Source organism: Xiphophorus maculatus, chromosome 19 (assembly GCF_002775205.1).
Source record: "Xiphophorus maculatus strain JP 163 A chromosome 19, X_maculatus-5.0-male, whole genome shotgun sequence".
NCBI lineage: Eukaryota > Metazoa > Chordata > Actinopteri > Cyprinodontiformes > Poeciliidae > Xiphophorus > Xiphophorus maculatus.
Window position 1 is genome coordinate 27452779 of NC_036461.1, and position 60948 is coordinate 27513726.

At 40.1% G+C, this 60948-nt stretch overlaps 3 protein-coding genes across 4 annotated transcripts; 2 read left to right on the forward strand and 1 right to left on the reverse strand.

Moving 5' to 3' along the window:
- Positions 1-825: 825 nt before the first annotated feature.
- On the forward strand, positions 826-3755 carry yipf6 (Yip1 domain family member 6). Its single transcript, XM_005815089.3, has 2 exons — positions 826-1876; positions 3081-3755. The coding sequence occupies exons 1-2, from the start codon at positions 1538-1540 to the stop codon at positions 3426-3428; spliced, it is 687 nt and encodes a 228-aa protein (XP_005815146.1). The 5' UTR covers positions 826-1537; the 3' UTR covers positions 3429-3755.
- An 11041-nt stretch (positions 3756-14796) lies between these two features.
- Positions 14797-20762, forward strand: LOC111612145. Its single transcript, XM_023352272.1, has 4 exons — positions 14797-15655; positions 16148-16351; positions 17466-17676; positions 20335-20762. The coding sequence occupies exons 1-4, from the start codon at positions 14950-14952 to the stop codon at positions 20585-20587; spliced, it is 1374 nt and encodes a 457-aa protein (XP_023208040.1). The 5' UTR covers positions 14797-14949; the 3' UTR covers positions 20588-20762.
- Positions 20763-23473: 2711 nt separating this feature from the next.
- On the reverse strand, positions 23474-58105 carry LOC102216730. Of its 2 annotated transcripts, XM_023352896.1 has the most exons (19): positions 57872-58105; positions 57441-57564; positions 56648-56784; positions 56394-56563; positions 55662-55857; positions 51283-51539; positions 51117-51202; positions 50953-51014; positions 50318-50556; positions 44666-44855; positions 44547-44582; positions 44346-44466; positions 42645-42786; positions 42407-42559; positions 35325-35463; positions 29801-30414; positions 29587-29704; positions 24852-24921; positions 23474-24420 (listed from the first exon to the last, which is right to left on the reverse strand). In XM_023352896.1, exons 2-19 carry the CDS (start codon positions 57562-57564, stop codon positions 24095-24097), a joined length of 3180 nt encoding a protein of 1059 aa, XP_023208664.1. In that variant the 5' UTR covers positions 57872-58105; the 3' UTR covers positions 23474-24094. The 2 variants fall into 2 exon arrangements, with proteins under 2 accessions (XP_023208664.1, XP_023208665.1); XM_023352897.1 differs by lacking the exons at positions 23474-24420; positions 24852-24921 and adding an exon at positions 29084-29308.
- Between the last annotated feature and the right edge of the window lie 2843 nt (positions 58106-60948).

A 60948-nucleotide genomic window follows, 5' to 3' on the forward strand; every position in this document is an offset into this window, starting at 1 on the left:
GAACACCTGTTGTGGGTGGAAGGAGTCTAGCAACTACCGTAATAGCAGGTAGTGATGGCCAAATGAAGTCTCGTGAAGCAATGAAGCTTCCCAGCCCATTGCTTCACCCAAAGGTTCGTTACTCGGTGGTTCATTCATTTCTCACTAGTGACACCTGCTGTTGAAACTTTGTCACTCATACTTAAAAGAAATTAGTAAATGCAATAATGTCACAACATTTTTGTCAAACTCATGTTTAGTAACAGGAGATTCAATTAAATCCTATTTAACTAATCGTTTTTAGTTATTAAAATTATTTGTAGCCAATCCTGGTATGTGGCTGTTTTTTTGTTTTTGTCATCAACTGATTTGACAATAGACATTTGTTTTAGTGTATTCGGGGTGGAGTGCTTGTTGGGGCAGACAGTATTCTTTGAGTTTTGATTTGCCTCCTGAAAAACTAAAATTCTTCAAAAATTCTCTGTTTCTTGGATTCCTAGTTGGTTCTCTGATCTGAACCCTTATTTTTACTCATCAGGCCAGAATTTTACTCTTCCAACAGCTTTAGTCTGTTTCTGCTGTGCAAGACTGAGATATCTATGCAGAACAAAGAAATAGTGGAAATTTCAAGAAGGTGAGAATTTTGGAGGTGAAGGGTTTAATTATTTTTATTTAAGAATCTTGTGAGTGATCGTCTCAAGTATTCCCAGATGTCAGATTTTTTCTTCTTGCTGGCTCCATTTCAATCAAGTTTATTTGTGCAGCACATTTCAGCAACAATGCAGTTTCAAAGTGCTATACATAATAAAAACACACAAACATATATATATAGTCACAAAATATACCATAATCAACCACTGAGAAAACCAATAACAAACATTAAATTTTGATGAGTGCCATCATCAAAATTGTTAATATATATGAACTATCAAAGGTTCCTTTTATTTCGGCCACTGCTGAAGACAAACACTCCTCCGATGAACGATCACATGAAGCAGCCCGGCCATCACGCTTTTATTTTGAAAACCGACACGCTGCCAGTCACGTGGTTTTCAGCGAAACTACACAAACGTCGAAGCGGGGCTTCATTGACACGCCCCCTTTTTACTCGGTACAAGCCTCGAAGCCTGGCTTCAGATGGCCCATCACTAATAGCAGGGAGTAACTACCGTCAGAGCGGGGGTCGAGGGGTCGCTACGTAATTAGTCTAAAACGGGAAGTTTACGGGAAAATGCTAATACGAGAGGCCGGGACAGAAGGGTAAAATACGGTAGTTTCTCGGCCAAAACGGGAGACTTGACAGGTACGAGTCGAACAGTAGCATGTGTACTCGAATGCACCACAAGACGTAGTGCGGAAGTCACACGTCTTCAGCTGACGTAGTGCGGAAGTAAACACTCCTTAGCGGACGTGGAGTGAGGTTCTTGTCAGTTCAACGCCTGAAATTCTTTACTAGAACAGTACCTCATTTAGTCACTGCTGTGGTTCGCATAAGTTCAGAGAACTCTACTTGCTTTGAGTGAACGTGGTGTTGGTTATAAGCTCAACTGCAAAATAGATGGCGTCGGCTGAGGAGGCCAGTAGGCCGTTCGCTGGGCTGTCAGACGTCTCCATATCGGAAGAGATACCAGTGGAAGGAGATATTGCCGTCCCCGTCGGCCCATCCACAAGAGACGATGAGTTTTCCACATTGGACGAGCCGGTGAAGGAAACTATTGTGCGTGACCTCCGAGCCGTGGGTAACAAGTTCATCCATGTGCTGTATCCAAAGCGGAGCTCGGCTCTGCTGCGTGACTGGGACCTGTGGGGTCCGCTGCTGCTCTGCGTCACGTTGGCTCTATTGCTTCAAGGCGGCGCGGCCGACAGCGACGACCAGGGAGGACCGCAGTTTGCCGAGGTAACCAAGCTTTTTCAAACATTCAATCAGTCAGTTCTAATATCTGAGTTATAAATCCTCTGGAGTGTTCTTCTTGGCCGTTCCCCATATTAGGTGATGTAGAGGATGTACAGGAGCTCAGCTATGTATGAGGCTACTTTGTTGAGACTGCAACTAATTTAAGTTTGAGTTTTAGCTTCGTAATTCAGGCACGCAAAATGGCTAAGCACGCCTGAGAGAAATTATACGTCAGTACAGTTTGAAATTGTGACTCTAATGCATAATAAGTTGAACATGTTCCAAACAGAGCAGAAGTATACTACCACCATGGAAGATTTTTTCACTGTCAGTTCATTGTTAAATTATAATCACAGCAATTTACCGTAAAGTAACTTTTTCTTGGAGAGGGGTTGTGTGATCTCCAAGCTTCAGTCTGACTTCTTTAACTCGAGTGTTAATAGAATCAACTCATATTCAGATACTGAATTTTTGGAGCAGGATTTTTCACTTTGCTCAGGCATCAGCTACACACAACCACTGGAAATATTTTGATTAAAGTAGTTACTGTTTATCTCATCAAAGTTTGTGTTTTAGCAATGCTTTGTTTGGGATTTATCCACACAAATTCATCTCTGAACTCAACTTTGGTAAAATGAATAAGGTGCTGGTAGAATAACGAGACCAACCAAAGCTTCACCAGGACTGTCATTTAAATATCTTAGTGCTTATTTTCTAAAGGGAGAGTTTTTAAAAACAGCGTTCTCACTGATTCAGGTCAATTAAAAATAATTGATTATTAGTCTGATTTGGTTAAAAATAGTTTGCTTCTTCTCAACTCATCTCCCCAGTCAGGCAGTTTACAGCCAAGAACAGGAAAGTTTAAATTAAAACAGTGCTGCACCATACATTTGATAAAATACAGTAGAAACTTTTTCATGGTACTGTGTGTGTAGATTTGTGACTAGCCATTATATTGCTACTCACTATCACAGGCACTGTTGCAAACAAAAGTTTGACCATTAGTCAGCATAGGATTAAAAGAGTAAAAAATAAGAATTTACCAAAGGTGGATTCTCAAATTTTTTCCAACTACTGCTTCCCTTTTTTTTTTACAATGTAATCAAGGTACCCATGGCCATAGGAATGTTGTTTTGAATGTAATTCTGAGTTTACAAGTTTCCCAATAACTGACAACTGTACTTTTTCAAATTGTCTCTCATCCCAGGTCTTTGTCATCATTTGGTTCGGCTCCATCGTCATCACTCTTAACTCCAAGCTCCTGGGTGGCACAATCTCTTTCTTCCAGAGCCTGTGTGTACTGGGATACTGCATCATGCCTCTGACAGTGGCCCTCATTGTGTGCCGGATTGTCCTGCTCAGTGTTTCAGGGAAGGTGAGCTTTGCGGTTCGACTGGGAGTGGTGATAGCATCTTTTGGCTGGTCTACCTTTGCTTCTACAGCCTTCCTTGCTGACAGCCAACTGACCAACCGCAAGGCACTTGTGGTATATCCAGTGTTTCTCTTCTACTTTGTGATTGGGTGGATGATATTGACATTTTCACCAGGAAACTGACAGGACTGTTTTTGCTATGTTGGGAAGAGAAACCTGAATTTCCATATTTAAACATGGGCGACTACTGAGATGAGATATTCCATACTTCATGTTCCAAACGTCTTTTAGAAAAAGTCAAAACAGTGCTTCAGCTAGAGAGAAGTTCATGGATGTTTTTTTTTTCTTATTTCTGTTTACGGTCAGCATTCATTTTTTTTCCCTTCTTTTTTGTAATTAGAGGGATTAAGGAATGTTTCCCAGGATCAGTAGTCGACTTGACACAAGAATAAGTTGTTTTTATGACTGTTCAACATTATCATTAAAATACATTGATAAGTTTGGATGAAATTATGGCGTGTTTTCTGTTTCTGACTCAATGTGTTGCAACATTTTATTGTTTTTATCTAGAACCACCAGAGCTGCAATAGAATTATGGTTTGTTGCAGACAAAATGTTATTATTCCTTTTTTTTGTTTGGGTTACATTCTTCACTATCAATATAGTTTCAGATGTTAGTATTCTAAAAGCCCACTTTTAAACATGTGACCCATGAATGCAGTTTATATAGAGAAATGCACTTTAAAGCTCTAAAGACAAATCTTTAAAGCCTTAAGGCCAGGGGTCTCAAACTCCAGTACTCGAGGGCCGCTGTCCTGCAGTTTTTAGATGTGACACAGGTACAAAACACTGGAATGAAATGGCTTAATTACCTCCTCCTTGTGTAGATCAGTTCTCCAGAGCCTTGCTGTTGACCTAATTATTCTATTCAGGTGTGGTGCAGCAGAGGCACATCTAAAAGTTGCAGGACTGCAGCCCTCGAGGACTGGAGTTTGAGACACCTGCGTAAGGTGCTTTAAAGATGCACTACATGCTGAACAGCACTAAAACAGAACAGACCTTTTGAATTTTAGTCAAGTGCATCACCACCAGGTGGCTACCCACACAAAAGTAAGTTATCCTAAGTTTTATTCTATTCTCTAAATTACACTGTTATTGGTATAAAGATTAGGCTTTTTTGTTATTGTAACATTTTAAAGTTTCAGTTAAAAATGTTAATTACCGGTCTGTCATGGTGGAGAGAGCTGAGTCAAAAAGTGAAACTAGATTTACTGGTCAATCTACCCTGCTAGCCTCAACTGTGGTCATGAGCTTTGGGCCAAGACTGAATGAACGAGGCCATGGATACAAGTGGCTGAAATGAGTTTTCTCTGTAGGGTGTGTGGGCTCTCCTCTTAGAGACAGGGTGAGATATCCTGTCTCTAAGAATATCTTAGAGACAGGATACAGAAGCACACGTGTTGAGATGTAGATCAGAGATATGGGTACATGTCAGTTGCTGATCAGTAGTTTTACCCAGTGGAGTAATGGAGGAGCTGCTGCTCCTCCATGACGAAAGGTGCCAGTTGAGGTGGCTCAGGCATCTAGTTAGGATGTCTCGTGGACGCCTCCCTGGTGAGGTGTTCATGTCCCACCTGGAGAAGACCGAGAGGAACCCTGGAAAGACTACGTTTCTCGACTGGCCTTGGGCTTCCCCGGAGGAGTTGGCAAAAGTGGCTGGGGAGAGGGAAGTCTGGGTCCCCCTACTTAGGCTGCTATTCCTGCGAACCGACTCCGGACAAGCAAAAGAAAATGGGTGGATGGATTAAAAACAATAAAAATGGAGGTGATTTTTAGAAAAGGGCATATGTGAATAAAAATATAGCCAGTGGATTAAATCATTAATATCTTAATTTCACTCTTCATCCCCTTAAGACAAAAGGCCACCTTTTGTTATACCAAAACTTAAAAGAATAGATTTCTTGTACAAGATCCAGTTTTGAAAATCATTTATGAAGTTGCAATTTAAAAAAAAAAGTGTCTTCAGTATCTGCTACAAAATGCATAGTTGATATTTATATTGAATTTCTTTTGCAGAAAGTCATTACAAGGAAAAAGCCATACATAATTTTGAAATAAATTTCTTAATTATTTTGTGAGAGTGGAAAAGAAAGGTATTTGGTTCTTATTTATAGATATCATGATTCTTAAATGTTTTCTTGTCAGGGTAGAGGGGAAAAATGACAGTGTTATGAATTAAAAAATTTTGTCCCCATATTTGTACATTTTAATAGGTATTTTTTGACAAAATCAACATATTAAAAAAAATTGCCATTAAAAATACGACAAAGTTCACAGAGCACGCCGAGTTATAAAATGTAAAGAATTTAAATAATTTTTGTTTCACTTTACTGCGAATACATCAAATTTTGTTCTATTTTCAACAAGTCATAGGAAAACCCATTTGGTCAGCCAAATATATCATATAGTGACGTGTGTTTTTTAGCAGCACAAATGCCTAAACACTGATCGATCCGCCATTTTGGATGTCGAAGTTGACATGCAGAGCACATGGTCCCAATTCTCACATTTTTGCAAGCTTGTAACCTGCACACTCGAACCCTTGTTCACTTTGAGTACATACTTCATAGAGGGGCGGAGGGCACAGTGCGAGTATTGGGACAGGGGCGTATTCAACTCTCCAGGTCGGGAGACTTCCGGCAAGATGGCGATGTGGGCACACGTGTTATTCTGAGCTCCATCCGTGCAGCCCTCAACCAGTTACTTAAACTGGCCCTTTACACATCATTTCATCCCCAAGGCGGACCCGGAACATCCACGCTCTAGAGCAGGGGTCCCCAAACTTTCTCCTGTGAGGGCCACATAACTTGTCCCTTCTCTGATGGGGGGCCGGGGTCAGTTTGTAACAGAAAAAGTGTGACGATTGTAAGAGTGCTAAACATAAAAATGTATTGTTTTTCAGAAAGCACAATCAAATAACCTTTTCTGGATTCTTCAGAGAACAAAAGTCAGGAAATAACACTATTTATGAAATAAATAATAACCAAATAGCACTGGGTTCTCCACATAAAAAAAGGGTTAGGGTCAATTATATGCATGTATAAAACAGTTACTAACTAGTAGTTAATAATAAATAAAGTTCATTACTAAGGAACATTTGTTTTATTGCAAAAGTCCAACTTATCAAATAAAAATGAACATATATGAAAATACTCTGGTATTGTTCAGGGGGCCGGACCAAATGTGGAGGCGGGCCGCATCTGGCCCACGGGCCGTAGTTTGGGGACTACTGCTCTAGAGTAAGGAAGGAAAATAAGAGTTTTATAAAAGATGTCGGCCGTTAATGAGAAAGATTTTCCTAGTCTGAAGAATGCTAACGCTGCTAAGCTAAACATGCATAACTACCTGCTGCTAGCGCCGAAACACCGATGGAGATATCAAGAAATGCCTCCGGTATTAGACGGCAACTGAATGCAACTCCAACCAAACTCCCACCTGCTAAAAAACAAGCCACTGAGACTGAGGTCTCCTTAGCTGCCGTCTTAGCAGCCATTAAAAGTCTGGATATCAGGTTGATGACTTTGGAAAACAGCTAAAAGAAAATTCTGACTTGTTTGCTCGCATTACTCTCCAAGTGGAGCAGAACACCGTCGGCGTTGCTGAATGTAAATCTACGATGGAAAACCTTGAACAGAGGTTCGCTGCAATGAATAAAGAAAATGCAAATTTGAAAGAAAAACTCTTGGAGGCTGGAAGATACAAGCGTCGATGGAACCTGAAGCTGTCGGGACTCAAAGAGCCAGAAGGAGAAAACCTCAGAGAAAAGGCAGAACAACTTCTCTCAAGAGTCTTACCACAATGGGCGGATCAGATAGGAGATGTGATCGATACAATCCACCGATTAGGAAGAAAAGAAGAGGGACGGACCGTCAGGTCATCCTGCAGTTCACCAGGAGGCGCCATCGAGATACAGTCTGGAAAGTGACAAAGGATTCAGAGGTGTGCAAAGAACAGGGCCTGCGTTTTGCTCCATATTTTATTAAGGAAGACCGGCTGACAAGAGAAGAACTGTGGCCCAAGATTACCAAAGCCAGATCCCAGGGTCAGGTGACCTTTTACAGAGGTCACATGGCAGTGATCGACGGCAAGGTGATCAAAGCTTCATCTCCTTTCTGAGACTACAGATTAATCTGATGTTTACATCATCCTATTACAAGGTTAAAAAAAAATCAAGATCCACACCGTTTTTCCTTTTAGTATGGAGTTATATCTCTAAGTTGCCTGTCAGAGTAAAACTCTTTATCTGCGCTCCAGAGGTTATTTCTGTTTTCGCTCAAATGAAAAAAGGAGTAGTTTTAAGTTAAAGTTAGTGAAGGTTGTGGATGCAGGTTGATTTTTCTATGTTATAATGTAAAGGGTATTCCTAGACTTCCCAGGTTCTTGCCTTTAGTTCCTTCTGTCTTAACAAAACTTTTAATAAGGTTTGTGTCTTTTAAACTTTTCTTTTGTTTTAATTTTATGTCTTTAAAATCTAATCTCAAGTTTTTGTCGTTAAATGTAAGGGGCCTGAGAGAAAATGTCAAAAGGAAGGCGATGTTTATGTATTGTAGAAACAAGAATCCACATTGTATTCTTCTTCAAGAAACCCATTCAACGGACTCTGATGAAAGATTTTGGTCAAATCAGATCAAATTACTTATTCACATGGTACTTCAAAATCAGCAGGTGTGGCTATATTACTGAATAACTTTCCAGGGAAAATAATATATACAAAACATGACAGTGAGGCCATTGGTCTCTTTCTGTATTACATATTGAGGACTCATTGATAATCCTAGGTAATATTTATGGTTACTGTAACATTTTGAAAAATAAAGAGCTTCTTACTATGATTGAAGTAAATATCAAACAACTTAAACACAGATTTCCTACTAGGTGGGTATTGGAACATGGTTATGGACGAAGCTCTTGATAGATACCCAAACAAATGCACTAATCTTCATCTAAACCGGATTCTGTCTGATTTCTGTACCAGTTTGGGTCTTATTGACTTATGGAGAGACAAACATATTAATGGAAAACAGTTCTCTTGGTTTAAATCAGATGCTTCAAGCAGATCTAGAATAGATTTTTGGTTAGGAACAGATGATATTCTCAAACTAACATCAGACTGTAATATGTCTCCAACTCCTCTCACAGATCACTGCAGCATTAATTGGGGCCTGCCATGCAAAGCAATGGCAGGAACCTATTACTATTCTCCCAATTCTTTATTTTTCATCCGTAACCATTAATGCGGCTCATACTGCTGCGTGCACACCTACAAATGAGGTATCAAAACGTGCAGAAAATTCACAGAAAATTCACGCCATTGGAGCTATTACTTTTGGTGGGATTCGGGGTTAACATGGCGACATAATTCGCAAAAAACTACGAAAAAACCCCCATTATAAGTCAATGGGAAACATCCTACAAATACCCTATTTTTGAGGATTTTCTGTGTCGTCACAAATTCACGTAGAAATGCCATTCAAATTTCATTTTGTAGATACGTCTGTGATGTCTTCGAAAGTGAAGACGGCTCGTCGATACCAATTACGGTTCGTCCACAATTTGTCTCTAAGTGACCCAAAGTTTCTCATTTTTCCTAAAATTAGAGTGTATCTCTGACTGATTGTCCCTCTGCTAGAGTGAGAAATGAAGAGAATTTTTCACCCCAAAATAATTTTGAAATCGCCATCACGCCCACAAATATCGCACAATTGGTATCAAAATTGGTCCTGACATTGATACGCATGTCTGCTCCGGTAAAATGTTTTCGAAATTTATCTAGACCGTACGGTTTTCTGTCACGGTGCTTCAGAGCAAAGTCATGCGACAGGATTTTCTGAGGCTGTCTGAGGCTGTCTCCCATGTATTTGACTACAATTCCAGATCTGGGCACATAATGTCTTTCTCTCATCGCTGTAAATACTGTGACTGATGTAGAGATATGAATCTCGGGACTATCGCAGAAGACACATAGGCCTCTCATACGCTTCAAACGGTTTTCGAATATGTATTACGGTTCCCGAACGGGAAGGATTTTGTTTCCAATGCTTTTTTTCAGTAAAACTGGCTGGCTCAAACAGACAATTGTGTCCCCCAGCATGTATTACTCACAGCTCACACTTTGCTGAGACAATTATTTACCATAGCAACGGAACTCAAGAGGCTATTGGCTGGTGGTTAGGACTACAAATAAGCATCACTGTAGTTCTATCTATGGTGGAAGAATCAGTTGAAACAGATCAGGACTGAACTGGCCTTTAGAACTACTTGCTGCTATGGGCTGTATATAACTGATTTAACTCAGTAACTGTTACACATGGGATTAGTTTGGAACTTTAAAATGAAGCGTACTAAAAATTTCAAAATAAAAGCCTTGAATATTTTTACATGACGTAATTGCTTTTTTTGGCTTTATTTGACTTTTTCATCCAAAGCACTGTTACACATGGTATTAGTTTGGCCCTTTGAAATGAAGCACACTGAAAATTTCAAAATAAAAGCCTTGAGAATTTTTACATGAGATTATTGCTCTTTTGAGCATTATATAACTGATTTTATCCAATGACTGTTATTCATGGGATTAGGTTGGCCCTTTGAAATGAAGCTTAACAAAAATTTCAAAATAAAAGCCTTGAATATTTTTACATCATGTAATTGCTCTTTTTGGCTTTATTTGACTTTTTCATCCAAAGCACTGTTACACATGGTATTAGTTTGTCCCTTTGAAATGAAGCATACTGAAAATTTCAAATTAAAAGCTTTGACAATTTTACATCAGGTATTTGCTCTTTTGGGCATTATGTGAATTTTTTATCCAAAGCACTGATAAACATAGGATTAGTTTGGCGCTTTGAAATGATTAGGACTACAAATACGCATCACTGTAGTTCTAACTATAGTGGAACACTCAGTTGAAACAGAGGTTGACTGAACTGGCCTTTAGAACTACTTGCTGCTATGGGCTGTATATAACTGATTTAACTCAGTAACTGTTACACATGGGATTAGTTTGGAACTTTAAAATGAAGCATAATAATAATTTCAAAATAAAAGCCTTGAATATTTTTAAATCAGGTAATTGCTCTTTTGAGCATTATATAACTGATTTTATCCAATGACTGTTATACATGGGATTAGGTTGGCCCTTTGAAATGAAGCTTAACAAAAATTTCAAAATAAAAGCCTTGAATATTTTTACATGACGTAATTGCTCTTTTTGGCTTTATTTGACTTTTTCATCCAAAGCACTGTTACACATGGTATTAGTTTGGCCCTTTGAAATGAAGCATACTGAAAATTTCAAATTAAAAGCCTTGATAATTTTTACATCAGGTATTTGCTCTTTTGGGCATGACAACGCCGGGCCCAAACCGACGGGCATGCTTTGGCATGCCCCGGTTAAATTTCTTCAGAAATTTTCTAGTTGAATACTTGTAAGCCTTTCTTACGGTGGGTGCCGTACTTTATGCTTTAATATAAGGTTATGTGAGGTTTTTCCATGAATGTTAGTATCTTTTTGTGAAATATCTGAAGTTTTATATCTTTCTTTAGGATAGAAAGGCGCCACAAACCTACGATATAAACAGAAACTTTCCGTAAGTAGGAAAGAAATAAAAACACATTATAATTTGGACTATTTCTGAGTTATTATCACGGGTAATAAGTCATCTGACAGTTTTGATTGTGTCTCTGTTGTGTTTGTAGTCTGAATGGTTTAAAGAGCTGCTTTCAGTGCCGCTCCATCTTAGCCTTAACAGACATAAACATGCAGGAAAAAATAAATCGATTTTCAATCAGTGTTTTGCACCAAACAGTTAATAATAATAAACAAGTTTTCACTGAGGCTCTGTAAGAGCCATATGAATGAAATAAGTAATTATTGATATGGCAGGAGCAGGAGGCTTTGACACTTAGGTGTGTCGACGTGGGAGTGACGTCACCAGGTATGAATGGGAAGGATACTGGCTTTGTGTGTTTTAGGAAGCGGTGAGCGGGGTGGTCAGTCCTTGCAAAGTTTGGAGCATGATCATCAAAATGGAATAAATCGATAATTGTGACAGAACAAAGAAGAGGTTTGGAGTTGATTGATACACGAACAGATGAGATTCCCCGAGTTAACCCAGTGCGGTCCTTTACCATCATTAGTTTGTCGTGTTTTTAATAATAAAAACTTGTTAATAGTAAAAACTGTTTGGTGCAAAACACCGTAAGAAAGGCTTACAGTATTCAATTATGCTGCATAACTGACCAGTACAGTACTGCGAGGTAACGCAAAAGGTTTTGCGAGGGAACGCAAAAGAAAAAAATTCCCCATGTCCCCTACAGGGCTCTGTAACGTACTACGGGACACAGAAGCAGGCTGCGCATTTTTGGTTTGCTTGGTTCGTTCAGTGCGGGTGGATAATATTTGGATAAGTTTTGATTTTTATCTCCTGAATAAGAGGAGGACAGGTGACTGCATTCTGTTTCTATTTTTCCTTCTATGCAGGTTGGGTAAGTTTCGATTTTTATTTCTTAAATACAAAGACCCAAATAGACAGAGGGTATTTTGTTTGAAATTGAGCATCAACAAAGTGTAAAATGCGTTTTGTTACATGCAGAAATAAAATTTTGTGTTCTCTGCAGCAGTTCATTGATTTCATAAACGCAACATGGTATCAATTTTTGTACATAGCATATAGTTTTTATATATATGACGTCAAAATGGGTTGTGGCTCCAAGTGCTTTCTTTTTATTGGGAGGCGGTCCCAAATGGGTCTTTGAATAGAAAAGGTTGCCGACCCCTGGTCTAGACCAAGTCAAAGACTTTGTCCCTCAAATCTCTGATGATTTCAAGGAAAACTGCGACAAAGATATTAATATCGAAGAACTAGACAGCGCCACCATGTGCTTGAAGCTGGATAAATCTCCTGGCTCTGATGGCCTTACTGCCAATTTCTATAGACACTTCTGGGATGTTCTCAGAGAATTTATGTTCCAGGTTTTTAAAGAGATCTTGTGTGATAATTCACTTCCACACACCATGAAACAGGAAGTTATCACCCTGAAACCCAAACCAGGAAGAGACAACAAGGTTCTTGACAATTACCGTCCGATCACCTTCTAAACTGTGATTATAAACTATTGACGTATATCTATACAAATAGATTAAAGACTGGTCTTAAAGACGTTATTTCTGAAACACAGACAGGTTTTATGTCCTATACAAGATAACATCAGGTTGGTGCAGGATTTACTCCAGTACAGTGACCTGATTGAGGATAAAGGCTTCATCCTTTTCCTAGATTTCTACAAAGCCTTTGATATGTTGGAACATCAGTTTCTTTTCAAAGTTTTACACATGTTTGGATTTGGACCAAACTTCTGCAGAATAATAAAAAGCTTTTATAACAAGTTCATTTGCTTTGCCACATGGTGCGTCTCCACGTTTCTCCATTAATAGGGGAGTAAAACAGGGCTGCAATATTTCCCCGTTTCTCTTCATCTTAGCTGTTGAAATGATGAGTATTTTCATAAAAAACTCAAACAGACCCAAATTGAAAGTTTTAGATGACAAATTATAATCAGTCAACTAGCTGATGACACCACAGTTTTTTTTTGAAGAGTCTAGACCAAACCCCTAAAGTACTTGAGATAATTAATACTTTCTCCAAAGCATCAGGATTGACCTTTAACCTGCAGAAATGTGAACTGATGGCGATTCATGGCTCTGATCTGATGGAAGCTTATAGTGTCCCATTAAATCCTCAGTTAAATATCTTGGAATTGTAATTACTAAAGATGCTAAACTCAGTGAAACTGTTAACATAGAGAATAAAATACAGAATTGCAAATCTCAGTTAAACAGATGGCTCCAAAGAGATCTGACCCTGTTTGGGAGAACCTATTTAACCAAAATGGAGTCGCTGCCCCGGTGCATATACCCAGCTTAATCTATGGCCATACCTAATAAATATATTAAAGCTATAAATCAGCTGAACTTTAATTTTATTTGGAAAAATCGAGTCCACTACTTAAAGAAAGCAAACATGGTTAAAGACTTTAAAGATGGAGGTTTACAAGCTGTTGACTTTGAGTGTTTAAATGCGGTCTTAAAGGTAAATTGGTTGAAATCTTTTCTAATGAATAGAAATAGTTTCTGGTTTTGTCTCCCCAAAGGTTTGTTTAAAAAAATTGGATGCATGGATTTTGTTCTTAGATGTGACTTTGATGTCAACAGACTTCCTGTTAAGTGATCTGCCTTTACAAGCAGGTTTTGTTGTGTTGGAAACTAATGTACACACACAACTTCACTCCTCACCAAACTCCATCTGGAACAACAGATCTGTGTTACACAGGAATAAGTCTCTGTGTTTGGATCACTGGGTGGAAAAAGGTATTTGGTCCATAAGACATTTTCTTAATGACAATAGAGATAGGTTGTCTTATGACGAATATTGCTTATTGTATAATTTGGACTGCTCACGTACTCAATTTAACACAGTAATGAACTCTGACCCCTCTGCAGTCAAATATCTGGTTCAAAATATAAATATTCAATCAGCTAATCTTCAGTTACCAGCTCTTCAATTGTTTGGATTTAACCTTTTGGACAAATGTAATTCTAACAAACGGATGCGTCAGCATCTAACTAACTTTATATTTCCTGTCCGACCAAATAAAAACTCCATTTTAAATTTGTTTTCTGATTCAAAGGTTAATAAGTGGAGAACCGCTGACCTTAAATCTCCTCTAAGTCCTAAAGCTAAAGAAGTTCATTTTAAAATTCTCAATAACATTTTTCCATCCAGGGAATTATTAAGACAAAGATTCAACTTTGATACCAACAGCTGGACCTTTTGTGACAACAACATTGAAACAACAGATCGTCTCTTTTTCTATTGTGTGCGAACTGGAACTTTTTGGAGGAACTTTCAGGACTGGATCTCATCAAAACTTTCCTCCATCGTCCCTTAAAAAGAGAGGATCTAATATTTGGAAAAACCCACAGAGACAGAAGAACCTCATTCTTCACAACCTGCTGATCCTCACCAAATTCTTCATCCACTCCTGTAAATGGGGAAATAGAAATCCTAACTTTTCAGCTTTTAAAAACCTTTCAATGGACAATCACTACAGAACCTTAAAACTGATGAAAAACAAGCATGGAATAAATACAGCTTTTGGACGCCTATAATGGTGTGAATTTATTTGAAAACTAAAGCCCCTTTGTCTCTGTTTTTTCGGTTTGTTTTTTTCATTATGCTATCCCTCTGTTTGATGTCTGATAAATTTTATTTATTTATAATTTTATTTTACCTGTTTTTATTTTTTTATTGTCATAATTATATGTGTGCCTTAAGCCTGTAAGACTTGTTTTCTTCATGTATGTACATGCAACGTGATATTGTACACTTGTTCAAAATGTTTAATTAAAAAAAACAACAAAAAGAAAACTCTCCAGGTCGGCCCCTATAGGCTGTTTGCCGCCGGACGGTTCTTAGTGTAACGCTCAAAGAAATCGACCGTCTTCCGGTGTAAACACAAGGCTGCAGTTAGAATAAATTCGCCGAAAACTTTAAAATAGCGATCCATTAAAAAGCCTAAATTATTAACAGTATATTTACGCACTAGGTTTGTTGACTGTTGTTCTATACGCTGAGTGCATGAAGTAATGGAAGGACCACCGCAGCTACCACCTGAACTTTGGGTTTATGTGTTTAGCTATCTTAGCACAGAGGAAAAACACACGGTTCGCTCCTGCTGCAGGCACTTAAAGAAGCTTATCGACCACCCATCCCTATGGAAGGACTACACTGTGGTGATGTCCGAACTTCGCCGCTACACTTACGGCTTCTGGCACACATTGAATTATCGCAAGCTCACCCGGGTGGCTGTGCGACACCTGCGGCGAAAAGAGTGGCGACGTTTGGTAAAGTTCCTCCCGTCGCTCACTGCCATAGTATTTGTAGATGGCGGGCGACAATATAAAGAGAAATACATGGACAACCTTGCCCGATTTCCCAACCTACGGGACCTCGGGGTACGGAACGCTACCTGGGATGAAGCGTTGCTTGGCCACAGCCTAACGGAGCACCTTCAGGAGCGCCTCACACACCTGAGCGTGTGCAACGTGCGGCTGCCCAACACTGTGGAGTTCATCAAAACTGTGTCCCAGCTGGTCAACCTGCGCTTCCTCCTTTTCCACCAGCAGAGTGAGGGTTACGGGCTGGACACGGTGAGGCCTGTTCCCCGCAACGACTTCCACGCCATGTTGCTGAAGCTGAAGAAGCTGATCCACCTTTCCTGGGGGATGAAGGGGGAGCCACCAGAACCGCTTCCTGACGACTACTTGAGTCCACCGAATCCAGAACAGCCAGGTATACCTTCTCCTTATGCCTGCCGTCATAGCTTCACAAGTGACAGTCCGAATTATACACTGTACGTTCAGTCCCATTTAAATAGCGTAAATATACGTAAATATATAATTTGGAGAACAAGCAACATACACAAACGTTGCCTTCCTTTGGGACAGTCGGTCATATTTTCCCTGTATTTTCGTCACAATGTAGTTCTCAGGACACATGTTCAAAACTACTATATGTAGCTTCATATTTAGCAAACCAGAAGTCCTGCTAAACATAAAACTACATCATGGCCACTGTTGTATTAATTTTCACCAGATGGACAATAACAGCTAAGTAGCAGTTTTATAGATAGTTTATGTATTTTCCAGCTGGAAAATCTATTACTTTGCTTGAGTTATTTCAGTTAATAAAAATTAGAACTCCTAAACCTCTCATGTAATCCAGTGTTAAAGCCATAATCTACACTTCTGGATCTGCTTCTTAATGTTTTCCTTTCTGCTGCAGGAATGTCTTCGTACGGCGGCCCGGCGCTGACCAGTCTGGAGCTTGTGGACTATCCAGAGACTATCCTCCCTGAAAATGCTCTGAGGAGTCTGACCTCACTTCGGTCTCTTGCTGTCCGCTACAGGTACATCAGAGAAGGGATTGAGTGTCGACTCAGGTCCTGGCTGACCCCTCTGCGACAGTTGGAGTCACTCACCATCATCGGTGAGTTCTGCTGCCTTTCAGCATGTTTTACATTCTGTAGTTTGTTTATGCTGATATTTATGTATGGTTGGATAGTACACAAGTACACAATATTAAAATGTTCTCCAAATACATTTTAATATAAAATATTTAAGATTTTAATATCACATTTTTGTAGCTTGCTGGTCTGGATCATTAGGATGTGAGTTAGCATAGCAGAGAACAAAGCAAATTCTCATCAGAGAAGTTTCAAACAGCATCAGTCATTCTTCCACTAAAAGTGGGGCATAATGATATTTAGAAACATGTGATTAGATTAATGCTGCAGTTGATTAGTGTCATGATGATGCTGATTACATTGAACCTAAACTGACTCCTTTGTTTTTATTCTTCATCAATACTGTTTGAGTTTTACCTTCTTGCTCAGTGAGAGTAAACATCAGCAGAGGTCTAGCTGGGTGGTCCAACCCTCAGTGTAACAGAGCTCAGCTGAGCCAACAGCGTCTCCAGTGATTGTAGTATAAAAACAGCTGGAAGGTCCATTCACTGCTTCATCTGTGTTCCTGGCTGCCATTATATCAGAAAGACTAAAGAACACACAGGTTTTGTCGGGTCATTTCACACAAAGAGAGCCAAGCTTCCATCATGCTGTATAAATCCCACCACCCAGGTAAACATTTCATGTTGATGCAGTGGACCTGTGACAGTCCAGATCTCAGCCTTGCTAAAACACATTTGTTGTTTCCTAAAAGCTGTCACTCAGAACAGCTGCAGCCACAACAAGGAGCATGAGGAGTTTGAAGCCTCAAATAGAGAAACAGTGGAGAGTCCAGGCCTCTCTGCTAGTAGGTGAACTGGAAGCTGCACCCTTCAGACATCAGAGGCCTCTGCCTAGAAGAGTGCAGCTCAAGCTTGAAGTGGAAACAGCCAAAGTGAATCAGGCGAAAGGGAAGTTCTTTAGAATCATGTGCTGATATCATTTTTGGTTAGATACACAAAAACCCTGGGCTTATCCAAAATCTGGTACTTTCTTATAGGTTCCATTAACAGATCTCCTTGAAAGTTCTGTTGATGGGAGATTTTAGAATTTGATGTTTTCATTGAATTGAGAGGAAATGTTCTAATATTTCTTAAGGTGGGAACTCCCTTGCTACTTATACAACCACCATCCCACCCAGTGTGACCAGGCTGACACTGCGAGTAGCTATAACGCTGAAAGACATGGACTCCATTGCTCCTAAAGTTCCAGGACTGGAGCACCTGGACATTGAGCAGAACCGTTCTAGTGGAAGCCTCTGCAGACGGATCCCCATGCTATTTCCTCATCTCAAGACTCTTAGGATACGGTGAGTAGCAACATTTGGACACTTGTTACTTGTTTACTGGAATGTAGACTTCACTAATGTGCAGATTATATTTAAAGATAAAATCATTAATATGTTGACTATGGCTACATTAAACCTTATAGTTTTATTCACAAGATGGGGGAAAAAATGTAAGAAATTATAAAATCATATTTTCAAGATCTGTGAAAACACAGACATTGTGTTGTCTGTTGAACACAATTAAAGGAATCTAAAAAATTAACATTATATGTTGAAAAAGACAAATGGAAGACTTATAAAATTGAGTTTGTGAGCTTTCCATCATGTTACACACTGTGTTCCAAATTATGCAAATTGGATCCAAGTGTCATAAAGATTACATTTTTTGTTGTGATATTAAATTTATAGATGGTATTGTGTGTCAGGGCTCTTTGAATCACTATAATTAATTTCAGAGAGCTGGTTGATTAGTTTGTCTGGTGAGCTCAATTAAAGGAAATCTACTTAAGAAGGATGTTCCACATTATTAAGCAGGCCACAGGTTTCAAGCAATATGGGAAAGAGAAAGGATCTCTGCTGAGGAAAATCATCAGATAGTGTATTCATACAAATATGTAATGTATGAAAACATTAGATATTTAACGAAAACTGAAGCGTTATCATACTGTGAAGAGATTTGTGGCTGATTCAGAACAAAGATGGGTTGGACAGATAAAGGCAGAATGAGGAAGGGTTCTGTTAGACAAATTGATCGGATTAAGAGAGCAGCTGTTAAAATGTCCTTACAAAGCAGCAAACAGTTATTTGAAGCTGCTGGTGCCTCTAGAACGTCAAGGTGGAGGATCCTCCAGAGGCTTGTGGTGCATGAACCTACTATTGGGCCTCTGACCAGAGCTCACAAGCAGAAACGGTCACAGTGGGCCCAACCGTACATGAAGATTCATTTTCAAACAGACTTGTTCACTGATGACTGCTGTGCAACCCTGGATGGTCCAGATGGACGAAGTAGTGGACTGGTGGTGGATGGTCACCACATCCCAACATGGCTGTGACGTCAGCAAGGAGGTGGTGGAGTCATGCTTTGGGCTGAAATCATGGGAAGAGAGAGAGAGAGAGAGAGAGAGAGAGAGAGAGAGAGAGAGAGAGAGAGAGAGCTGGTCGGCCACTTCAGAGTCCCTGAAGGGACCTGCAAAGAAATTCAAGCAGAAACTCTCCACAAACTCACAAGTTCAATGGATGCAAAAATTGTGCAGGTGATATCAAAGAAGGGGTCCAATGTTAACATGGAAGTCGGTCTGTTGAGATGTTTTTGATTGAAATAGCTTTTGATTTTAGTACGTGTGACCGCAAAGAATGACCGTTTACAGTTCTTTATAGTTCTTTTACAGTTCTTTTATAAAATGTTTAGAAAATCTGCTGTGCATAATAATTTGGAACAGTGCATTTTGAGTTTTTTATTTTTGAAAAAAATTCTGTTCTCATGGGAGCTTTGTTCAGTAAAATTAGATTTTTACTGTAATAGTTCATGACTTGAAAACTATACTGACCATCATTTGCATTGAACATTTAAGAAAACCTGAGAAAATGTCACTTGCATAATAATTTGGAACACTGTGTAATGTTTTCCCCCATCAAAAACATACCTGAGGAGTTGCTTTGATTCTTTCATGCATGTTTGAGAAATCCTTGAATCTCCCTTGGCAATCATTCTGGGTGCTAAATGCTTGCTTTCATAAAAATGTGCTTATTTCCACTAGGCTCATTCTCTGAGCTTTCACCTCATTCACTCATTCCAGACTAGCAGCAGCAGCAATTAGCAGATGCCTCATGGAACTAGGAGTCTGCTGAGCTAATCATACAAACTACTTCTCATTTCAGCGTCCCTAAGATGGTTGTAATTGTAAATGGCATATTGACAAACATTATTATCCCACGCTAAAGGTGGAGGGTCAGAAAGAGGAGCTTCTTAAAGAGACAGAGCCCCAATTTGAAGGCATCAAATTGCGAAGTCAAATTTCTTTAATGTCTTTTTTAATATAGCATTTTACAGCAACTGAAGATAACAGTTACTTGCTATAAAATGGCATTATGTTCTTGGAAATACACAATACTGCCCCTTTAAGAATTTTGTAGTGCAACAGAAAGCTTTAACATAACTTTTCCTCAAATGAATATTTCCATTACAATTTTCTTAATAACTGTGACATTTGATGACATCCGTCCATCCATTATCATACATCCCTAGTCGAGTCCCCAGAGGTGCTGTATCTCCAGCAGCGGGCAAGAGGTGGGGTCGCCCTGGACAGGTCGCCCTGGACAGGTCGCCCTGGACAGGTCGCCCTGGACAGGTCGCCAGACCATCACATCTTGATGATGACATAGAAAAATCTAAATCTTCCTGTGATGAAAACAACCATGCAGATCGCTATCAAAGCAACAATACCAACAGAGCAACAATCATCAAGGGGTAAACTCAGTAGCCCCAATGATCCAGTATCTGCCTTAATCAGTATCCCATGTCATTGTGGATGACCTATGACCTTTCAATGCTGTGAATTGTGCTTTGACCCACAATTCAGTGCCTCTCACTGTTTTAGATGTGATCTGAACAATCCCTAAAAAATGAACAGCTCTGTTTATTTTCTTCAACCTTTAACATGTTTCCCATCTCATCTGCAGATTTTTCCGCCGGGAGCCAGAGAAAGATCTCCTTAGTCTCCACAAACTGCGACACCTGGTGCAGCTGGAGCTCCTGGTTGAGCGCTCCTTCATTCTGAGGGATTACCTGAACGGCCACCCGTGGCCCAGCCCCTGTGTGCAGGAGCTCATCAATGAGCTTCGGGATCTGTCAGAGAACAGGATCACTGTTATCACCACAATGCGCCAGAGAAACCTTTTAAGAGAGTGTGACTGTTTGTGGGAGGGGGACTGATCTGCTTTATATAGGGCAAGACAAGAAGCACACGGTTCATAAAGTGCAATACTCAAGGACAGAGTCAAAAAAAAAGTTCAGAGGTGAAAGCTGCAGTGGTTGCCAGTTTTTCTAAAATAAAACATTTGGATTCTGTATGTACGCATTTCTTAATAAATTGACATTCATATCAGTGGCTGAGGATTCATAGTGACCATTTAGCTGATTAAATACCGGCTCTAACAGATTTCTGTGATTGTCAGAAAAGTCAAGTGGCAAGACGGTTCTGGGACTCAAACTCTAAAATCCACAACTTTCCCACATGAAACAATGCAGCTGTCTACCTGTGTGTTGCAGAATTCTTGTGTATAAAAAGCTGGGATAAGTTTTCTTAAATGTTCACAGGTTACATTATTAGAGTACACATTTACCCATGAAGACTCATTTGATACAAAACGAGAAGCACAACTTAAATTATGCAGAGGTGGGAACTCTAGTCACATGACTTGGACTTGAATCAGACTTGAGTCTATTAATATTAAGACTTTAGAAATGACTTGAAAAAATGTTCAGACTTGGATTTGAACCTGTTTACTTGAAAAGACTTGATATTTTACCCAAAATATAAAGTGTAAAACACATATTTATAAAGTAGACCCATTAATTCCATTACACTCAGTCATAACATGTTTTTCTGAGACACATGAGCTCCAAGATGCTGCTGCTGTGCAGAACTTCAATCATGGCAGCAAACCAGCAAAAGGCAAAGAACTTCACACAGTTCTAGCTGATTAATGCTTTTGGATGTAGGTAGTGTTAGCTACATGATGACCAGCTGATGCTATTATATCACTTTAAGCTTGTTAAGAATAAGCTGCTAGTATTGTTTATCTATGTTCAAAAGTGGGTAGTACTGTTTACATTTACTTGAGTAACTTTTTGGGAGAAAAAGGTATTAAGAGGACTTTTGCTGCACTGTGCTTTTTTCTTTTACTTGAGTTTTTAAGTAAAAGCTTTACTTTTCTTTTACTTATTATTGCTACTCTTACTTGAGTAGATTGATTTTGCTTTTTTTAAAAAAAAAAAAAAACTTCAGAAAATATTACATTTCTGCAACATATGAGCTAATGCTTATGCAAATTTGAGCATAACTCAACATTTTATACATGTCACTGTTTATATCCTTGTTTATTTTGCAATAAACATAGTACTCCTATTTGAAAAGTTACATAAAGATTTGTTTATGCATTTATATTAAAGCAAATGCTTGTTTAGTCTACCCCCCCCTCCCCCCTCTTCTGGAGCCAGGGGTCCAGATCAGAAAGCAGGTTATGGACCTGAACTCAGGGAAGAGAATTTCTCTGCCCCATCATAATGGGGCAGAGAAACCCCATTATGGATGGATTTGAAGACATCAGGCAATTATATTGACAATAGATTGTTTACTGTAGTCAGCGCATTAAGTCTACTGGGTTTTTTATACTTTGTATAAAAACGCTGCACGTTTTATCAAGATTTGAAATAAATATGGATTTTAAAAACAAACGGCTTATTTACATTTAACATAAAATCGCAACATTGTTAAAAGAAAGGGGGGAGAAAAGACTCAAAAAGACTTGAATTTCCAAGTTTCAGACTCGGGACTTGAGGATAAAGACTTGAGACTTGCAAAATCCTGACTTGGTCCCACCTCTGGTATTTTGTAAAATCCAACCTCTGAGTCGTGTTATCTTGCTATTCCCTAATCAAAAACAAACCTGGAGTGTTTCTGTGATTCTTTAAAGCATGTTTAAGGAATGCTTGAATCCCCCATGGCAGTACTGTCGGTGCCTCGCCTGCTGTCACACCGCACATCTTCTCTCTGCACTGCAGTTTTCAGCTCCGCCTCCACTCAGCACCTCAGACTGGCGGCAGCAGCGATTAGCCTGGACTTATGGAGTGAAAATAGTGTCAAAAAGATTTGTGCGTGCGTAAAAAGATTTGTGCGTGTTAGTTACGCACGCACAAATCCTGTTACGCACGCACAAATCTTTTTATGCACGCACAAATCTTTTTACACACGCACAAATCCTGTTACGCACGCACAAATCTTTTTATGCACGCACAAATCTTTTTACACACGCACAAATCTTTTTACACACGCACAAATCTTTTTACGCACGCACAAATCTTTTTACACACGCACAAATCCTGTTACGCACGCACAAATCTTTTTACGCACGCACAAATCTTTTTACGCACGCACAAATCTTTTTACACACGCACAAATCCTGTTACGCACGCACAAATCTTTTTACGCACGCACAAATCTTTTTATGCACGCACAAATCTTTTTGACACTATTTTCACTCCATATGGACTTGGCTTTCTATCATCGGAGCAACTTCTCAGCCCAACGCCCTAGGAATGTTTTAAACGGCATATGGAGAAACGTGATGACGTGCTGAAGGCGGAGCTTATTAAAGAGATATACACCCAGTTTCAAAGCACTAAATAATTTTTAAAAAGTAATTTCTTTTTGGTGTTTATAGCATTGTATTATAGCTGAAGGTAATTTGGTTACTAGAATAAAATGGCACTATGTGTATTTTATTCAAATACATAAGTACATAATATTCCCCCTTTAAAAACTGGACACATTTTATTTTTCATTACTTTCAGATTTGATGTTTTATGAATACATCTAATTGTTCTTTGTAACTAGGGAAACCTGGAAAATCAGTGCTGCATCAAAACCCTTTTTCCTCCCACTGTAAGATGGATATTAGAGATTGTACAACCTTCAATGTATCTTCAGCTTTTAAGAGAAGTTTTACATTTCATGGAGTAAAATTACATTTATTTTCACTTTTTTTTATTCCACTCTATTCTCATTCAGATACTTAATAGACTACCCGCAGCCATTCCTGGCATCTATACCAGCAGCTTTATTAATCAAGAATGGATTTTATTTCAAGTTGGTTAATAAAAGCAACATGAGCCATGTATTTGTGTTTTTGTAGGTGTAAATAACTATAAATTCAGAATGCATTTTCATTTTTACAACAAATTTTGAACATTGTGATTTTCTCTAAATAGTAAAGTATGAGCATGAAAAACAATATACATTTATCCTTAGGATTTCTCTTAGCTCAAACATTCTCTCTACCTCACTTGATGTTAGGAACTTCTCATCGTATTTTAGACCTCTGAAAACATTTTTTTGTGTCGATCCATGTGCAAAACAATGAGGTAGACATTGGACATGCCAGAAATTTGAGAGCAACTATGCTTCTTACAACAAACACAGCCTTCATACGGTGCAGCTTAACCAAACATAACAGAACACTACAAGGACGCACAGAAGCTTTGAAGATAGGATCACATTTGATATGGAATCTAATAATGTTCTTTCTGAAAGTCCTCTGTAGTGCTCAGCAAAGTAAGTTCTATTGTTTTGACTGTAGATTTAATGAAAAGCCTCCCTAAGACATTTCCTTGAGGACACGGTTGAAGATGTAGGAAGGTCTCATGTGTTCCAGGTGAGCCTCAGAACTCCAGGAGCAACGATAGCGGCTCCAAAGATCTGATGCTGATCTCTTGTTTCTGCCCATAGACTCCATGCTCCACCTTCATGCCCTCCTTTGTGCACTTGGCAGATTCTGACATGAGCTGTCTGCAGGCTCCAACTAGGCTTGAGAAAAGCTGAGCCCCTAGCCAAGGCTCACATCTGTCTTTGTACTGCATTCTTCTATTAACCAGTGGCTCACCAACCAGGGAGTCTTGGGGAACCAGTAAAACACTCCCAGGAAGGTCGAGAACTGACACAGTGTGTCTGTCTTTTCGAAAAACTTTAGTGGACATGAACTTGTTGGCTGTTGAGAAAAATATGGAAATGAGTACATTTAAACAGCAAGTTAAAGTAAATTGAGACATTTTTAGTGGTACATTAATAAGTTGGTATATTAATTAATTCTGTTATAAACTTGACGTTTTTAACATTTAATCAATTGAAATGTACTTTTATATCAATAAGAGGAAACGAATGGACTCGCTTAATGAGGAAAAAAGTCTGGATGAAACCTGGACTTGTTTAAGGCAACTGTCAACATTTCTAAGTTTCAATGGTTACACTTGAGGCAAGATGACTGTCAGTGACAAGCAAAAATTATATATAATATTCTTTATACAGATCTACAAAGAATGTTAATTTAAATAAAATCTAAAGACAATTCTTTAAGTCAAAAAGTAACAATAGATGTATCTCATTCCCATGAAAAAAAGGTGAATTTGAAAGATATCTCACCCATCTCATGTGTGACCTCCTCTGTAGCTCCTTGAAAGAAGCACACATATACAACCAACCCCTGTTCGATCTAAAGAGAGACACAATGATCATTTCTGATAATAAAAAATAGTGCATCTTCTAAAACTGAAACAGGAAGGAAAGCAATTAAAAACAAGTTTGTTATCCAAAGAAACTTACTAATTGGGATATAACAGAGTTGGCAATATTTAAGCTAACAACAGGTTACTGAGCAGGAAAACTGCAGGTCAGAGGTGAGGCATGGAGTAGAAGATGCTCTCCGAAGAACTGGGACTTCAGGAGTTTCTACAACACTGGAACAAAACCTGAAGAGTGTATGGATTGTGTTGAGCTTAGTGTAGGCACTGCTACTCAACCGGAGTGACCAAGTTTGTAACATAAGCTTCTGTGAGGCACCTTGTAAGCTAACAAGCTAAATTCTCTGCAGGCAGCTATGGACATCTGGGTGATGTGTGCTCTAAGCTCAGATGTGCCACCGGTCTCCAGGGAGTCAAGGTGGGAGACCTAGACATGAATACGTATCATTGAACGCTGGGTCCTACATTACATTGGCACCATCTTGAATGTGGCAGTAGAGTGATTGAAGCTCCATAATTCATGTGCTGCATGGACTTGTTTCAACCGTTTTAAAGTGCAAACGGGATCCATTGACATTATCTTTCAATGTAATGAAGCAAGAATGAGAGAGAAAAAAAATGTAATTTTATGAGCAGAATTTCTTGACTTAGGGGCCAGAAACTAGCTTTTAAACAACCAAGAAATATTTCTTATGTAACTAAGTTGGCCTGAAGTAACTGTTATTTTCTTAGCTTAGCTAACTTTATTCCATACTGTCTAATAAGAGAGAGCACTGTTAGAAGGGAAATGCATTAAAGACCAGAGGATTCTGGGAGGACAGGTCAGACCATAGACATATACATAAAGAATAGACGCCTCATGGACCGCTCTTGCCTATTGTCACTGACGTGACGTTGTGCCGCCATCTTGGAGTGGTCGACCGCTCCCCTCATATGTAAATGTGCTGATACTGCAATGAAGTATCAGCACATTTATAACGAGCTAAATACACACACACTATTTTCCTGAAAATAATAATAATAACATTAATAATAATAATAATGCATTTTATTTGACAGCACCTTTCAAAACACCAAAGGACACTTTACAAGATTAAAAACACAAATTAAACAGTTTTGTGTCTTGTGGCACAAAATAACTAGACAGTTAAAGTGAGAAGGTTAACTTGAACAGATGAGTTTTGAGTTGTGCTTTGAAGGTCAGAACAGAGTCAATATTACGGTTGTCAGGGGGAAGAGCGTTCCAGAGTTGGAGAGCAGAGTAAGAGAAGGTTCTTTTCCCCATGTTGATGAGACAGACAAGAGGCACTGAGGTGGATGGAAGAGGAAGAACGAAGGGAACGTGAGCAGGTGGTGATGTGCAGAAGATCAGACAGAAAAGGAGAGGCCAGGTTGTGAACTGCCTTGAATGTAAACAACAGGATTTTAAATTGAATTCTGAAAAAAACAGGAAGCCAATGAAGTTGTTGTAAAATTGGAGTGATGTGGTGAAATTGAGCCATTTTGGCAATGATGTGAGCAGCAGAGTTTTGAACCAGTTGAAGTTTACAGATTGATTTATGAGGCAGAACAACCAGGAGGGAATTAATTTGAGAAATTGGACCAAAAAGAAAGCAGAGTCCAGTGAGAGGGATGGATGAAGTCAGTTAATATTACGGAGATAGAAGTGTGCAGACTGGATAATATTATTAATATGAGAGTGAAAAGAGAGAGTACTGTTAAGAATGACACCCAGACCTTTAACCTGAGGGGTTGGAGAGACCAGAAAACTGTCAATTGTGAGGGAAAAGTTGTTGACTTTAGATAGAGTAGATATTATTTAATGTTAATAATGTTATTTATATAACATTTATGATGTTATTTAATATTTAATGTTTAACTGTGGCTTGAATTCAGAGTTTCCAGGTCATTTGACAAACTGTCTGTGGCCCTTAGAACCAAAAAGAACCATTTTAATTTCATCAGTCCACAAAATACACTGCCTGGCCAAAAAAAAAGTCGCCACCAAAAAATGGTCACACTCTCTAATATTTTGTTGGACCGCCTTTAGCTTTGATTACAGCCCGCATTCGCTGTGGCATTGTTTCAATAAGCTTCTGCAGTGTCACAAGATTTATTTCCATCCAGTGTTGCATTAATCTTTCACCAAGATCTTGTATTGATGATGGGAGAGTCTGACCACTGTGCAAAGCCTTCTCCAGCACATCCCAAAGATTCTCAATGGGGTTAAGGTCTGGACTCTGTGGTGGCCAATCCATGTGTGAAAAAGATGTCTCATGCTCCCTGAACCACTCTTTCACAATGTGAGCACGATGAATCCTGGCATTGTCATCTTGGAATATGCCCGTTCCATTTGGGAAGACAAAATCCATTGATGGAATAACCTGGTCATTCAGTATATTCAGGTAGTCAGCTGACCTCATTCTTTGGGCACACAATGTTGCTGAACCTAGACCTGACCAACTGCAGCAACCCCAGATCATAGCACTGCCCCCACAGGCTTGTACAGTAGGCACTAGGCATGATGGGTGCATCACTTCACCTGCCTCTCTTCTTACCCTGATGCGCCCATCACTCTGGAACAGGGTAAATCTGGACTCATCAGACCACATGACCCTCTTCCATTCCTCCAGAGTCCAATCTTTATGCTCCCTAGCAAACTGAAGCCTTTTTTCCTGGTTAGCCTTACTGATTAGAGGTTTTCTTACGGCTACACAGCTGTTCAATCCCAACCCCTTGAGTTCCCTTCGCATTGTGCGTGTGGAAATGCTTTTGCGTTCACAATTAAACATACTCCTGAGTTCTGCAGTTGTTTTTCTTCGATTTGATTTGACCAAACGTTTAAGTAATCGCCGATCACGATCATTCAGGATTTTTTTCCGACCACATTTCTTCCTGGAAGACGATGGTTCCCTACCATCCTTCCAGTTTTTAATGATGCGTTGGACAGTTCTTAACCCAATTCTAGTAGTTTCTGCAATCTCCTTAGATGTTTTCTCTGCTTGATGCATGCCAATGATTTGACCTTCTTAAACAGACTAACGTCTTTTCCACGACCACAGGATGTGTCTTTTGCCATGGTTGTTTAAGAAATGAGGAGTTACTCATTGCATCAGCTGGGGTTAAATAACTTGTTGCCAGCTGAAAGATAATCGCCTATGCAGTACTTATCCAATAGGAGGCTTCTACCTTTTTGCTTAGTTAAATCCAGGTGGCAACTTTTTTTTTGGCCAGGCAGTGTATTACACCATTTCTTTTGAGGCCAGTCAATATGTTCTTTGGGAAATTGTAGCCGCTTCAGTACATGTCTTTTTTTAACAATGAGACTTTGTGGGGGCTTCAGATTAATGTCTGATTGTCGCAGAACTCACAGCCACTCGCAGATCTTCTTTGATCCTCCTGGAGCTGATCATTGGCTGAGCCTTTGCCATTTTGGTTACAGACTGAGCCATTTGAAAAGCTGTTTTTCTTTTTCTTCCTCGACTTTCTGGTTTTGGCTGCCATTTTAAAGCATTTGATACCATTTTAGCTGAACAGCCTATTATTTTCTACACTTCTTTATAGGTTTTCCCCTCTTTTTTAATTTTTTGACCAAAGAACATTCTTCTTCTGAACAGTGTCTTGAACAATCCATGTTACTCCGTTTCTCAAGAACAAATCCACATTAAGCAGCGTCAGTTGCTTTGATGTTTACATAAGTATCTGTTGTTTTCACATAATCACATTTTTGAACACATCCCTTTTAGTAAATGGCTCAGTTTCACAGAATCAGCAGAATGCACATCATGCCTGTTGGGTCTGTAGGTTTTCTAAACATTTACTAAACCTTCTAAAAACTTACTGTAGTGTAAAAGTTGAAATTCCATCAAAAACAGTGATTTATCTGGCTAGTGATGTGGGACTATTATTTTTAACACAACTGTGTTAAAAGAAAAAAAAAGAAGAATATATACAGTACATATATATATATATATATATATATATATATATATATATATATATATATATACACACACACACACGTGGGCGTGTGTGTATGTAATTTATTTAGTAATATCAATACATATTTATACATATACAAAATATTACAAATATGTTACAGAGAAACAAAGGTGATTAAATAATTATAATAATATTTATAATACCGAATAATATAGCTCTGTACATTTATATGCACATGTACGTATATATACATAGTATATATAGTTTTTTCATGTTTTCTGGCCGAGGAGTTCTGATGTGATGTGTTTGGGTATTAAGGCAGTTTATGTAATAAAATAATTCAGTCTGTTGCATTTCTTTCACATATTATCTATGCTGTCTATTGCAGAATTGACATGTTATACAAAAAACTTTTTCCTGAAAAAAAGAAAGAGAAATATGTAGCTAATGTTTGACAAAGACGTATTTATCAAAGTTTATTGACTTTACAATAAAATACCTCGAAATTAAGTTTTTGTCTACATATACTGAAATGGTTAATATACATAAAACTATGGAGTTGTGTATGTTCATGAATACATCCCTGTAAAGGTGTGTGTGTGTGTGTGTGTTCATCAATGCCAATATAAAAACAGTGTATCAAATGTAAACATATGTTAAGCATATTTGAAGCCATTACAGAATCACTCACTCACCTGGACCCAATCAGCATCAGCACCATCTACCGCTGGTCTGACCTTAACTTTGGCCTGGCTGCACTGCTGGATAATGGTCCGGGCCTGAAGACTTTTTGATTTCTGATGTACAGGTGGACTGTTGATACACACAAATGCAAAGGAAAGCTGAGTAAAAATGACTTAACATTAAAAAATTGCAAAAATACAGCAAAAGAGTAGTTTTGTGTCCTACCCATCCACTTTGGGAGGTAGTTGAGCTCCCTGTGCCACTGCAGAGTTGGCGATGGTGAAAACAGGCCAGGGTTTGGAGCTTGGGGCCACAACTGGCTCTAGACCACAGCTGGAACTCCCTTGAAGGAAACTGTCTCCCTGTATACCTCTCTTCCTCTTTGCAGAGCACTGGTGTAGCCGCTGGCTCTGGGAATCTCTGGATTTTTTGGTCTTTTGTCCATGACTGTTTTTTTGAGTTTGTTCAGAAGTAGGATGTGGCTCTACGAGGGATGGGCCAGCTGTACTCTGCTCTTTGATGAAATGATGCACATTAATACTGTTTTCAGAGCTAATTGTTCCTTTGGGATCTTTAGGTTCAGCTGGCTCCTTTGACAGACTCTGGTTACTGGATTGAACGTCACAGCTCCTGAATGTGTCAGAATGTACAGTGGTCATCATTTTGTTGGGCCACATCCTGGCAACAAGGGTCGAGTTGGGAATCCTGGGTTGGAGAATGATAGATGCTTTGTTTTGAAGTTGACAAGGGGTTTTCAGATGGATAAGTATGGGAATTCTTGGCTGCGGATTGGGGGGAAGTATACTGGAGGACACAGGGAATGGCGGTGTCTCCACAGACTGGATTAGGAGGCAAAACAAAAGTATCAGCTCCATGATTAAGTTTGCTCTAATGACAGGTTTTAAAACCTAATAAAATCAGATGTTTATTACCAGTTAGGACAAGAACATGGAATAGATTACCAGCTCAAACTACTGTATGTATTAGAACCTGCTAAACCTGATTATAGACAGAATATCCAGCAAGAGAATGTTGTTAGCTCGACTCATTACCGTTTGAAACTTACAATGACAAGCATCACAATGCCATACCATATGCACCAAAAAATACTGTTTAATAAGACTCTGACACTGAACCATTTATGAGAATAAACGTCACTGATAAACACTTTAATTTGTTTAATTCTGGCTCCACAAAACAGATTTTATGTAAAATCGACTTTTCTTTAACCCTATATACTTTTATAATGTTATTCCTTTGTAAAAAAAAAAAAAAAACATAGTTAGAGTGTTGATTTCAGTCTTTCATGCATGTTTGACAAATTCTTCAAGCTCCTGTGGCAACCATTTGGGGTGCCTAAATGCTTGCTCTCACAAAGCTTCACTTATTTCCACAAAGCTCCTCCTTGAAGCTGCAGTTTACAAGTTAGTGAGGTTCTGTCTCACAGAGCCCCTCCCCTTCCCCACTCAGTTCCACCAGGTGTTTGCTAACTGGGGCAGGCTGCGAGTGCTGAGCTCATTATACACCTGGTTTATGTTACTGGCAGACATTACTGACAATACTTAAACCACTATATTATATATATATAGCCCTTTCATGAATAGTGGTCACTACTGTGGACAGCTATCTAAAAGCCATTTTCTTGTGCTTCTTGTGGATTTTTATGTTATAAATTCACACAGACCACTGAAGTGGAAACTAATGCATCATAAAATACTCTATCTAATAGTGTATTAGATAGTGTATTCTGTAGTGACCAGGCCATCAGCTGCAAATGCAAGAAATAATTTTTTGTTAAATCCAATATGGCCGCCAGACAAACAAGCACGCCAACTGACCCGGTCCCCCCTTCTACTGTAGACGACTTTGCAGGTAAAAAAAAAATATTGTGACATCAGATAACCCTAAAGAACAATACTACTGATGTATTTTACAAATAACAACTGTGTATTTGGAGAAAATTACAATTGATCACCTGATTTAAATTGACACTGTTATATAAGTATGGAAAAAAGGATCATAAGGATCACAAAGGATCATAATTCATGCATTAAGGCAGTGGTCCCCAAACTACGGCCCGCGGGCCAGATGCGGCCCGCCTCCACATTTGGTCCGGCCCCCTGAACAATACCAGAGTATTTTCATATATGTGCATTTTTATTTGATAAGTCGGACTTTTGCAATAAAATAAATGTTCCTTAGTAATGAACTTTATTTATTATTAACTACTAGTTAGTAACTATTTTATACATGCATATAATTGACCCTAACCCTTTTTTTATGTGGAGAACCCTGTGTTATTTGGTTATTATTTATTTCATAAATAGTGTTATTTCCTGACTTTTGTTCTCTGAAGAATCCAGAAAAGGTTATTTGATTGTGCTTTCTGAAAAACAATACATTTTTATGTTTAGCACTCTTACAATCGTCACACTTTTTCTGTTACAAACTGACCCCGGCCCCCCATCAGAGAAGGGACAAGTTATGTGGCCCTCACAGGAGAAAGTTTGGGGACCCCTGCATTAAGGGGTTAAATATATATATATATAATATCACTTTTGTTGCCAGCAGTTTAGACATTAATGGCTGTATATCGAGTTATTTTGAGGGAAGAATAAATTGACACTGTTATATAAGCTGCACACAGATTACTTTTCATTGTCAAAGTGTCATTTTGTCAGTGTTGTCCTATGAAAAGATATTCATAAATATCTGCAGAAATGTGAGGGGTGACTCACTTTTGTGATACACTATATATACAGTATATATATATTATATACTGTATACGTATATATACAGTATATAAATATATATATATATATATATATATCGCCCATTTCGAGAGATAGAGATGGGCGAGAGGTACAGTTACAAGTACCTAGGTATACCACAAGCAAATGGCAACCTCGATGAGGTCACAAGGAAAGGAGCCACAGCTAAATACCTCCAACGAATAAGGCAAGTCCTGAGAAGTCAGCTCAATGGCAAGAACAAAATCCGTGCGAAAAACAGCTATGCCCTGCCTGTAATCAGATACCCTGCTGGAATAATTAGCTGGCCAAAGGAGGAGATAAAAGCCACAGATATTAAGTCTAGAAAACTACTAACAATGCATGGAGGGTTTCATCCCAAATCCAGCACCCTGAGACTGTACACGAGCCGCAAGGAAGGAGGCAGAGGACTAGTGAGTATGAGAACCACAGTCCAGGACGAAACAACGAAGATCCATAAATACATCAGGGACAAAGCCTCAACAGACAATGTGCTCAGTGAATATCTCAGACAACAGGGAACGGAGGTTGAGGTGCCAGAGGTACCATCATGGGAGGACAAGCCCCTACATGGGATGTACCACCAGCAAATAACCCAAGTGGCTGATATCAGTAAATCCTACCAATGGCTGGAAAAAGCTGGACTCAAGGACAGCACAGAGGCCCTCATCCTGGCTGCCCAGGAACAGGCCCTAAACACCAGAGCAATAGAGGCCCAGATATACCACACCAGACAAGACCCAAGGTGTAGGTTGTGCAAGGAGGCCCCTGAGACAGTCCAGCACATAACAGCAGGGTGCAAGATACTGGCAGGGAAAGCGTACATGGAACAACATAACCAAGTTGCAGGCAAAGTGTACTGAAACATCTGTGCAGAATATGGACTGGAAACCCCGAGATCAAAGTGGGAAACACCCCCAAAGGTGGCGGAGAACGCCAGAGCTAAGATCCTGTGGGACTTCCAGATCCAGACAGACAAAATGGTAATGGCGAACCAACCAGACATTGTCGTAGTGGATAAACAACAGAGGAAAGCCGTTGTGGTAGATGTAGCAATACCAAGCGACTGCAACATCAGGAAAAAGGAGCACGAGAAACTAGAGAAATACCAGGGCCTCCGGGAGGAACTGGAGAGGGCCTGGAAGGTGAAGACCACAGTGGTGCCTGTGGTCATCGGGGCCCTCGGGGCAGTCACCCCCAAACTGGACCAATGGCTACAACAGATCCCAGGAACAACATCAGACATCTCAGTCCAAAAATGTGCAGTCCTTGGCACAGCCAAGATACTGCGCAGAACCCTCAATCTCCCAGGCCTCTGGTAGAGGACCTGAGCTCAGAGGATAAGAACCACCCGCGGTGGGTGAGAAGGGAATTTATATATATATATCCATCCATCCATCCATCCATCTTCTTCCGCTTATCCGAGGTCGGGTCGCGGGGGTAGCAGCTTCAGAAGGGAGGCCCAGACTTCCCTCTCCCCAGCCACTTCGTCTAGCTCCTCCGGGGGAATCCCGAGGCGTTCCCAGGCCAGCCGAGAGACATAGTCCCTCCAGCGTGTCCTGGGTCTTCCCCGGGGCCTCCTCCCGGTGGGACGTGCCCGGAACACCTCACCAGGGAGGCGTCCAGGAGGCATCCTGACCAGATGCCCGAGCCACCTCAACTGGCTCCTCTCGATGTGAAGGAGCAGCGGCTCTACTCTGAGTCCCTCCCGGATGACTGAGCTTCTCACCCTATCTCTAAGGGAGAGCCCAGCCACCCTACGGAGAAAACCCATTTCGGCCGCTTGTATCCGCGATCTCGTTCTTTCGGTCATGACCCAAAGCTCATGACCATAGATGAGGGTGGGAACGTAGATCGACCGGTAAATCGAGAGCTTCGCTTTTTGGCTCAGCTCTCTCTTCACCACGACGGACCGGTACAGCGCCCGCTTGACAGCAGACGCTGCGCCAATCCGCCTGTCGATCTCCCGCTCCCTTCTTCCCCCATTCGTGAACAAGATCCCGAGATACTTAAACTCCTCCACTTGGGGCAGGACACCCCCCCTGACCCGGAGAAGGCACTCTACCCTTTTCCGGCTCAAGACCATGGCCTCGGATTTGGAGGCACTGATCCCCATCCCGGCCGCTTCACACTCGGCTGCGAACCGCTCCAGCGAGAGCTGCAGATCACGATCTGATGAAGCCAAAAGGACCACATCGTCTGCGAAAAGCAGAGATGAGATCCTAAGGCCACCAAATCGGACCCCCTCAACACCTTGGCTGCGCCTAGAAATTCTGTCCATGAAAGTGATGAACAGAATCGGTGACAAAGGGCAGCCCTGGCGGAGTCCAACTCTCACCGGAAACGAGCCCGACTTACTGCCGGCAATGCGGACCAGACTCTGACACCGGTCATACAGGGACCTGACAGCCCGTATCAAAGGGCCCGGTACCCCATACTCCCGGAGAACCCCCCACAGGGCTCCCCGAGGGACACGGTCGAACGCCTTCTCCAAGTCCACAAAACACATGTAGACTGGTTGGGCGAACTCCCATGCACCCTCCAGGACCCTGCCGAGGGTGTATATATATATATATATATATATATATATATATATATATACTGTAGGGTCCATCTTTAGTGTGAAAGCTGCACACTCTTTTACACATGAAGCTCAAGAGCGGGAGAAGCAGCAAAGAATCCTGTGAACTTGTACAATGTAGTTTTCCTGGAATCCTGGAATAAACCAACACAGAACTGCATTTTGGACAGTTGTTTGAAACTGTGTAAACCAGAAGCCTATACTGTATCAAGTGACTATCTGAGTACATTAACTTTTAGTTTGATCATCTTGAATTATTTGATTGTCATAGTCAAATGACAATCAAATAACACCTTTATTTTGTTTTCTTTTCATCGTCGTAGCCATTCAGAGACCACCGCCCTGCTGTAGAATTTGTTGCTTGTTTTACTTTATCAAGGTGAATGAAGAAACCCACCATTGTCTCCACAGACTCCAGCGTATGCTCCTCCTCTACAACCCCATCTACACAGCCTCTTTCATTATCATCATCACCACCATCATATTCATCACCATCATCGTCATCGTCGTCATCATCATCATCATCATCATCACCACTGCAATTATGGGAAAAAAAGACAGTCAGATAACAGACACAAAACCAAAGTTCAGAGAAATATAATTATAATAATTATTTCATGTTTACTTTTTTTCCACTTAAGTCAATGAAATCACTTTAGTTTTCATGCATTATTGCTTAGTTTTAACATTCATGTGTGTTACATTTTTTGTACTTCTGCTAAGTTCAACTCGTCTGGAAATTATGTTAAACATAAATATTTTGACATTAAGTTCTTTAGTGACATGAAGCTGTTTGTGTTACATACTGTATGACTGCATGCAATAGAAACAGTGTTACATACAGTCATGTGTACTGAACAGAAATATAATCTCTGTTATGATCTCCAGCACAAGATCACCACATCCGGCTCGTCCATCTATGGGATCGGCTAAGACCAGTGACACACACAGCTGATGAGACTATTGGTCAGCACTACAGACACATCCGTAACCGCCTACGAGAAGCCAACCTGGACAAAATCAAATTCCTCAACCTGACCCCTATCACGTTCAAAGGACTGTCAATCCACTACAAATGACCATACCACGATGTTATCAATGCCGATATGAAGATCAGCAATTACTGGAAATATATTTTGAGTTTCTGTGTATATTGTGTAACTCAAATATTCATAAAACTCTTATATTTGTCATGGGGTATTTATATTTTTGTTTAGTGTATGTAGCATGGCTACATACATGACAAGGTCATCTAGTTAATTTTTAAGGTGTGCCAGCCTGGTATCATTCCTGACAAGTAGGTTTTTATAGAGTTAGCTTTATGTAATCGGTCACACAAGGGCAATAAACTACCTCAAAGTGGTAGAGCATTTGGTCAAATGAATGACAAAAATATATTATTTTCCTTTCACAAAAGACCATCCAGTTTTGCATTTTAAACGTTCATAAACAAAGACAAATCCCTTTCCCACAAAAAAATATCTGTTATTCTTCCCCAAAGTTCATAGGCAGCCAATGGCTCCCGTACAAAATTCTGTCCCATAATGAGAGAGGTAACGTGATGCAAGTGTCTCACAAAGAGGCAGAACCAGGTGTCTGGATTTTTTTTCTTTTATCGTCTACAGAGAAACTTTTGACTCAGTAGCGTCACAGGCCTACAAGACCTCCGATTCAACATGTCAGAGCTGCTGGAACACAGGAGCAAATGTACTTTTATTTTGTGTGAATTTTTATCAATCCCAATAGGAAGTTAACTATCCAGGGGAACAGAGGATATTTAAGGTTGCACTCTTTTTTGTCTGCACACAGGGACTGGGAAAGAGTACCACACCAATAGAAAACCTCCTCATCCATTTCCAGAAAGGGAGAGGGAATAAAAAAATTATAGCAAAGTTATATATGTATTTCTATCAATAAAACTTAACAAACTCACTTGGACAAAACAAAGATGGGAGGCAGAGACGGCCAAAATAATTTCTGAAGAAACATGGGAGGGAGTCTGGACTGAGGCCCGTAGAGTCACAAACTCAAATACATGGCGGGAATATAAATGAAAAATTATTAGCAGACATTTCAGGACCCCAGATGTAGTTGCCAAGATGGATCCTAAAGTACCAAGCTTGTTTTGGAGAAACTGCGGCTCAGCGGTCCCCAATCATACACACATTTTTTGGTCGTGCCCCAAACTACAAAACTTTTGGGATGAGGTGTACAGGGCTATAAACCATATCTTCCCGGAAGTTATACCAAAATATGTTACAGTTGCGTTACTTGGTATTATACCAGATGGTTTGCAAGGACAGGCCAAAGTATATCTGTTAAATGTCCTTTTTACAGCAGCCCTGAAATGCATTACAATCAGGTGGATGCAGTTGGAACCACCTTCCTATGACTTATGGATTCAAAAAGTAAGCAAATTGTATAAAATGGAAAAGATAACCTACTCATTAAGACTTCAAAAACACACATTTAGCCTGCGCTGGGGGCCAGCAGAAGCTGTGTTGATGTAAATAAGTCCAACAAGTTTGTCTTTTGGCATATGGTTCCTGCCCAAAGTGTATTCTTATTTAAGGGTTGTATGGTGATGAGGCCACAGATGTGATGCTGAGGTCGTAAGATGTCATGCTAAGATGTTTAATTTATTGAAAACTTCATATTGCCAACACTTGTGTTATGTACTACTGATGTATAGCCGTATAATTGCTCTGTAAAAATAATAAAAGCGTAAGTTCTAAAAAAAAAAAAAAAAAAATCAAAATCCTGCTAAAGCTACCGACGCCAAGTTGTGTTGGCCAGGAAACTACCATTTTTTTCTGTAAATATCCAATATTATGCTCCCCCCTGTCCCCGGTCTTACGTTAGTTTCCCCCGCTGGAGTGACATGAAATGCACAAATCCCCTCGTTCAGAGTCTTGCCAACTTCTGATTGGTTCAATTGGAGAAATGTTAATGACATTTACCATTCAAATCTTTGCTTTAAGTGGCACTTGTAATCCCAGTAGAGCACAGAGCATAAATTCATACTCCAGAACAATTTCAAAACCCTTAAATCACAGGTGACAAACTCCAGTCCTCAAGGTCCACTGTCCTGCAACCTTTAGATGTGTCTCTGCTGCACCACCTGAATAGAACAATTAGGTCATTAGCAAGGCTCTGGATAACTGATCTACACAAGGAGGAGGTAATGAAGCCATTTCATTCCAGTGTTTTGTACCTGTGGCACATCTAAAAACTGCAGGACAGCGGCCCTTGAGGACTGTAGTTTGAGACCCCTGCCTTAGATATTTGATTATGTACAACCAATGCAGACTAGGAAGTTGTGAAATGATATGCATCCAGCCTACTGCAAATGAATAGCTCATAATTTAGGTGCAATCATTTCATTTTATTATTTATATGCAATTTGTGGGACCACAGTGGTCTTTCTTTTTCAGTGAGAGAAAAAGTTGTATGTGGGACTGGGCTGGAAGTGCCAAAACAAAAATGCTTAGCCGGCTTTGAAGCCCGGCTTCAAATTACTCTATTAATTTTGCACAGCAAAAAGTTGCATATATTTATTGATCTGATGGTATGATGTTGATCCTCCTTTCAGCTTGTTGAAATATTAACTGAAAGAAAATAAAATGCAATTGAATATGTCATTATAATCATTTAAAAAATTAGGGGTAAGAATAGATTATGATGAGAATTTTTTGACGACGCGTTAAAATGACACATCGAGAAAGTCCAACACAAAATAAATGCTTCTCTGACTAAGAGATCAGGGCCCTCAAAGCATGTGTATGCACAAAACATGTGCAGCACCATGTTTTTGCACAAGTTGGCATGTTTGAAAATTAAAGTGCCATGAAAGTTTGCGTAAATATATGCAACCTTTTTACCTGCCGTGAAAATGTGTGGCAGCATCATTAAGACCAAGGAGCATCGAACCTAATGTTTTTTCATGATTTTAATCTTTTATTGTTTAAACTTAAACATTAAAACTGAATTGCATTTATCCTCAGACAACACGCCACACACACAAAATAAAGAAAATATAAATGATAGAATGGGAAAACCTCACTCAAATGTAAATAGTGCATTTCCTCAGTTTTTGTCCCATAAAGATGTAACTGCGGTCTGTGCACCGAAGCGCATGAAGTGCATGTTATCTGTGGGACATTTTCAGTCTCTCTGAAAAAGAAAACGGGGTTAATTCCAAACCAGCAGGTTAATTTCAAACCTTGATTATGTTAAGAGGATCAAGGTGTGTAAATAATCACACGTATATAAGAAGCTGCGCAAAGGTGAGCTGCATAATTTATGCGTTATTTTTTGTGAGGTGACATTATGTGCCCTCAAAAGGGCCCTTTAAATAAAATATATAATTATTATTAGAACTATTTATACTACAACAAGCAAGCACTGTTGTCATGGTTACTGGGACACGTGATGGCAGTTTACCAGGTATTTATGGGTGACGTTTGCACGGTTTTATACATCTGAGGTTTTGTACGCAGCACCCGTCAAATTTTAGTATGAAAGCTGCACACTCTTTTATACATGTGTCCCCAGGGCCCATGCAGGCGATTGTTCAGAGTGTGATCGAACGCTCAGTCCAAATCCTTCAATTAGCAATGTCTTCAGCAGTGCCAAGCATTCCACAATTACGCAGCACACCTTTGCACAGCTACCTATATAAGTGTGATTGTCTTTTCCACCTTAAAAATAATCAAACCTGACATGTTTGGAGATAATCTGCTGACCCAACCCCATTTTCTTTTTCAGTGAGAATGAAAGTGTCCCACAGATAACATGCATTTCATGAGCTTCAGCGCACAGACAGTTACATTGTTATGTGACAAGAACTGAAGACATTTACCACTTACATTCGAGTGAGGATTTCCCACTTTTATTTCTATTCTATTAATTTTGTGCGATATGTTATTGTGTCAGAATAAATGAGGTTCAGTTTCATTGTTTAAGTTTACGCACACTTTACACGAGGCCCCTGGAACACAACTCGTCTCTAACCCTCTCCCAGCAGACAATGCACCAATTAACAGTTGACTCCAAACCAGCCCTGTCTGGCTGGTTCGATTGGAACCATAGCTCTTGGGGTTCCAGGTAGCAGGCTGGGACCAGACTAGAAGTGCTAATGCAAAAAACTCTCAGCCCAGATCCATATGCAGCGCAAAAGGGACTAACAAACACAAAGGGTAAAACAGGCTTGGGTTTAATTTAATGACTTCTGTGTATACGACTGTAAGCTGACAAAATGGTGGAGGCGATTCTTGCTATGTGCCACTCTGGAGAGAAACTGACATCTTTACAAACAGGAAAGAAACCAGTTTGAACAGCGGACCAATCAGGGCAATCCATGGAGAGATTGGCCGTGATCAGGGCTCATCTTAAAATGAGAGAGAATAGTAGGGGCCAAAGGAGAAAGGTAAATAATGCAGTCAGTTTTGTACAAGAAGCAGGTTGTCACAGTATGGAGAGTGTTTTAAAGTTTGATTGACTAATAAAGGATAAAGACGACTATTAGTTTGACCAAGTCTTAGCTTACCATTTGTGTTAATTTGCATATTATCGGTTGTGTCTTGATATTCCACATAATGTCATCACCAAGCTAAATACATTTAACTGTTTCTCTGCAATGACAAAGTTTTGGAAACGTGTAACATTTCACCAACGGAAGTGATCAGAAATCAGCAAGACTCTGAACGTTACTTGATTTTTGCACACACACTCCCCTCAGTGGGAGAATAATTCTGCAGCAGTGGTTCAGCTGCACCAGGTGCACTCCAAAGCCTCTTATGTTTTGTAATGTAGTAATGTTATTGTGTTATTGCGAGACTGTTACTGTGATTGTGAGATTAGCCAGACCAAGAACAATACAAGACATCATACATGGCGGCTAAAACAGCATTGGAACATGTGTTAATAAATAAGCATAAAGTGAATTAAAGGACTGTTTATTTATGCAACACAACATTTGGACGTTTGTTAATAACCCAGAGAAAAGTAAGAACAACTGTGAGAGAGCTATCTCTGATAACAATCAGTAAGAAGCTGCAGAGGGACCTGCACCAGGACCCAGTTCCATGTAGCTGGTCCTGCCAGTTCCACTGAATTTTGGGGCATCTGATTTATTCATGGAGTATAAAGTGTGGAAAGACCCTTACAGTTTCTTCAAAGTTGCAAGTGGAACTATTCATGCATAGGATTTGGTGAGGGGAACCACTCTACTGCACTGTATAGGAACACCAATGCAGAGAATTTTTGCAAATTTACTGGGAGACAAAGATACAGTTGCTCAGGCTGTTGCTGCGCAAGATGCATACTTTACTCCTTGGAGTCATGTAGTCCTAGTCAACACACGTTCAGACAGAGAGCTCAGTGCCCTGAAGCATCCACTGAAGAGTCAGTGGATGCTTTCATGAATGCGTCAAGAAAACGGCCGAAATCACGTGACTTGGGCACGCTGGAGAACGATATAATTCAAGATCAGATAGTGGAGACATGTGTATGAAAAAGCGAGAGGAGAGAGATTCAGCCTAGAGCAAGCCCATGTTAAAGATGAGGAATCGACACAGATACAGCGGATGAATGTGAAGTCGAGACAGCAACGTGCCTCTTTTGTCAAAAAACAGAACAGTATGCCCATGTGTTCTAAGAAGAAAAAGAAATACTAAACAGAGAACTGTGTTATCCAGAGATTGTTACTGTGATTGCGAGTTTTGCCAGACCAGGAATGAGACGACAACAGACATGGCAGCTAGAACAGCTCTGGAACATGTGTTAATAATGAAGCATAAAGTGAACTAATGGCTAACCCAAAATTCGGGCCAGGCTGCAGATTTAAATTCTGGCAAATAGTCTTTTTCAGGGTGTGCTGTGGTGGCGTAAGGGTTAGCGCGACCCATATTTGGAGGCCTCGAGTCCTCGACGCGGCCGTCGCGGGTTCGACTCCCGGACCCGACGATATTTGCCGCATGTCTTCCCCCCTCTCCTTCCCCGTTTCCTGTCAGCCTACTGTCACATAAGGGACACTAGAGCCCACAAAAGACCCCCTGGAGGGGTGAAAAAAAAAAAAAGTCTTTTTCAGATCAAGTGCCAGTATTTGAATTTAGGTACTTGCAGATGCCTTTTTAAACCACCTTGTTCTAAATACAATTAACTTGTTTTCAAAAGTTATTGTGTGTCTTATGAGTACTAATTTGTTAATTACCGATATTGGTGAGTACCTAAACTGAAGTACTCAGACTTGGTCTGAAAAAAACTGGTATCGAGACACCCCTAATCATAATGCATCTTATGAGATGCTTAAATGTTTACTACTGTATTTTGTGTTTTACTCTGTTTTACTGTAAAGCACCCTGTACATGAATAATGTAGTAAAAATGAAGTTTTCTAGGCTTGTCAGAGGTGCCAGTAAGTGTCGGGAGTGTTATACTCCTGCCTTCAACAATAATATAATAGCTGGAACCAGATCACCTGGGTGAGGCATGTTGTGCAGAAGTCAGAGACTGCATCTCAGATCTATCTGCCTCTGCTCTATGACAGGGCTTTTTTTTCATCTTCAGGCTGCACCGAGAACAGTTGTTGATCCACTGAACCACATCAGGCTTCATTGTTTGCCAGTAATACCTGTCAAACATCAAACTGTGAACAATGATTGCATGATAACTACAAGTAATTTCTGACATGTAAGGAAAAATAAACATGTAAAAACCTTTCGTTGAGCAGTCTGAGACACTTGTTGACATTGAGGTGGTTAAGTTCGTTGTGAAAGTCCAAAAGAGCCGTTTCAACCTGCTGCCTACTCCTCAGAACCAAGCGCATCTGGTCTCCTGTCACAATGTGCAGCTTGTCATCTGTCAACAGGTCAAATCATCAGTGTTGTAGCAGAGAAGCTAAAATACTGGTGTCAATTATTTGTTGCTTGTATTAATCTAGGTGGATTTTATTTGTCCCGACTCTTAAGGATGTTTTAATAATTTTAAACTTAATGCACCATGTAAGAGACCTTGTGTATGTACACCATAGATGTCAAAATGAAGCTCACAGGTAAGATTTGAATCCGAAGATGATTTCTACATGAGCCAGTCTACATGACCTGGCTCCTGGTACACAGCACATGACACAATCCACTAATCACTAATGCCAACAAGGGGGAGAAAGAGTGAGTTGGTGTGACATGTGAGGTGGAGAAATGGCCCTCAAGCCCTTTTTGCACTGCACAGCCGGACTCAGGCTAGACTGGCTTCAAAGCCGGCTGAGCATTTTTGTTTTGGCACTTCCAGCCCAGTCCCACAAATAAATATATGCAACTTTTTCCTGCACTGAAAAAAAATCCACACTGTGGTCCCACAAATTGCATATAAGTAATAACATGAAATGATTGCATCTAAATTATGAGCTATTTATTTGCAGTAGGCTGGATGTATATTATCTTACAACTTCCTTGTCTGCATTGGTTGTACATAATCAAATATTTAAGGATTTTGAAATTGATCTGGAGGACATGGTGTTCATTATGGACAATCCATGACAAGCACAGGAGTCCAACAACACAACACCACTCGGGTTCAGATCAGGGAGGCCGCCCCTCCCAACCACATCCCTCTAGGTCTAGCCACGTGAGCGGTGAAGGCCCCCAGCAGACCAAGGGAATCCCCAAGAGGGGCACTCTGCAATATCCTCCTCCAAGTCTCCAGAAAGGATGGGCAATCTGAAGTTGTTTGGTGCGTAAGCACAAACAACAGTCAGAACCTGCACCCCCACTTGTAGTCAGAGGGAGGCTACTATCTTGTTCACCGGGGTAAACCCCAATGTACAGGCACCAAAATGGGGGGCAAGAAAGTATGCCCACTCCTGCCCTGAGCCTCTGACCATGAGCAACTCCAGAGTCGAAGAGTGTCCAACCCCCTCTCAAGGAGACCATGGGGTTAGCATCCCCGGATGGGCATGGCATTTAACCCATGCCCATCCGGGTTAAAGCCCTGGATGGGGATGGGCTAAAGCCCCGCCATCAGGCACTCACCAATGTCCCCCACCTCCAAGCCTGACTATAGGAGGGGACCCAGGTGAGGGAACACTGTCTCATATGATCATCTTCATCATAAGGGGTCCTGCAATTTTCCATCACTCTTAGTGTCTTCCACATCTTTATGTTTACCTGATATGATTTCCTGATCTATACTTAAGTAAGAAAATTATACTGCGTAGAACAGCATCCAGTTTGGAGTGTGTCAGTTCCATTTTAGATAACTATGGCAAGTTACAGCTCTATCAAACCTACTAGATTAAAGATGCATCACTAAAAGAGGTGCCTTAACCATCTAAAGTGGTGTGCTGAATTATGTGTCCCTGTCGCAATAGTCCATCTGGTGTAAAAGTTGTCAAACAAAATTGATCCCAGAACTTGACTAACCTATGATAGTGTATCTTTTGCAGAATCTCCTGAAAGTGTTCTTCTCTACATAGGTTAGTCCAGGAGGGTAAATGCGTCTGCTGATGTAGAGCTCCACTGCATTATATTTTGCAAAAAAGGCCTGTTCACACAGAACATTATTATTGAAATTTTATCACATAATACAATCTGTAGCAAAAGTTTCTCCACTTGGCTACATACCTCCTCCCCTGCTGGTGGTGAGGTCAAACCATCTGCCTGAGGTGATGGAAGAAGAACTGTTACAGGCTGGGTGCTCAAATGAAAGAAATGATTGGCATCTGTGCCTCTGTGTGTCTCACCTTTGAGTCGTTGTGGATGTTTAGCGTGGGCATGGCATCTGGAAGAAGGGTGTTTTTTTCCCCACTACTGTCGTAGCACTTCTTTGTGAAATGGGCAGAACAAATGGAGGACCAGAGCCGAGGATGCCAGTTCCCCCGGCCGCAAGCCTTCAGCCACTGAGACAGCAGGGGCAGATTATGGAGAGGAAACCTGGATGTTCAGGAGAAAAGAAAACATTTGTCTGTTTACATTTTAGTTGTATTGGTCACATCGACAGCTGTGGTAGAAGAGTCAGAGTCATTTCAAGTGAATCGTCATCCCTGAAAAATCAATACATTCAATAAATTTCAAGGATTAAATTATCGCTGGTTAAACATTTGGTTTTATACAATGGCTTTGGACATTTCTTTAGAAAATGTTAAAGGCTTTGGTCTATTTGCAAGTAATTAAGGACACCAAGTCAAAAATACACAAAACCCAGACTTTGTTCCATCTTGTCAGGACCCTGTATTTAAAATCTTGGATAAGTCTGGGACTGCTGATGTCCCAGACACCAGTGTCATCAATAAATTATACAAACACTTCAATCAGTAGAAATAAAGATTCCACTCCAGAGTTGGAGGAGAATGCTGAGATCAATCCAGGTTCAACTCTACTCTACTAATGACTCAAAGCAACGACCAGGTAAGTATTTTGCAAAGACTTCAATCGGTAGGAATAAAGATTCAGTGGTCAGAGGTCAATATTGATTTAAATATTCTAGAAATTAAACAACTCTTGTTCAAAACAACAGAGAGGTCGGATGCACCACACCCTGGGACTCTCTGGAGCTAAGCCAACAGAGAAGTTTCACATTTTGAATCTGATGAGATGACTAACAGAGGAAGAACCCCTCACTTATACAAATCAGCATGGCCAGCTTTGAGCCATAATATCCCCCTGTTATCAACAACTGCTCCACATTCAACCTCAACACTTGCTGCACCAAAGAAAATAAGCAACCAACTGAAACCAAAATAATCCCCCTTAACCAGCCTGAGCCATAACACATTCTTATTGCATGGGAATTCCACTGAAAAACCTCACCTTCAAACATCAACAAGAGGTATGAGGCCAGATCAACACATTCACCCCCCAAAGTGAACACCAAGAAAACAGAAGACATACCAAAAGAGCTTACTGTCGATGATGAGGCAATAAATGGAATCAGTCATTGTAATAATAAGAGCACAAAAGTACTCTCCTTCCCTAATGACACAGTGTCTCATATAACAGAAAAAATACTCTCTCTTTAACCACTGATCAGCTGAATATTGTTCATATTGGAGCAAATGATCTGGCCAAACAAAAGTCAGAAATTCTGAAATTCTGGTAGCACTGTTGCCTTGCAGCAAGAAGGATTTGAATCCCAGCCCACTGTCCAAAAGCATGACTGTCAGTTTGAATGACCTCAAGTTGAGTGTGTGTGTATGATTGCGTGTTCTGTCTGTGTGTTGCACTGCAATGAACTGGTGACCTTGACCATTGGACATAGGCACCAGCACCCCCCACGATCCCGCTAGGGATAAGCGTGTAGACTAAAATGAAGTTGTTTATCAGTGGACCAATACCGCCAGCACAATGTGGAGATAAAGATATAGCAGACTGCTCACGATTAACATAACTGCAGATCAATCAGTATTACATAAAATGGCTTTATCACAACCATCGAGAATAAATTGCCAGTGTTGTTTATCTGACACGGCATGGATGCATCACTAATGTGCACGCCCCCAATCGTTCCCTCCCAACCTGAACATTTTTTGCCTGACACGCTGCTTGGAGCATGCGCATATAGACTTGGAGATAGGAGTAGATATGGAGACAGCGGGTGCTTCAGGTGAGAAGCTAAATGAGAAATAAATAGAGTCAGATGAACTAGTTCCGAAAAGTAACAGCACTGGTTCAGTAATCTGGCTATGGTATGGATTTTCTAAGGAGGATGTGGAACAAAATACAGTAATTTGCAAAACATGTCAGAAACCCATTGCCACAAAATGTAGCAGTATGACAAATTTATTTCAAAGGCCATGAAGAAATATTCCCGAATGTGAAACGATTGGCAAAAAAGTATCTGTGTGTACCTGCGACTAGCTTCCCATCAGGAAGAGTATTTTGTATTAGTGGAAATGTGGTGCCATGTCACCGGGCCAAAAACACCACTTGTCCTCCTCCTCAGTCCAGGACTGTTTTGAGCTTACTTATTGGGAGGTTTTCAAAGAAGGGTCAGATGTAGAGAGCTATAAATCCTACCCACTAAAACTGTCAAGGTTTTATTCTAAGCAGAAGCTGTGGATTGGTGGAACTGTGCAGTCCCTCTTCAGAGCCTGTGATGCTGCCTACAGGTCATCTGACAGACTAGCCTACAGTAAAGCCTGAAAGAGGCGAAAAAGAGAATATGTCTGGAAAAACATAGGTACAGGCAACGCATTGAGAAGCAATGGCTGTTACTGTGGTCAATAACAACAAGCCACAGAACATGTGTGAAGGACTCAGGACTATGGCAGATTACAAGAGCACCAGCCAGCGAATCAGTGGGGATCCCTCTCTTCCTGATACATTGAAAAGATCTCTAGATCTGACATCTAGTAGTGGCAGAGAAAACAATCCTGCTGTCCCAGTGTTTCTAGACCAGTTCATCTAGACCAGTGTTTCTCAAACTTTTTCAGGCTGAGGACCACTTAACCCATTTAACAAACAGTCACCAACCACCTAACCTGAAATTGCCCCCGCAATAACACATCTTAATATATGATGCAACCTGAAATAAAAATTTTAGTCTCTTAACTCACATATTGTTGCTTTCTTTGTTCATCCTAATGAGTGGTGCTGTTTGGTAAATGTGACTGGCCATGACAAAGCCATGAACACACCTACTTGGGTATTTTGAATTATTTACAGTTTCTGGAAGTGTGGAGTCTAAACTTTCTAATGATGTCAAATACAGGGAAATAAAAAAAAGAAGTTGTTTTTTACTGCCAAGTGTTATGTGCATTAATAACATTTAGGACTATTTGTGATTTAGAAGCACAATTAAAGAAAAATAGTCTTGAGTTGCTTTAACAGAAACAAAAAAATATTTTCTGTGCCATTAAAAATAAAAATAATTAACCCTTTTCTATCAATTGTATTTATTTAATTTTGTTTAATATTTTTCAAATAAAATAACAATTGCCATTGGCCTGAAAGCAGAGCATCATTCATTACCAAGAATAGTCATAATAAACAAAGGACAGTTCTGACTAACTGGAGTGATTCCTACCACTAACCTCTCAAAGGAATCCAATCACTAGTGAACAACACATCAACACTCAGCAGCTATAACTTAGCATCCTCTGATTTTATAATATTCTTAGTCTTGTTTTCATTCCATCAGTATCTGCAGGTTTTTTTTCGAGTAACCTGGTTGTAAGCCAGTTTTCCAGTAATTATTTTTAACACAATCCTTTGGTATGCTAACTGCAGCATTGCACTTTGAGCTCAGGTCATGACAATAAACAGTTGTTTACATGCAGTACCCTGTGACCACCAATGGTTCGGGGACCACCGGATGAAATGACTACCAGACAGTTGGACTAATTCCTGTGATTATGAAGTGCTTTGAGAGGATCATCCTAAAATACATCAAGGATAAACTTCCTTCTGGTCTAGACAGGCAGTTTGAGGAACTGGTCCTCAGAGAATGCTGTCTCCATTGCACTACACATAGCCTTGACACATCTGCAGCATCTTGACACTTATGTTAGGATGTTATTTGGATGCTTATGTTGACTTAAGTTCAGCATTTAATACCACCATCCCGAAGAAGCTTATAGTGAAGTTCCACAACTTGGGACTTTCAACATCAATGTGCCTCTGGATTAGGGACTCTCACCAACCGACTTCAAGTGGAGAGAATAGGGAACTGAACATCATCCAACCTAGTCCTCAAAAAAAGTCCTCAAACTGAACATCATCCAACCTAGTCCTCAAAAGAGGTACACCACATGGCTGTGTGCTTAGTCCGGCTCTTTTTACTCTGTTCACCCACAACTGTGTAGTCATACACTCCTCTAAAGTTTGCAGACGATAACACCATAGAAGGTAATACATCCAGTACCGGGAGATCCAGCACCTGTCCAAGTGGTGTTTACTGAACAAGCTGGTGCTCAACACCAGGAAGACCAAGGATAGTGGACTACAGGAGATCCAGGAGGACAGTACACCCACCTATTACAATTTAAGGGGAGGTGGTGGAGTGCGTGGACAACATCGAATTCCTGGGCATCCACATCACATCAGAAGCCCCAACAAAGAGTCTTCTTCCTCAGTAAACTGAAAAGGGCTTGACTCCCTCCTCAGTAGCTCAAAACCTTTTATAGAGCTGTGACTGAGAGCATCCTCTGCCTCAGTATGACTGTGTGGTACGGCAACTCCACAGACCAGAAAAAAAAAAAAGATTTGGTCCGGATGGTGAAAACTGGCCAGTGGATCATGACGAGTCAGTTATCAAACCTGGACCTAATATACACTGGCAGACTGCAAAGGAAGGCCAGTTGTATTGCTGCTGATCCCACTCACTCAGTTCACAAACTGTTGTACCGCTGGGAAATGGCACAGGTTACATAAAAGAGCACAACCATGTGGCTAAGGAACAGCTTTTTCCCAACAGCTGTTCACCTTCCATCCCCTCTGCCACCTTGCAGATACACTCACACCCATTTGCTAAGGACTGATTAAAACTTCATTTATTTATCTATTCATCACTAAGGGTACCACTCCAATTTTGTTATGTTCTAGAAACATAAAGACAAATAAAAAGCCTTATGCCTTATGAAAATGGATTACCAAACTGAATAATAATAATCAGCTGAGCAAACTCTTTAGTGGTGATGAAATTGAGTTTTTTGAAGCAGCAGTATGTAGCTTTTATAAACAACTTGTTTGTTTTTTTTGGGGGGGAGAGGGGGGGGGTTACATATTTGTTAAAGCTGCAAAACTATCACTATGTCCTGATAGTACACCATGAGACAGATAATATGTAAAAAAATTAGCTCCTTTGCCTCCTCCCTGCTGCCATCTGCAGAAATACACAACTCCACCAAAAACAACCAATCAGAGGAAGATCTCAGCACTGTCAGTTACCCTAGTGTATGTGCTGCTCATACCCTCCCTCTTTCTCTGTGTTACTCTATAGATGGTTTACAAACAAACCATCTATAGCATTCACCTGCTATAAATGCTAAGGCTAGTTATTGTGGCCACCAATGATGGTGGATAAACAGCACATTGAGCTGCATTGAGATGGGCTCTGTCCCTAACCGTGTCTATGGAAGACAGATGTGACTATGTCATGTTGATGATTACAGATATGGGCAACATTTTGCCTGGTACTGATGAGATTTGTATGTATTTCCCTCTCAACTAACTTTTGTAGAGTACTTTTTACTTTTATTAGTCAGTTTTTTTTAACTGTTGCTGCTTAAGTTTATCAATGTTCTGTTACATTGTAAATAAAATATCTGCTCAAAGACACCAATAAAAATACAGAAAAAACAATTACTTTGAAGGTAATTAGAAAAGCACAACATGGTTAAGATTTTTCCAAGAAAATAAATGAAATAACAGATTTTAGTTGTGCTGTGAAGTCAGACCTGTGGAAAATAAGTCCGAGTTTTCTCTCCACTGGGCCACAGCGGTTGGTGCACTTGGAGACACTGCAGCGAATCATCTTCCTCTTAGATCTGTTGACACACGTCTGGCAGCTGGAGATCCAGCTGGCCAGGTCTCGACTCAGGCTACCCCAGTAGTAGTGCTTAGAGATCTGTCTCTGGCAGATTCCCTGCCCATAGTGGCCCTGGTTGTCATGGAACTGCTGTAGGATGGAATTGACCTGGAAGACATGACAGCTTTTAGCTTTGTTCATGTTACACTTCTTTGTAAATGCTGGACTTATTACTTATTTATTATTATTTTATTCACTCATTTAACTTGCCTTCGAGAGTTGCTATTTTTTTAATTTCGTTGTGCTTTCTTTTGTGCACAATAACAATATAATAAATTCTGATTCAGACTTGAAGTTCGTGTTGCTGTATAATTATGTATCTGGATTTGCAACATTTCTTGTTTAAAACATATAACACATTTTAGCAGTCTGGTGCTTTGTAGTTCTGTGCCTATTTGACCACAGCAACTTCCAGTCTGCACACTTTGAATATGTAATATTAACAAAACGCCTCCTGTTATAAATCCTACGTAATACTAATTGATCCATTGGTATTTAATTGACCTCTTCTCTGCTGCGTGGTACTCTGAGGGGCGGAGAGACTCTGGTGTACATCAACAGTCCGTCTGAAACAGAAAATTGAATCCCTGTTTTACTTCTTCTAAAATGAAATCATTATAATAATGTATGAATCAGAGATATTCCAGCCTGGTGTTGTCTCCACTTACCTATCAGACTAAAACGCTTGGCCATTCTTTTTAAAGCTGACCTGCTTCTTTTGCCCTGCATAGGTAGTACCCTGGTACTTAAGTACCTGCAGTATGGTGATAAACCAACAGGATAAAATGAAATTAAACATTGCATCGGTCCTCTGTTGTTATTCAATGGTTATACCTGGCAATATGGTTGTAAGTAATGAAGCCTGGCTCAACAGCTGTCCTCCTCCGGTGTTCATTCATTATTCTGGCAGCCCTGCAGTCCGGTGCTGGGCCTGGCAGGCAGTACTGGTGTTCCTGAAGCTGCAGAGCTGCTTCAGACAGACTGACAGGATGAGCGCTGTGGTCGATGACTGCAGCAGCAGCAGCAGCTCCTTTGAGTTCATCTTTCCATATGTTGGAATAACTGAAATTTTCATCCGACTCCACAGACACCTGAACATCAAGAAGAATTAACGAATACAGATTTACCAAGCATTCCTATCCCAAGTCCAATCCAGGTCTTGTTTTTATTACCAATGTTTATTAACAGTGGTAATGGTAAATACAATTCGGTTTTTATGTACAAAGTCAGCAAGACATGGAGGAACTGTGCTACAATCTGACACCACAGAAAGGAGCAATCATTAATGTTATCCTTAAATGACCCATCAATGCCAAATGCATCATTAAACTCAGTGATGTGTGGTGACAGTCAGGATCAATGAGGCACGACTCCCCCAGAACTGGATGTACAGATCCAAGATTCAACATGGAATCCTTTATTTCAGTGTTGACATTAACTGATTAAAGCTTTAATCTAAACCTGTCACGATAACACATTTTTCGGAGTGATTAATTGTCTCAAAAATAATTGCGATAAACGATAATATTGTTTGAAGACCTTTTTACACTGATTTAATGGAATAATAATGCATGCGATTTCCTGCCAAAGATAGACTTTATTTTCAAAAGAACACTTAACACTGGAACTGATAAACAAAATAAACTAAACAACCAAAAGCAAAATTAAAATTGATTCTCAGTCTCCATTAATAAAAAATTTACTTGAATAAAAACTAAACAACATAAAGCCAAAGTGGAAATAAATACTGCATTCAACCAAAAGACTGCAGATTATGAAGTCTGTATATTATGTTGCCCTTCAGTAATAATTAGATTTAAATAGAGAAAATGGGCACATCCGACTACCTGATGCAATAGTTCACACTATACGGTTTTTTGCCCCTATTTTTCCCCTTACGACAATCTTAGAACATTGGGCGTTCTCTAAGATTGTCGCTTAGGATTTTATAACAGATCAACCTGCAGTTCATGGTGTGTTATCGTCGCGGCCGATCCGATCTAAATCAGGGGTTTTCCCCGACTGGGAGCGTTAAAGCAGCCTGTTGAATGTGACAGGTAGCCAATCAGAAAGCGTGGATTCCCATCCGAGCTTTCTGAGGGGAAATTACAGAGGGGAATTCCAAACAGCTGACACAGCAACCCGAAGTCCAGCGGACATCGAAGATGATATGTGGAAACAACATTAATGTTTATTCAACATTTCTTGCGAAGAATATAGAAATGACAAGGGGAGGAGTTGGAGCGAAATTGCTACCCTGTAACTTTTCAGCTGTTCTTCGTTAACATGACATAAATAGGTTATAATGATTTTCATTCAGTCAGGACTGACACTGGCCACATGCATTGCAGGTAGATTCTAATAAAGTACTGATTAATACCTGGTTTTAAAATTAGTTAACTGGAATTGTAGTCATTATTTTGTGCCCATTGTTGGACACCAGGATCGAACCGTTATATCTAGGATTTCTGTCGGCTAATGTGTTGTCTCTCAGGTTTTGAAAAAGGGCCGACAATCAGCTCTAAGATCGTGTAGTGTGCGCTGGGCTTTACACTAATGAAATGAGGAAGGGAGGGTCAGTGGAGAGCACCGGAGTTGAGTCTTTTTTCATTAAGTGTCAACAGAAAGAGAAAAAGGCCGGAAGAGAGATAAAGCCGATAATTAAAATGAGGTTGATAGTTTTAATTTATCGTATGCTTAATTGATTTATCGTTTATCGTGACAGGCCTACTTTATTTATTTTTTACCCCTCCAGGGGGTCTTTTTTGTGGGCTCTAGTGTCCCTTTTTACGAAAGTAGGCTGACAGGAATGGGGAAGGAGAGGAGGGAAGACATGCGGCAACCCGCGACGGCTGCGTGGAGGACTCAAGGCCTCCAAATATGGGTCGCGCTAACCCCTACGCCACCTCGGCACGCCCTACTTTAATCTATTCCATACAATTCAACAATGTTCCAAAATATATATAGATATATGTAGATTAAGCTAACAAATCTAATGTTTTTGTTTCAGTGTTTTCCTCGGCCGATGTCTCTTTTCTGAATAATATTGAAAATCTTGTATTATCTTGCTTCATTTTCATATGAAGTTCATCCACCTGTCCTTCTCAAGAAATATCACTGTCACTTTGTCTTAAAAATATTCTTGTTTGTCTCTCATTTTCCTTTCATTTAGAAAAATCTGGCAGCTTTAATGAAGATGATTAACAAGGAGGCGAGTCCTTGAATGGTTTTATTCTGGTTTTGTCAGATCATCATATGCTGTCAGAATAACATACATGCAATGAGTACGTAAATGTTCTGCGACATTTAGAGGAACTGTCAACAAGATACGATAAAAATAAGTCAATAACTTGTTTTCAATGATAACTAGATGGACATACATGCAATGTCGTGGTTTCAAAGTGTATTTAAAGCAGGGACTGGCTGCCTCTGCAGTCAACTACACCATGATCCAAAATATTATGCAAATTGGATCCAAGTGTCATAAAGATTACATTTTTTGTTGTGATATTAAATTTATAGATGGTATTGTGTGTCAGGGCTCTTTGAATCACTATAATTAATTTCAGAGAGTTGGTTGATTAGTTTGTCTGGTGAGCTCAATTAAAGGAAATCTACTTAAGAAGGATGTTCCACATTATTAAGCAGGCCACAGGTTTCAAGCAATATGGGAAAGAGAAAGGATCTCTGCTGAGGAAAATCATCAGATAGTGTATTCATACAAATATGTAATGTATGAAAACATTAGATATTTAACGAAAACTGAAGCGTTATCATACTGTGAAGAGATTTGTGGCTGATTCAGAACAAAGATGGGTTGGACAGATAAAGGCAGAATGAGGAAGGGTTCTGTTAGACAAATTGATCGGATTAAGAGAGCAGCTGTTAAAATGTCCTTACAAAGCAGCAAACAGTTATTTGAAGCTGCTGGTGCCTCTAGAACGTCAAGGTGGAGGATCCTCCAGAGGCTTGTGGTGCATGAACCTACTATTGGGCCTCTGACCAGAGCTCACAAGCAGAAACGGTCACAGTGGGCCCAACCGTACATGAAGATTCATTTTCAAACAGACTTGTTCACTGATGACTGCTGTGCAACCCTGGATGGTCCAGATGGACGAAGTAGTGGACTGGTGGTGGATGGTCACCACATCCCAACATGGCTGTGACGTCAGCAAGGAGGTGGTGGAGTCATGCTTTGGGCTGAAATCATGGGAAGAGAGAGAGAGAGAGAGAGAGAGAGAGAGAGAGAGAGAGAGAGAGAGCTGGTCGGCCACTTCAGAGTCCCTGAAGGGACCTGCAAAGAAATTCAAGCAGAAACTCTCCACAAACTCACAAGTTCAATGGATGCAAAAATTGTGCAGGTGATATCAAAGAAGGGGTCCAATGTTAACATGGAAGTCGGTCTGTTGAGATGTTTTTGATTGAAATAGCTTTTGATTTTAGTACGTGTGACCGCAAAGAATGACCGTTTACAGTTCTTTATAGTTCTTTTACAGTTCTTTTATAAAATGTTTAGAAAATCTGCTGTGCATAATAATTTGGAACAGTGCATTTAGAGTTTTTTATTTTTGAAAAAATACTGTTCTCATGGGAGCTTTGTTCAGTAAAATTTGATTTATACTGTAATAGTTCATAACTTGAAAACTATACTGACCATCATTTTCATTGAACATTTAAGAAAACCTGAGAAAATGTCACTTGCATAATAATTTGGAACACTGTGTACAAAACACGCCCCATATAAAACCTCCCTGTTCGTTGATGATGGTCTGACTAGTTAACCTTTGAGATGGGATGTCATACAGCTGTTAATAAAAAAGTGTATGACGATATAACTTCTAATGTTATGTTTCTGGTTAAATAAAAGCACATTGTAATCACAGCATATACTTCTCTGATCCATATAGCAGTCGGTTTGTGCTACGCGTATGCCGATCTGACAGAACACAGGCCTTATTTTCTGTATTTTCCAGTTGTTTTCAAATGTCTTAGAGTAGAAGAAGGACAACTCTTGTAGTTGCAGGGCTCAGCACTATAGATCCCTTGTATTTCAACAAGCAGCACATGAATTCAGCGATTTTGACCATAAAAATGTTATTACCAATAAAACAACTATAGGAAAGTCAAACTGATTTTCTCTCATCATTGTTGGCGTCTATTTTACTGCGTCACCTGCCCTGACTGATTAAAATGCTCCAGCACCACAGAGTCACCTCATTTCCATGGGCTGTTACAGGCAGTAAGGTTGGGGCAGCATCTGGAGACAGCACCAGCTGACCCTCCTCAGTGAGTGTAAAGCAGGACATTTCAAAGTGTCTGGAGCAGATGTAGGAGTTGGTGCGTAGCGAGGCTTCGTCCCTTTGAGCCACCTGCAGCCACTTCTTGCGCTGCTCCTCATCCTTAGGAAACCTGCAGGGCATAAAGGAGAGCACCATATCACATCTACACAACTTTACTGAATTAAAAAACAACAATACACAGCTTTGTGTACAGACTTTATGGTTCTCTTTGATTTTTTGTCAACACAATACCAATGACGAGTGATATTTAAATACATCTCTCCACCCAGTTTTCAAATCACATGGCCAGACAGAGATTTAAAGGAGCAGAAAGAGTAAATGAGGTGGATTAGCCGCACTTGAAAATAAATGATGGTGTCTTCAGTGACATGTTGCTGTGGAATATTGTTGTCATACAGCTCCAGTTTTCAGTCAGAGACCTCTTCAGATTCTTTACAAGACTGGCTGCTACTGGATACGATTTCTTCCCACAGGATCCACATCCATGGCAACTTTTTGAAGATACTTGAATGCATTTAATATTCCTCTTTAAAAATTAAATTAAGTGAATTGAAGTCTGATTTTGATGGAGAACATTTAGCATTCTGTTGAATCAGGGAATGTAGTGCTGAGAAAAGTGTTTTGTTGTATTGTTAAAGGTCTGACCTGTGAAAGGTGAGCTCAGGGAAAGCGTAGCTGGAGGCATCGCAGCCATAAACCAGGCAGAACAGAACAGCTGGTTGGAAAGGAGGAGGAGGAGGGCGGCTGTGACAAACCGGGCAAGCTTTGACCCAGTTCTTCACAGTCTCCGTCACTCCGACCCAGTAGTACATCAGCTGGAAAAACACAAAGATAAAATCTAGTAGCAAGTTTTTAACACTTACTACAGTTTTAGATAAATGACACATAATTTTACTCACCATAATTTCTCTCACTACCCGTTCTCGGCCGGCATGGTTGTTGTCGTCATGGTAACGTGTCAGAATCTCCCGAATCTCTTTTTCACTTCTGACGACACGAAGGAGGCGGCCTCGATAAGGTCGCATCAAAAGGCCATCTGGAGGCGAGATTATTTTACAGATTTAGTTCCAGCTAGTTTGAATGATTTAATTCTTTTTGACTTGTGGACAGAGGTTTATCATTTAAAATGTCCATTTATTGTATGTTAAAGTAGATGTAAAGAGCAGATAAAACAGAGAAGTGTTGTGGGAGATCAAACCTAAGCAGTACATTATGAAAACTGGTGAGCAACTTAAAAACTTTCCTCAAATCAAGTCTGTGTTGAATCTTTAACAGAATGCTGGTGACTACAGTGTTTTATGTGAGTCACCTTAGCTTTCATAAAAGATTAACAAGAAACTGCAAAAGATGAATTTGCCACAAAGAAACTCACAACAGACTGATTCAAAATCAAATTAAAACATTTAACAGCTTAGCCTTCATCTTTGTCACAAATTTATAGCACTGTCAAATGGCATAATCCGCATTCTGGTAATACGTTTCTGGTAATTATTGTACGATGAATTTGAATTTAAACTAAAAAGAAATAACTTATTAAAGAGTTGTAACCAATCCAAGCCAATCTAATTTGAGGTCTTATCTTAATATTGGAATAAATCTGGTAAAGATGCAATGCCTCATTCATTGACTTTATTCACTTTTCAAGATGAATAGTTTCACTTTTGTCACCATTCCAAATACTTATTGGAGTACCTTTGTAGATGAATCGTTTGCAGGCAGCTTTGATTCCTTTTTTTAAACTTTTAGATGAATTTTCTCCAAACTTTCCAGTTTGAAAAAAATTTTCCAATTTATCCAGAAACCCAAATGAAGGCATCTGTACGAAGGAAGAGAGAGACAAGTGGGACTAGTTAAACATATTATAACTGCAAGGCAGGTGAGGTCTTAATGGTATGTACTTGGTTGACAAATATTAATATAACCCTATTTTCAAGAACAATTCCACTATAGCTTACCATGTTTAAAATACTGACCAACAAATGATAGTACCACCCATGGAGCACATAACTAAAAGGTAAATAGCTCAAATTTATGAGTCCATAATAGCTAGTGTTTCACTTGGTTAGTGTGCAGTGCCATTTTATATTCAAATGCAGAAGTTTCCAACTGATAACCATTCCCACCTTAGAACGTCTTTCGTCTGGTCAACAACAATCTTCATAACACCGAAAGCAACTTTAGGTCAAATCCCAGCACGTATTTCATAATTTTTCAGCCAAATCTTTGTTGTGTAGAACAGTTTTCACTCTCTTAATCGAAAAATACATCAGATTTGTCAAAAGTAACATATATTAACACTAAACAATGAATAATTTTAGCATTTGGTTCCGTGAAGACTTTAGGTAGCAACGGTGAACCTGTGACTTCCGGTAAGAAAATTTTCAAAAGAAAAGTCTTAATGTCCGCGCTAGCATTTCTCTTTTTTTGTCGTTTTGTTTTGTTTTGGGTTTTGTTTCTTTTAATCTGTTTCATTTACCTACTGTGATTTTTGTTTGTTTATTATTTTTGTATTGTCTTTTGTATCAGTGTCTCTGATGGGATGGACCGAAATTTTGAAACTTGCCAAGATGAGAAAAAGAGCATCCGGCTGCAAGCATCCTTCTGTGGCCACTCAACTCAAAGGCCCGGTCAGAATACTCACTCTGCACCCTACGCCCCTCTCTGAAGTATGGACTCAAAAGTGGACAGAAGAGTTCGAGTGCGCAGGTTACTAGCATGCAAAAAAATGAGAATTGGGACAGTACCCCTCGGTGTCATCCAGAATAGCGAGACTTCTCACTATTTACGCATTTATGTTTCTAAAAACATAAATAATCTATTTTAAATGTACAGTATCTACTTTATCCCTGGGAGAGTTACTGTGGAAACGATTATGGGTCTTACTTCCGTCTTATTACTGTCGGTTTCTATCAAGAACCTACAGTAATAAAGAAGAGAAAAGCATTGAAGCTGGTCAGAGTTCTGAGCTGCAGTTTTGAGCCAGTGGCAGTAGGGACAACATTCTCCTCTTTTCCTAACAGATCCTTTCTAAAGAAAGTCTCGGAGAGGGTGCTAACATGGCTCCCAGTGTCTAAGAGGCAAGGAACTGGGACCCTATTGATGAGAACTGTAACCTCCCTACACATTCCCACTGCACACTCCAGAAATACTTCACCGGTTAAAGTCTGAGAGCCTTTTGTTTCCCCTCGGATAGCCTGGCCCCCAGCAACCGAGGGGGTTAGTTTTCCTGAAAAGATGTGGAGGGAGTGCCCTGTGGTCTACGTGGGTTACGTTGCATGCATTCTTTAGCAATATGTCCAACCCCACTGCATTTGAAACAAATGGGCTTTACATCATCTGTAAACTGAGGTTTCAGCCTAATCCTTCCACTTTTATCTTGGAAAAGCTTCTTTTTGCGAGTGAAGCTCTCTTTTAGTGCAAGGGTTAATTCACCAATAGCTTTACTAAGTACAGAAACCACTCTAACAATATCCTCTAGAGTAGTAGCAGGTTAGTCTTTAGAACTATTAGTACCCTGATTTACTTGACAAACATTGTCACACATAACCTTTCTGCTTTTAGCAATTCTGGTATGACTAGGGTGACCAGACTTCCTCTTTTTCCCGGACATGTCCTACTTTTCAGACCTAAAAAGATGTCCGGGGGGAATGTAAATTTCGTCCGGGATTTTGGTCAACTGCCTCAAAACACATTACATAGCTTACAGTGCATTGTAGGGCACTGCGCTGCGTGTCACGTAATCACTGAGCCACGTCAGTGCGGGCAGCACCACCCCCGCCCCCCAAAGGTGTTCTGGTTTCCCTAGCACCCCCCCCCCCCCCCCCCCCCCCCCCCCCCGCTCCAAGGTGTTGTGGTTCCACCAACACCCCCCACCCCTCCTATAAAATATAAAATATAAAATATGGTCACCCTAGGTATGACTGCTATTTTTTTCAAGAGACCAGCTAATGGCTTCTTCACGAACATCTAGTAGACTGGACTGGGGTTTGTCCCTAACCATCTTGCACAGCTCTCTTCTAAGAGATGAATCTCGTACACCTCTACAAACTGTTCTCTGACTGCCATCTTAGCATTGGATACAGCATCTGGTTGTTATTTCAAAGCTAGTCGTAGTATTTGTGAGAGAGCATGGGAATACTCCTGAAAGTCCTCACACTCTCTCTGCTCACGACCATAGAATGCCTGTAAAAGCTGAGTTACACTACGTTTTTCAGAATAGGCTTCTCTAAGTAATTGGAACACGTCACTAGGATCTTTTGGTTCCTCATCCATGCATAATCTCACCTCTTCCAGCGCAGGGCCTTTCAGAAGAGACAGAATAAAATCAAGTTTGTCTTCGGTAGTTTGACACCTTGTTCTTATGGCATGATCAACCTCCTCAATAAACTAATCAACTGAGCGGCCATCTTTTACTGGTCACCATTAAAAGGCTGGATTTGTCGTTCTCTAGGTACATACAAATATGACCTGTTACTTAGACCCAGGGCCATGCAGAGACCTTTGGAGGGGCAGGGGCTCAAATTTAAAAAAGGGGCACGTTGAACAAAAACTCCGTACAACAACATAGCAACAAATTGGATCCTACTATATCATTGCCATAATGCAAGGAAATGCAAAGCAAATCTAGTCTATATTTTCCCCAACAGGTATAAAGTTTCTGTTTCTGCTGCTGACAGTCCTGGAGGGCTGAGCTGATCTGAGACTGTAGCTGTTAAGCAGACCAGAGGAGAGAAGGTCTCTGGTTATAAAGTTATGAAATAAGCAAAATTGCTGCCATTTTACTAATTAAGCCCTAATAATATCTATTTAACCTCTAGAACAACCTGATTTATAGATCAAAAAACTCAAAGGGGTTAACTCTATATAATAGTTTGGTATTAGCACCTCTGAGACCTAGAATTATAAGACTGAAATATCAAGGCAAAGAAAACTCAGTAGCTGCTGGTAGGGGCCATTCAGGGGCCTCCAGACACTCAGGGGCCCCTAGAAATGGTTTAATTGTAACACAGACCATAGATCTAAACCTGTAGCATATTTTATAGAGAATGACAATGTTATTACATTTTATTTAATGCATTCAGCTGAGAAAAATAAATAGTACATTTAGGATTTAATTAGGACATTTACTTTGTAAAAGTTTAAAGAATCATCTTGATAGTTTGATTGTTGTGTTACCATGGCTACAATATGGTGTAATCTT

What these genes read in the sequence shown, in the direction of transcription:
- yipf6 (XM_005815089.3), top strand. Translation starts at nt 1,538, where the DNA reads ATGGCGTCGGCTGAGGAGGCCAGTAGGCCGTTCGCTGGGCTGTCAGAC. An exon ending in GAGGACCGCAGTTTGCCGAG is followed by an intron (nt 1,877 to 3,080) that starts GTAACCAAGCTT and finishes CTCTCATCCCAG; the next exon opens with GTCTTTGTCATCATTTGGTT.
- LOC111612145 (XM_023352272.1), top strand. Translation starts at nt 14,950, where the DNA reads ATGGAAGGACCACCGCAGCTACCACCTGAACTTTGGGTTTATGTGTTT. An exon ending in ACCGAATCCAGAACAGCCAG is followed by an intron (nt 15,656 to 16,147) that starts GTATACCTTCTC and finishes TTTCTGCTGCAG; the next exon opens with GAATGTCTTCGTACGGCGGC. An exon ending in CTCAAGACTCTTAGGATACG is followed by an intron (nt 17,677 to 20,334) that starts GTGAGTAGCAAC and finishes TCTCATCTGCAG; the next exon opens with ATTTTTCCGCCGGGAGCCAG.
- LOC102216730 (XM_023352896.1), bottom strand. Translation starts at nt 57,564, where the DNA reads ATGCCTTCATTTGGGTTTCTGGATAAATTGGAAAATTTTTTTCAAACT. An exon ending in TACCACGCAGCAGAGAAGAG is followed by an intron (nt 50,557 to 50,952) that starts GTCAATTAAATA and finishes CATGTCTTCCAG; the next exon opens with GTCAATTCCATCCTACAGCA. An exon ending in CTCAGACTGCTCAACGAAAG is followed by an intron (nt 42,560 to 42,644) that starts GTTTTTACATGT and finishes GATGTTTGACAG; the next exon opens with GTATTACTGGCAAACAATGA.